Raw genomic sequence first — 66,019 nt, forward strand, 5'->3', positions numbered from 1 at the left:
AGAATTCAAAACTACATAGAATAATGCCACCACTTTCCTTTTCCACTTAACTTTAACTGCTGTGGATTGTGTCAGTATACGTATATTTACACAAATTGTTCACTTACACACAAAAACGTACAATAATGTCAGCTAAAAGTCTTCCCAGACATATTGAGAGAACGGGGACTGGTTCATACACACATATGGGAGTAGTTACACACACACACACATACTGAGGGATTGGTAAGGGTTGCCATATTGCCCTGGGCAAGTGACCTAAGCAGTTGCGGAAGTTGAGCCTGTTCTTTGGTTGCCCCATTGGGCAGTAGATTTTTTTTTTACTGATAACAAACAAAATGCAAAGAATTCCAGTAGTCTGGTCCTTCTTGTTCCTCCCCTGTGTTTAGGTGAAAAAAAGCTACTTTACATTTTTGGGCATGTGATCATCATCTTTGGCCAACACAAAAATACTCCTGACTTGCCCAATAAGCAAATGCCTTTCAGACCTTAAAGCTGAGATCCCCAAAAGGTGAAATAGTGCCACTGGCCGCCCCAGGCACATTTGTTCTTGTTTTTGAAAAGGAGGAGATAAACATCCAGCAACCTAATAAAAAAATATCGTAGTACATGCTCTTCTGTTTTATCGCACGTGCAGTGATGTCCAAGGGGAATAAAACAGTGTTAGTTGTTTTAATTGGAGTCTTTGTTTTTGTATTATACAATAGGTGGGACTAATCCTGAATGCTGATTGATTATTAAAACCTACACTAACCAGAAGCCATGGATAGATGACAGCATTCGCGCAAAACTGAAAGCGAGAACCATCACATTTAACCATGGCAAGGTGACTGGGAATATGGCAGAATAAAAACAGAGTAGTCATTGCCTCTGCAAGGCAATCAAACAGGCAAAACGTCAGTATAGACACTGACGTCTTGCTTCCAGACAAGCTAAACACCTTCTTTGCCCGCTTTGAGGATAACACAGTGCCACCGACGCAGCCCGCTACCAAGGACTGTGGGCTCTCCTTCTCCACTTGCTTCAAGATGGCCACTATTGTTCCCAAGAATGCAAAGGTAACTGAACTAAATTACTATCGCCCTGTAGCACTCACTTCTGTCATCATGAAGTGCTTTGAGAGACTAGTCAAGGATCATATCACCTCCACCCTACCTGTCATCCTCCAATTTCTATGTTTGGGATTGAGTATGATTCCCAATTAGAGGCAGCTGATTATCATTGTCTCTAATTGGGGATCATACTTAAGGTGTCCCTGTTCCCACCTGTTTTTGTGGGATTTTGCTTGTGTATGTGCTTGTAGCACCACTGAGGTTACGTTTCGTCACTTGTTTATAGTTTTTTTTTGTTGAAGTTTCACTGCAAATAAAGATGTGGAACTCGACACACACGCTGCGCCTTGGTCCCGTCCTTATCACGAAAATGACACACTCACCCACTCCACACTGAATAGCAGGCTAGTGATTGCTTTGCAATTTTTGCAGGTAGACACGGATTCCTTCCAAACCACTCATTGTTGAATTTGTGATTTCCAACTTGTTGTGTAATGTTCATGTCCAATGGCCGATGAGCACCAATACGTTTTATCTATAATTTCTCTTCATTATTTCTCTTCATATGAGAAGGATTGAAAAGGATCTGTCAGTAGATTGTCGACTTGATTCATTATGATGATTGCTAGCTTACTAACTAAGATTTTGAAAGACTGACATGATCAGTCCAATCAAAGCTATGCTAGCTATAACGTGATTTGAGGTAATTGTATCTATGGCCAATGACATCGAGCCTTCTTGGATGGGCACTTCTAATGTAACTCTATGGCAGCACCCAAGGGGCTTGAATTTTCGAGCTCTCCCCGTAGATTTTGCGTTGACGTAGTGTCCCCATGAGTAACAGAACACAGAGCCAATTACGCTCCGTATTTTCCGCTGGCTGCCCCACCACCACAGAAAGCAATGAGCTAGGCTGAAACACCTGCATTTTGGAGCTGCTTTACTCAAGAAAGCCCATGTTTGTATGCGGCTTTATTAACTACATTTTATGAATTTTTTTACATGGTTTGCAAACTGATATGTGACACGTATTAATGCCAAAATAACATGCTAAACAGGCGGGGCTCTGCCCCACCTGCCCTGAATGACGGATCGCCACTGGTTCTTACATATTACTTACAAAGTGTCTCTCATATTGCGCAATCCCAATAACTGTCACACCTTGATCTGGTTCACCTGTCCTTGTGTCTCCACACCCTCCAGGTGTCGCTTATTATCCTCGGTGTTGATATCCCTTTGTTTCCTGTCTCTCTGTGGCAGTTCGAGTTAGTATGTCTTGACTTTTGGAGTGCTGAGGACAACAAGCAAGCTCAGTGGATGTATTGGTTCTGACAGATCACTTCACCAAGTTAGCTCACGCCTTTCCATACTCAAATCAAACGGCAAAGTAAGTTGCTAGAAAGATATGCGATAACGTATTTTGTGTTTATGGATTTGCTGAGCAGATCCACAGATCAAGGGGCCAATTTTGAGAGTGAGCTAATCGCAGAACTTCTCAAGCTCTCTGGTGTCGCCAAGTCATACACAACTGCTCACCATCCCATGGAGAATGGGGGAACGGAAAGGTTCAATCGAACTCTGGGAAATATGCTTCGCTCACTCCCTCTAAAAGCTAAAGAGAAATTGCCGCAGCACATACAAACTCTAACGTTTGCCTACAATGCTACTGTACACGAAACCACTGGCTATGCTCCATTCCAGCTCATGTATGGTCACATTCTGAGACTCCCTGTTGATGTAATGTTCAAGCAAGTTTTGAGGGATCCTGTGGTTGTTGACTATAGTAGCTATGTCAAAACACTGATGTCCCATCTCCACAAAGCAGCGAGCATCGCTCAATGGCATACAGTTAAAGAACAACAGAAACAGGCCAAACATTATGACAGAAAAGTCAGAGGCACTCACCTGAACAAAGGAGACAGGGTGCTTCTCGCTAACAAAGGGGAAAAGAAAACTTGCCGACAAGTGGGAAGCTAAGGTGTACACGGTCATTGACAGAAACCTACATACACACATATATAAAGGAAACACCAAGGTGGTACATCGGAACCTTCTTCTTCACATCAGCGTTCTGCCAGTAGAAACGCCCAAGGATGATTAAAGTGAATCTCAATCGGATGGAGCTGTAGATCCAGAGTGTGAGGGTCAGTAAATGGACCTTTCAGACTTTGATGAAGAGGAAAACTCTGGAGATATGACCAGTTCATGGATACTCAGTGGAGTAGATGACCCCGCAAGTCAGGAATCTTCGGGGAGACAGGAGAAAGTCAGGGATGAGATGGAACAAGAACTGTCAGCGTACAGCTGCAGGGACAATTCAAACCAAGACCGCCAAGCTCAGCTATCTCTCGATAATGAGACTGCCATTGGCATTCTTGACTATGACAGGGTAGCTGTAGTCCCTGACACAGATCCTTCATCCATCTTGTTTGAAATGGATTCAGGATTTTGGTGAAATTCAGGAGGGGTGAATGTAACGTGTAAAATATATTTGATGTATTTCACTGAAAATCCCTCATATTTTTTTGTTATTTGTTATTTTACATTTATTTTAAGATGGATTACATTACTTTCAAGAGTTAATTATTTTATTGTATTTATTTTTTTAATTGTGTTAATGCTGCGATGTCATCAACGGGAGCCTCAGTTTGCTCTCTCATCTTCGATCTCCAGCCCTCTGATTCCCATCGGACCGATCGAGGATAACGTATTTAATCACGCTAATGTCTGGAAGGGCTCTCTCCTGGGAAACAGCTGTGTGGGAGCAGCAACCCGCTGTGTGCCAGAGCTTGGAGGATTTCATGGCAGAAGTGAGGAAGGTTTTAGATTCTCCGGTGCCAGGGAGGGAGTTGGCTCGAAACCTAGAGCAGGTACATCAGAACTCCCATAGTGTGGCAAACTACGCAGTAGATTTTCGCACATTGGCCCTGGAATCCAGAGGCTCTGTTCGACACCTTCCTCCATGGACTGTCGAAGGGGATAAAGTATGAGCTCGCAGCTCGGGAAATACCACTGGACCTCGATTCCCTTATCGCCCTTTCGATTAGGATTTTGATTGCCGCTTACAAGAACGCCGGTGTGCGAGGAGGTCGAGCCTCAGGAACACTCATTCGTCTGATGGCACTCGTCCTAAGGAATCCGGAAATTCCCAAAGTGTGTATTTCCGAGGAGAGCCAAAAACACCCGAGGTTTCCAGAGAATCATCAGCGACGGGTGAGTTGGATAATCCTGTGGTAGATTGGCCTAACCCATCCAGGGTGCAGTTAAAACGCTTCCTGGGTTTCGCTAACTTCTACCTCCGTTTCATTCAGGGCTACAGTACCCTGGCGGCCCCCCTCTATGCACTCACCTCTCCCAAAGTACCATTGACATGGTCTCCAGCTGTCGACAGAGCCTTTGTGGACCTGAAGCATCGATTCACTACGCAGCCATTCTCATCCATCCGGACCCGTCCCGTCAATTTGTGGTGGAGGTTGATGCTTCTGACGTTGGAGTGGGGGCCATCCTGTCCAAGCGATCTGTCCAGGACCAAAAGCATCATCCCTGTGACTTCCTGTCCCATCATCTCAATCCTGCAGTGAGGAACTACGATGTAGGCAACCGAGAACTCCTGGCGGTCAAGATGGCGTTGGAAGAGGGGAGGCACTGGCTGGAAGGAGCAGAACAGCCATTCTTGGTCTGGACCGACCATACAAATGTGGAATATCTCCGTACAGCCAAGCGCCTTAACTCCAGGCAGGCCCGGTGGGCTCTCTTGTTTACAAGATTCAACTTCACCATTTCCTACCACCCAGGGTCCAAAAAAGTGAAGCCTGATGCCCTCTCCTGCCTCTACAGTTCCTCTGCCACGCCCTCGGTTTACCTAAACCATTCTCCCTAACTCATGCCTTGCAGCCTCAGTGGATTGGGAGATTGAGACACTGGTTTGCAAGGCACAACATTCCCAGCCTGGACCTGAAGGGGGCCCGGGCTAACCGGCTGTTTGTCCCTAATTCAGTCCGGTCCTGGGTCCTGGAATGGGCTCATTCCTCCAGGCTGACCTGTCATCCAGGTTCCCGCCGTACCCTAGCATTCCTCCGACAATGTTTCTGGTGGCCCACAATGGTTCCTGATGTCTCTGCCTTCATCGCCGCGTGCACGGTGTGTGCTCAGAATAAGACTCCACGGCAAGCTCCTTCTGGCCTTCCACAGCCACTACCGGTCCCTCATCGTCCGTATCTTTCTGGACTTTGTCACTGGGCTCCCCCCGTCTGATGGCAACACCATCATTCTGACGGTGGTGGATCGGTTCTCAAAGGCCGCTCATTTCACCCCTCTCCCCAAACTTCCCTCTGCCAAGGAAACGGCCCAGCTCATGATGCAGCACGTCTTCCAGATCCATGGACTCCCGGTGGATATGGTTTCCAACCGGGGTCCTCAGTTCTGGAAGGCATTCTGCACCCTTATTGGGGCGTCGGCCAGTCTATCCTTCGGATTTCATCCCCAATCTAACGGCCAGTCGGAGCGAGCTAACCAGGACCTAGAGACAACCCTAAGATGCCTTATCTCAACCAACCCCACTACATGGAGCCGACAACTGGTCTGGGTGGAGTATGCCTGGATCAACCTTCCCTGTTCAGCCACGGGACTCTCCCCCTTTGAGTGCTCCATGGGGTACCAGCCTCCACTCTTATAGAACAAGAACCAGAAGTCAACGAACCCTCTGCCCAGATGTTTGTCTGCCTCTGTCGACATACCTGGAGAAGAGCTCGGGTAACACTGCTCAAGACCAACTCCAGGTATCGTCAACAAGCGGACCGCTGTCGGACTCCAGCTCCCCGCTACCGCATTGGACAGAGGGTATATGGCTGTTCACACAGGACCTGCCCCTTCGGGTAGAGTCCCGCAAACTGTCCCCCCATTACATTGGTCCTTTTCCCATCTCTAGAGTCCTTAGTTCCACTGCTGTCTGTCTCTTGTTACCTCGTACCTTCCGTATTCACCCTACATTCCATGTGTCTAGGATTAAGCCCATGTCTAACAGTCCTTTGTCTTCTGTCCCCAGACTACCAGTCTGCCTATCCCCTTGTACTGTTTTGGACTCGGATCTGGTTTCTGACCCCTGCCTGGCCTGACCTCAAGCCTGCCTATCGTCTAGTATTGTTTGGACTCTGACTTGGTCGCCTGTCCCCGACCTGCCTTTGCCTACTCCCTTTGTTATAATAAATATCAGAGCTCTACCATCTACCTCCTGTGTCTGCATTTATTGCACCTGGTATTCCCAGACGGTCTCCCGTTCCAGTACTAATTAAAATAAGCGTATTTTTTACCCTGTTTTCTCCGCAAATAAGGAACCTTGGCTCATCTCCACAACTCCTCAATGAATCGGGGGAAACACTGTTCGACTGACGACCGGAGTCAGCTTGCTGGCGCCCGGCCCAAGGAGTCGCTAGAGCACGATGAGCCACCCAGGACCCCTTACATTATTTAATTATTTAATGACCACCATATTAAACATGACATAATACAGAACATTGATAAGAACAGCTCAAGGACAGAGCTGTTCTGGTGGCCCAATGTCTCCCCAATACAGTGGGGAGAACAAGTATTTGATACACTGCCGATTTTGCAGGTTTTCCTACTTTAAAAGCATGTAGAGGTCTGTAATTTTTTTTATCATAGGTACACTTCAACTGTGAGAGGCAGAATCTAAAAAAAAAAATAAAAAAAAAATCCAGAAAATAACATTGTATGGTGTTTAAGTAATTAATTAGCATTTTATTGCATGACATAAGTATTTGATCACCTACCAACCAGTAAGAATTCCAGCTCTCACATACCTGTTAGTTTTTCTTTAAGAAGCCCTCCTGTTCTCCACTCATTACCTGTATTAGCTGCACCTGTTTGAACTCGTTACTTGTATAAAAGACACCTGTCCACACACTCAATCAAACAGACTCCAACCTCTCCACACTGGCCAAGACCAGAGAGCTGTGTAAGGACATCAGGGATAAAATGGTAGACCTGCACAAGGCTGGGATGGGCTACAGGACAATAGGCAAGCAGTGAGAAGGCAACAACTGTTGCCGCAATTATTAGAAAATGGAAGAAGTTCAAGATGACGGGCAATCACACTCAGCCTGGGGCTCCATGCAAGATCTCACCTCGTGGGGCATCAATGATCATGAGGAAGGTGAGGGATCAGCCCAGAACTACACGGCAGGACCTGGTCAATGACCTGAAGAGAGCTGGGACCACAGTCTCAAAGAAAACCATTAGTAACGCACTACGCCATCATGGATTAAAATCCTGGAGCGCATGCAAGGTCCCCCTGCTCAAGCCAGCGCATGTCCAGGCCCGTCTGAAGTTTGCCAATGACCATCTGGATGATCCAGAGGAGAAATGGGAGAAGGTCATGTGGTCTGATGAGACAAAAATAGAGCTTTTTGGTCTAAACTCCACTCGCCGTGTTTGGAGGAAGAAGAAGGATGAGTACAACCCCAAGAACACCATCCCAACCGTGAAGCATGGAGGTGGAAACATCATTCTTTGGGGATGCTTTTCTGCAAAGAGGACAGGACTACTGCACCGTATTGAGGGGAGATAGATGGGGCCATGTATCGCGAGATCTTGGCCAACATCCTCTTTCCCTCAGTAAGAGCATTGAAGATGGGTCGTGGCTGGGTCTTCCAGCATGACAATGACCCGAAACACACAGCCAGGGCAACTAAGGTGTGGCTCCGTAAGAAGCATCTCAAGGTCCTGGAGTGGCCTAGCCAGTCTCCAGACCTGAACCCAATAGAACATCTTTGGAGGGAGCTGAAAGTCCGCATTGCCCAGCGACATCCCCGAAACCTGAAGGATCTGGAGAAGATCTGTATGGAGGAGTGGGCCAAAATCCCTGCTGCAGTGTGTGCAAACCTGGTCAAGAACTACAGGAAATGTATGATCTCTGTAATTGGAAACAAAGTTTTCTGTACCAAATATTAAGTTCTGATTTTCTGATGTATCAAATACTTATGTCATGCAATAAAATGCTAATTACTTAAAAATCATACAATGTGATTTTCTTGATTTTGTTTTAGATTTCGTCTCTCACAGTTGAAGTGTACCTATGATAAAAATGACAGACCTCTACATGCTTTGTAAGTAGGAAAACCTGCAAAATCGGCAGTGTATCAAATACTTGTTCTCCCCACTGTACATTTTTTTTAAAGGCACCCATTGTGGCGTTTGCCGTGAGGTGTTGATTTATCTGTTTTTCGAAACCCGGTTTGTTGTTTATTTGAGCAATATGAGATGGAACAGAGTTCCATGCAATAATGGCTCTGTATAATAATGTACATTTTCTTGAATGTGTTCTGGATTTGGGGACTGTGAAAAGACCCCTGGTGGCATGTCAGTTGGGGTAAGTGTGTGTCAGAGCTGTGTGTAAGTTGACCATGCAAACAATTTGGGATTTTCAACACAATGTTTCTTATACAAATAAGTGATGCAGCCAGTCTCTCCTCAACTCTTACCCAAGAGCATGCTGTTAGGTTTGCGTAACTGGCTGTAAGGGAGTCAGTCGCAGGAGAGCAGAAGTTGGATAGCCAAAGGAGCCTTTTATTTCAGCGAACAATACACTTGGCACTAAGAACACTAAACACAATATGGGTTGACATAACCCAGCGTAAACCAGTCTAGCGTGCACATACACGAAACAACAAACAATTTCACACACAGACATGGGGGGAACAGAGGGTTATATACACGTCTAATATTGAGGGAATTGAAACCAGGTGTGTAGGAAAACAACACAAGACAAATGGAAAAAATGAAAGGTGGATCAGCGATGGCTAGAAAGCCGGTGACGTCGACCGCCGAACGAACAAGGAGAGGAACCGACTTTGGCGGAAGTCGTGACAGTACCCCCTCCTTGACACACGGCTCCAGCAGCGCGCCAACAACGGCCTCGGGGACGACCCGGAGGGCGAGGTGCAGGGCGGTCCGGACGGAGACGGTGGAACTCCCGCAGCATTGAAGGGTCCAACACGTTCTCCACCGGAACCCAGCATCTCTTCTCCGGACCGTACCTCTCTCACTCCACGAGGTACTGAAGGCCCCTCGCCAGACGCCTCGAATCCAGTATGGAGCGAACGGCGTACACCGGGGCCCCCTCGATGTCCAGAGGGGGCGGAGGAACCTTCTGCACCTCAGACTCCTGGAGAGGACCAGCCACCACCGGCCTGAGGAGAGACACATGGAACGAGGGGTTAATACGGTAATCGGGGGGGGGGGGGGGGGGGGGGGGCTGTAACCTGTAACACACCTCATTCAGTCTCCTCAGGACTTTGAATGGCTCCACAAACCGCGGACCCAGCTTCCGGCAGGGCAGGCAGAGGGGCAGGTTTTGGGTCGAGAGCCAGACTTGGTCCCCCGGTATGAACACCGGGGCCTCACTGCGGTGACGGTCTGCGCTGGCTTTCTGGTGCAGCACGGCGCGCTGAAGGTGAACATGGGCGGCGTCCCATGTCTTCTCCTTGCACCGGAACCAGTCGTCCACCGCAGGAGCTTCGGTCTGACTCTGATGCCAAGGAGCCAGAACCGGCTGGTACCCCAGTATGAACTGGAAGGGGGAGAGGTTAGTGGGGGAGTGACGAAGCTAGTTCTGTGCAATGTCTGCCCAGGGCACGAATGCTGCCCATTCCCCTGGCTGGTTCTGGCAATAAGACCGCATAAACCTACCAACATCCTGGTTAGCTCTCTCTGCCCGTTACTCTCAGGGTGAAAACCCGAGGTAAGGCTGATCGAGACCCCCAGACGTTCCATGAACGCCCACCAGACCCTCGAAGTGAACTGGGGACCCCGATCAGACACTATATCCTCAGGCACCCTGTAGCGCCGGAAGACGTGTGTAAAAAAGGCCTCCGCAGTCTGTAGGGTGACCGGGCAGAGGAAGGAGACGGCAGGACTTAGAGAAACGATCCACAACAACCAGGATCGGGGTGTTTCCCTGTGATGGGGGGAGATCGGTCAGGAAGTCGTTCGACAGGTGCGACCATGGCCGTTGTGGAACAGGTAAGAGGTGTAACTTACCTCTGGGCAGGTGCCTAGGAGCCTTACGCTGCGCGACACTGAGCAAGAGCAAACATAAACCCTCACATCCTTAGCCAATGTGGACCATCAGTACTTCCAGTGCACCGTCCGACTGATGCCTGGATGACCAGAGGAAGGTGACGTGTGGGTCCAATAGATCAGCCGGTCACGGACAGCAGATGGAACGTACAGACGTCCAGCGGGACACTGGAGGGGAGCGGGCTCTGCACGTAATGCCTGCTCAATGTCCGTTTCCAGCTCCCACACCACCGGTGCCACCAGGCAGGGGGCCGGGTGTATGGGGGTGGGATCCATGGACCGCTTCTCTGTGTCATACAGCCGGGACAGTGCGTCTTCCTTCACGTTCTGGGAACCTGGTCTGTACGAAAGGGTGAAAACAAAACGGGTAAAAAACATGGCCCACCTTGCCTGGCGAGGGTTCAGTCTCCTCGCTGCCCGGATGTACTCCAGATTGCGGTGGTCAGTCCAGATGAGAAAAGGGTGTTTAGTCCCCTCAAGTCAATGTCTCCACGCCTTCAGAGCCTTGACGACAGCCAACAGCTCCCGGTCCCCCACGTCATAGTTTCGCACCGCTGGGCTGAGCTTCCTCGAGAAGAAGGCAAAGGGGCGGAGCTTCGGTGGAGTACCCGAGTGCTGAGAGAGCGCGGCTCCTATCCCAGCCTCGGACGTGTCCACCTACACTATGAACGCCAAAGAGGGATCCGCATGGGCCAGCACGGGAGCCGAGGTAAACAGAGCCCTCAGGTGACCAAAGACAAAAGCCTAACCCAGCGCAAACCAGTCTATCGTGCACATACACGAAACAAAAAACTATTCTACACACAGACATGGGGGGAACAAAGGGTTATATACACGTCTAATACTGAGGGAATTGAAACCAGGTGTGTAGGAAAACAAGACAAGACAAATGGAAAAATTAAAGGTGGATCGGCGATGGCTAGAAAGCGGGTGACGTCGACCGCCGAACACCGCCCGAACAAGGAGAGGAACCGACTTCGGCGGAAGTGATGACACATGCATAGTATTTATATCAGCCCTCTGATTACAATGAAGAGTAAGACGTGCCGCTCTGTTCTGGGCCAGCTGCAGCTTAACTATGTCTTTCCTTGCAGCACTGGACACACAATTTCAGCCTGCAGAACTTGCTTTTTGGAGTGTGGTGTCAAGAAAGCAGAGCATCTCTTTATTAAGGACATACTTCTCCCCATCTTTACAACCATTGAATCTATATGTTTTGACCATGACAGTTTACAATCTAAGGTAACACCTCAACTTGTTCATCAGCCACACCATTTATTACCAGATTCAGCTGAGGTCTCGTTCTTGATTTGTACCAAATACAATGGTACAGGACCAGTTTATTACTGGCCACCCATTCCAAAACAGACTGCAACTCTTTATCAATTTCTTTCAACCAATCATCAGTGGCTGGAGTCAGCTACCATCCTCAGTAGCTTTCCATCTAAGTTGTCAATGCCAGGAGGTTTGTCATTATTGATCGATAACAATAATGTCTCCACCTCTCCCTCACTAACTTCACAGAATTCAAATTTGCAATGCTTTTCTTTCAATATTTGTTTTTTTTCTGCATGAATACGATGGCTTGTTCGTTGTTAGCATTTCCTGACGAAGTTTGCCCACTTTGCCAATGAAGTAATCATAAAAAGAATTGGCAACATCAAATGGTTTTGTGATGAATAGGCCATCTGATTCAATGAGAGATGGAATTGAATTTGGATATATTATGTCCTTGTATTGCTACTGCTGTATCATCAAATTAATTATCTAAGTGAGTTTCAGAAAGGGCTAATATATTAATGTTATCTGATGTTAGCAAGTTATTGATTTCATGAACCTTATTTCTAAGGCTACATATATTAATATGGGCTATTTTCAGCCCTTTCCAGGGTAGCGCCTCAGAGATAGACATAATATGGAAAAGAGCAAACACAGCAAGAGAAAATAATACATATTCTGCAGTCTATTAATCAATTTCTGTGTGTGTGTGTGTGTGTGTGTGTGTGTGTGTGTGTGTGTGTGTGTGTGTGTGTGTGTGTGTGTGTGTGTGTGTGTGTGTGTTGCAGGGTTGAAGCTACAAACCCATAGGCTTGGCTGTCTCATCCCCTCCAGGCTTCTGTGAGGGAGGGTGAACAGTGAGCCTGTCATAGCGGATGTAATCAATGTCCCCACGCACTCTGGCAGCTTTCATGGCTGGGATCAGTTATTTCCTCTTCTGGCACACAGCTTCAGGATAGTCCTTGTTGAGGAAGATATACGTTCCTCTCAAGTTCTTGGCTCTTTCCAGAACAGCTACTTTGTCCTTGAACCTCAGGAACTTGACCACTATCGGCCTGGGCCTGTCGCCTGGGCCGGTTTTACAGTCCTGTGGGCGCGCTCCAACTGAATCTTCCTGTGGTCCATCTTCAATTTCTCAGAGATCATTTCCCTCACTTTGTCCACAGACTCCGTTCATGTCTCATGTGGAGAATCTACAATTCCGTCCACAACCATGTTGTTCCGCCTTTGTCCCTCGAGTCTGATTTATCAGTCATTGTTATCATGGATTCACACACATAACTGATGTCCTCTCTCAATGACTTACTCATCGAGCTGACACTGGGAGAACTGCAAACTCTTCTCCAGGTCCTGGACCTCTTTGGTCATGTCTTCCGTTCTTTTAGTAGTTGAATCCATCAGTATTTGGACAAAACAGTTGAAGCTATTTTCTAGTTGTAGCAACTAATTGTAGAACTATTTTTGTTCGTTTAAAAGATCCTTCACGTGTGATAGAGACACCACTGTCCTTGACGGTACTCCTGCCAGCTTTGGTCTTTGTCATGGTAGCTAGCAACGTAGCTTACGCTGTTACTCTTCGCAGTTCCAGACAGGGTAGGTCACAGGGAAGGTTGAAAACAACAAACAGCAGGGATATAGACAGCCACAAACCCGGAGACAATCCGGGGTCCCAGACACAATGGCCAACCCCGTCACGGGCTGCGTTCAAGCCTTCAAGAAAACCCTGCTAGCTTGTTATGCAGCTAGCTAGCAGCTAGGCTAGCTGCAACCCAAAATAGCTCCTCAGACCCTTCGGTTGGCAGGATCACCGGACAGAGACTAGCGGTCCCAGAAACTGATGCCAACTGCGTTGCGGGATCCAAACTAAAAAGTTAGCTAGCTACTTAGAACTTTCCAATACACTTTCAAAACAACAAACTTTTTCAAAACAACAAAACCAAGCTGTGATCACTTGACATGGATGCTATCAAACTGTTTTGATTGAGGATAACATTTTACTAACGCTACAGCAATGTGATCAGTTTTATTAGCAAGCACTAGAAACAAACAGGAAAGGATTGACATAAAGGTGTGGAGTGACAAAACAGGAAAGGATTGAAAGGAGTGACAAAACAGCTAATTAACACATCCTCTGTGTGTTGTTTCTTTTTTGTTTCTTTTGTAAAAAAAAAGGGTTAAACCATACATTCCTTTGTGAGTCTCAAACTGCACCTAATATTTCATAATCAAACGTGAAACTTTGATTGTGAAATAACTAAACCACTATCCAATCCTTTTCTTGGAACCACCCTGTACACAAACAACGTCACAGCAAGACAGGTGACAACACCTGCTTGTGTAGCAGGCGGAGGACAGTGATGACGCAAGTGCACAGATTTTAATTAGTGGGATCCTTTCACGCCAAATCAAACATGTGAATAAAATGCAGTGGTGTAAAGTACCTAAGTAAAAATACTTGAAAGTACTACTTAAGTAGTTTTTGGGGAATCAGTACTTTACTTTACTATTTATATTTTTTACAACTTTTACTTCACTACATTCCTAAAGAATATTATTAACTTTTATTCCATACATTTTCCCTGACACCCAAAAGTACTCGTTACATTTTGAATGCTTAGCAGGACAGGAAAATGGTCTAATTCACACACATATCAAGAGAACATCCCTGGTCTTCCCTACTGCCTCTGATCTGGCTGAGTGTTGGGGTGTGCCCCTGGCTATCCGTGAATAAAACAACAAAATGGTACAGTCTGGTTTTCTTAATTTAATATAAGGAATTTGAAATGATTTATTATTTTACTTTTGATACTTAAGTATATTTTAGAAATTACATTTACTTTTGATACTTATGTATATTTAAAACCAAATACTTTTAGACTTTTACTCAAGTAGGAATTTACTGGGTGATTCACTTTTACTTGAGTCATTTTCTATTAAGGTATCTTTACTTTAACTCAAGTTTGATGATTGGGTACCTTTTCCACCACTGATACAATGTACAGAATTGTGTTAATCCATTCATGTTAATCTACTCTGGCACCACAGACCGACACACCCACCAAGCTAATTTATAACAAGGCAAAAGTAAAGACGTCTTCACCCGCAAATAATGCAACCCTTGGGCCAATTGAGATATCGCATGTGACTAACAAATTTCAATTAATTACTGTAGCCCCTGCCTTGGGCCGATCAGTTTAACTTTGTAAACGCCAGAACACTATGGCAAGACGCATCATTCACCCAAGTTTCCTCAAAATCGGGCCAGTGCTGTCGCATGTGACTAACGTACAAACAAACGGAGACAGATCCACAGTCCCCAACCAGATACCGTCATGGGGGACAAGTAATGTGTGGTTACAGTTGAGCCACCCAACAGAAGGAAAATCTGACTGAACCTCCCTCACACCACCACAGAAACACACAGGAGACTCTCTGGGAGGCAGTGACACCGCATGTGCTGTTTTATTGGTGGAATAGTCATTTACAGTTGTTTAACAGTATAGATTAATTTCATAAACGTTTTTGCACAACTGTTTCAAAAATACAACCACAGATAGTATTTTGCAATATTCTTCTGATCAATGTCCTACTGCAACCACCATACAGATGCTGTTTCCGTGCTTACTAAAAGCCACATTCTCACCATGCTCACTCATACACAGTTAGTAATATTACCCTCTATCAGTGAATCGGCATGCAGTTTGGTGTCTTGAACTGTATGAGAGATAGAGCGTGCACACACGCACAAACTGTACATACACATAAACACACACGTTTGTGAGAATGTCTTAGTGAAGTCTCTGATAGAAAGTCCAATGTTATCAGGCATTAAAATTAGTGGAGGGTCGCCGTGAATCAATATCACCACACAAGAGGAATACATAGTGGAAAGGAGACAAAACACTTAAACACCCCTCTGCTTCTCACATATATGCATGCCCACAAACATGGACACACACAGACAAATACCGCTGATGGTAGTACGCCGGGAATATGGGGAAGTTGCCCCTAGACACTAATCTAATGTCAGTTTTTCCATTTCCCCCCTAGAATGGTTATGGTTTGGGGGGGATAAGCTGATCCTAAATATGTGACTAAGGGAAACTTAGAATGAGCCCTGCTGTTTGTCCAATCAGATCAGGAGGTCAGTGACTGAGGGCAGTAGCTCAGTCAACTCAGATTGAATGTTGGCAATCTGGGTGACAGGGTTGCCACGGAGATCAAGGCAGGTCAGCTTTGGGCAGGAAGTCAGGAGTTGAAGGTCAGAGAGTTTGGATATTTCTGAATATTACGGTCAAAGAAAATTACAACATCTCTAACTGTATTATAAAACATTAATGTATTACCACATTGAAACTGATCAAAAGAGAAAGGCAAGGATACGGTTGTTCTTCAAGGACACTTCTTGCAACTTGGGGAGATAGTACAGTCCATCCAAATTCTCAATAGCGTTGTCATCAGCCTCCAATACCTGGGAAATGGAAGGCCATAATGTTAGACAAACATCAAAATATTAAGTACAAAAACTAGAGTACAGCACATGAATAAATATTAATTTGATCATAACATAAAACATTTTTTTTATTACTATACCTCGAGGCACTGCAGCATGGCAAACTGAGGAGGCAGCCTAAGCAGCTGATTGCATGATAAATTGATATGAGTGACCAATAGCAGCTGGTCCAGGTGACATAACATGGTCAGGTTCTGTAGAGGTGAGGGTGAAAGACATTAGGTGGACTTACAGCCACAAAGAAGAGAAGGGGGAGTCAAACTCTGGATGGACAAGGATAGACAGATACAGACAGGAACAGACAGCACTAACCTTGTCAGAGAGACTGAAGACCCGGACCTCAGCGTACTCCATCTTGAGAATAGTGTTCTCGATCATGAACTTACTGCACAGGTCACCGTAATAAGCAGAGCGCATGGAGTCCACCTCCTGTGTGAGAAAGACAGAGCAGTGATAGAAAACACATATTTTATGTATTAGTGTACACGACTATGTAATAGCCCTGTAAAGCACTAACTTTAAGAGTCTGGAAGTGAGAAAGGGTCTCTCGCTCGTAACCTAGGGGATCTAGCGCCCTCATAAGCAGAACGATGGTCAGCAAGCACCCTGAGAAAGTGAGAAATTACAATTGTCATACATTTTGTGACGTTTCCAATAGTGATAAATAATAAACCCTAACATACACACTACACTCAAAGTGTGTACTTACACTTGTTCTGGGGCTCCAGCTCCAGAAGTTGGTTGCAGGACTGTAGTTCAGACTGCAACACAGAGGTCTTTTCCACAGACAGCTCACTCCTACCAGACAAAAAAGATGCTGAGGTATTTTTTTCCCATTCAGTAAACAGAAAGTCTGATATACCAACCAGAGAGCCTTCTAAAGCTCTGCTATTCACACACACACCACACACACACTGTACCTGAAGAGCTCCTGGTCAGTGGCAGAATCCCTGCACCAACTCTCAGACCGACCTGTGAAAGATGGAGGCAATACTATGAGGTGAGGCTAGAGGGCAGCAGAGAGCAAGGACTGAATACCCATCTCAGACATGTTAACACAAAAAAAGACAAGAGCATGTACTCAGTCACACAGAAGGTGCATGAGCACATAAACATTATTTCACCTGTGTACAGAGCACAGTCTCTGTGAGTGTGTTTCTCAGTCCAGTGCACGGTCAGGTTGTGTTCATTAATGATGTCACTGATAGTGCCAGGAGGAAGCGCACAGATCTGACACCATGTTAAGGTCCACAATCAAATAGAGTAAGTGCGGATGCTTGTGTTTGTTAAAGTGATCGAATGTATAACATTATATGTTGCAAATACCCGTTGAGCATTGCCCATCTCGAAGACAGGTTCAACATACATCATTGTATGGCCGTGTGTAAAAAATAATAATAATAACACTAGTTTTATTGTCACATTCACCGGATATGTGCAGTGACATTTTTTATTTTACAGGGTCAGCCATAGTATCGTGTCCGTGGAGCAAATTAGGGTTAAGTGCCTTGGTCAAGGACACAAGACAGACTTTTCACCTTGTCAGCTCGGGTATTCGAACGAACCACCATTTGGTTACTGGCCCAACGCTCTGCAGAGATAAAGTAATTCTCTATGTCTGTAAAGGTTCATTGTTTTCTTTCTCTACCTGCGTTTCAGTAACAGATATGGAGAGCGCTTAAAAGAGATGTTAAGAATGATGAAACCTACTGTAGACTACAACACAGGGATGAGAAAGGAATGAAAAAGAAACAGTGAGCAGCACAAAGGAAAAGTGCATTACCACATGCCTAGAACAGAGTAATGTCTTTAGCCTCTTAGAGATGTTAAAAGTCTCCCTTATGGGCGACTTTGAGCTGTTCTGGACTGGTTCCGTCTGACATCTGTGTACAAAGCACTTGTGAACGTTGTAGGGTCCCATACCATATAGGGCCAAAAAGCCCCATCTGTCTGCTCTCCGATTCCACTCTCTCAGCGGAGCAGGTTGCATACCCCACATTTGCATAGGGAGTGATGCGTCACATTTTCTGGCCTATTCAGACAAATAAATGTTCTCTTCCTCTGAGCAAGTGAGACAGCATATGAACGGTGACAGTCTAGCAAGTGCAGCCGTTGTGGTTTCATCTCACTGTGATATTCTCAGCTGGATTTAGAGCTCACAACATGAAAAAACACAAAATAATTTCATTGAATTGTAGCAAAACCACTTTCTCTTGCTCAAAGACCGACTAAATTACTTTGTGCTTAAAGCTGAAGTTGTAACGATTCTACACACATTTGAATGGTGTCTACACTGCTCAGTGGACGTTTAGAAAAATTGTGTGATCAGTTAAATTAAATTGTGCCAATATTGTACTGTTACTAAGTATTATCATATATATTTTGTTAATAGAAATGTGATTGTAATATAATTTGATTGTTACTATATTTAGTAAGCATTTCATTCATTTCAAACCCTACTGGTCCACTTTTGTTGAATAGGACAAAAATTTGATTTGTACTATGTACTTGAGCTTGTAAAGCCTCTAAAGTGACTACATAATTATGGTTGGGTATGCCTTTAGGCAGAAATCAACATTTTGCCCTATCATTCACATTTTACCCATGACCGTGAAGGAAAGGATACCCAGACAGGGCTGTGTCTGAAGTGAGGATGGACACTCCTCCATTCCACACGCTGGGGCTGACCATCCAACACCAGCATCAGACCACTAGATGAAGCCTGAAAGGAGAGTCAGGGAGGAATGGAGTTTAACTGTAGAAGGAGCAGAGGACATACACGTTACAGTAAGGTGTCTACTTTGAGGGAGTACTCACATTGACAGGTCTGGAGAAGGCCACAGCCACTCTCTCCTCCTCACGGCTGACAAACACACAGCTTATCATCTCCTCTCGCTCCGCTGAGAAAGGCAGAGAAACAGAGCTCACAGCTGGAAGATAATAAAGACAATTTACATAGAAAATACAAAATTATACACGCACCTCTGCCTAGCAACCACCTGTAGTAGAACCAGGCACTCTGGTCATTGGGGTCAGTGAAGAAGGCATTCTGTACGAGCTCATACTCTAAAAATAAAAACCAAAGGGTTTAGTAATGTATGATGATAACACAGACAACCAGCACGCATCAACTCATTATTCTGCCTTCCATCCAACCCATGGTATTCCTAGTGACAGTGCCCTCTGTCTGCCTGTTTAAAGTATTACACTGACAATATATCTATATATGTTTGTAACTCTGCCTGGCCATGGTGTTGTCCATACCTTTGAGCAGCTGTTCCTCACAGACGCGATGAGAGTGTGTCTGAGGGGAGGGTGGAGGGGAGGAGTGGGAGGGCTGGTGGCAGGGCGAGGGGGGGTCGGGGGACTCAGGGTGGAGTAGGGGAAGGAGGGTGCTCCGGTAGTGCCAGCTGGAGTAATTGGAGAAGTTGGAGCCGATGAGACGGTCAGTGAACTGCAGCTCCTGGTCCACAGGCACACCAGACATCTTCACCACCATCCGGCGATAGTCCCAGCAGTGAACTGAGAAAGATGGGGGGGGAAATTGAATATGAGAAGAAAAAAAAATTGGAGAGACCAGGACGTCAAAATATATTTTGATCCTCTGCCAGATTCATTTCTATCTCTTGTCCCTATCAAGCTCTGTCTCATCCACCTCTCCAACCATTCCTCCTTCAAAGCTGTAGTCCCTCCCCAACTTCTCTCCTCCCTCACTATAATCCTCCTACCCTCTGACTCACAGTTGCGGTCATCCAGACTGAGGCAGCGGTCACACAGACCCAGTTCTCTGGCCCAGTCAGGTCTGGGCAGGCGGGCTGAAACCCAGCCTCGGTGGTGCCAGCTGCCGTACGACTTGGGATTCACCTTCAAACACGACTCCAGAAACAACAACTCAGCCTCATACATCTTCTGCACGTCATCCTCCTCACTGATACAGAGAAAAGGATAAGACATGTGAGTATGATGCACTTAAATAATGAACAAGTATTGGTACTTTCAGATAATAATAGCTACAAGAGACACAGCTGTGCCACCATGGGCAAAAATGCATTATAAGAGTTGTAGTGTCCTCACCGTACAGTCTCCAGGTGCAACAGGATCTCTCTCCTGTAGTTCCAGAGAGTGGCAAAATCAGGATTGGAGGATAGCAGCTGCTGGGTCAACTGAAGGGCCTCATCATCCAACACACCCTCCATCCTCTAAAACCAGCAAGAGAAAAGTGATGAAATGTGATCTTCAAAGTTCTGTCATCCCATCCAAACAACTGCATAATCAGGCTTAAACCGTAGCCATAGTTAAACTTATCTTCCGATTTAAAAAATATATATATATATCTATATTTTTTAATTTACCCCGTTTTCTCCCCAATTTCATGGTATCCAATTGTTTTTTTTAGTAGCTACTATCTTGTCTCATCGCTACAACTCCCGTACTGGCTCGGGAGAGACGAAGGTTGAAAGTCATGCGTCCTCCGATACACAACCAAATCGTACTGCTTCTTAACACAGCGCGCATCCAACCCGGAAGCCAGCCGCACCAATGTGTCGGAGGAAACACCGTGCACCTGGCAACCTTGGTTTTGCGCACACTGAGCCCGTACCGCCACAGGTGCGCAATGAGACAAGTATATCCCTACCGGCCAACCCCTCCCTAACTCGGACGACGCTAGGCCAATTGTGCGTCGCACCACGGACCTCCCGGTCGCGGCCGGTTACGACAGAGCCTGGGCGCGAACCCAGAGTCTCTGGTGGCACAGCGCCCTTAACCACTGCGCCACCCGGGAGGCCCTTATTTTCTGAATTTGACTGAATGCGTCTATGTCAAACAGACCTTAGTAAAGATAGCATCTCGTGCAGCCACATAAATCTTGAGTTTCTTCTCTCTCTCTTTTCTCTTCTCTTCTTCCTGCTGGGCGGTGGACTTCAGCTTTACCCGTCCATGCTGTGAGAAAGACAGACAGGAAGACACTTAATTAACACATTGCATTGATATCCAGTAATGATTAAAAGATGACAATAACTAAATCCAACTTAAACAGTGTGAAAGCAGAAAAACAATCACTCTTCACTCACCATCCTGTCAGTTCAGGGAATAGGCTGTGCAAATCTAAAACCAAAGAGCAGATTGAGATGGCGAATCAAGAATTAAGTATGTGAACCAGGCGCCTGCACGTACACACTCAAATCAATTGTGGCCTGCATCTGCGGGAACACCTCTTTCTACTACTTTTGGTCCATTTTTAAGCTAGGACAGACGGGAGGCGGGGGCGCACCAGTGCAGTAGGTACCATAACGTTGGATGCCAACCGCCGATAAAAACTACAGATGAGGCGACGGCGACAACGGTAGACATTGTCCTTCGCCCCTGCCTGCTGAGGACGGGTTGTTTTCCCGCAGTTCTGTTAACAACAGCGAGGGCAGGTGTTCGGCAGGCGGGAGCGAAGGACACTTAACGTTATGCGCTAGCTAGTTAGCGCTTAGAAGTGGGGATGTTGATGTCGTAGTTTCAATGAGCAAGGCAGAGGCAAAAAGCCTGATAGGGACAGTGATGCAGAGATGACAGGAGCAGTGGAATAGAGTGACTAAGGGCAGGCATTTATTTCAAGTACAGAGGACGGCAGGAAGGTACAGAAGAGGAGGCGTTCATGCAGACACAGGAATTCCCACATGCAGGAACGCCCCGAATTGCGGGCCGTAATCACACACACTTGCCCAAAACCGCACCAACCTTCTGATGGCAGCAAAACGCCGAGTGAGGGGAATACTGAGTTGTGTCAAGTCGGCTACAGCATAATAATAATCAGTTTGCTGAATACATGAATACATCGAAAGTATTTGTAAACACACATGATTAGCGCTTCGACTTGGCAATCGCCCATCAACAAAACAAGACCCCAAGCTGTCGGACGCACCGTTGAGTATACCCGCTTATTCACATGTAGATTAGATAAAAACACATTTACTAACATAAATTCCAACATAATAACACCACATATACTCACTCCAAAAGTCTGCTGCTGTTGTAGCAATGTGTGGATTCGTTTACTTTGGTTTTCAGACGAAATATTGATGTGTGCCTGTGTCACCCAGTGGCAGTGAGGCGAACAACTACAATTTGAACTTCCGGCCCGTGGAAATTGACGTCACGACCAATGGAGTTTATGATATGTATGGCTCCCTCTTGTGGATTGACATACACGTTTCAGTTTCAAGTTTTACTTGTCACAAGTACAGTGAAATGTTTAACTTGCAAGCCCTACCCAACAGTGCAGGATTCAATATAAAATAGTATAACTAATACAAAATGTAGAACACGAGAAATAAGAAATAAGAGAGGAAGCTATATACAGGGTCAGTGCCAGTACCAAATGGAATACTGTGAGACAAGCATTTATATAAAAGACCACTCCGTAAGCCACGCCCCAGTGGCCAGAGCTAGGCATGTTGCACTTGGACACGTTTTAATACAAAAAGCCTCTACTTTTACAATGCGTCTTCCACGTGGCAGGATTAGACAGATGGGTAAACAGATAAGATTTACTAAGGTCCCAGCCCATATGGGGGTGGAGGGGAACAAGGCAGTTGATGTATTGGCTAAACAAGCACATGGAAGAGGGGATGTTGATGTCGTAGTTTCAATGGGCAAGACAGAGGCAAAAAGCCTGATCTGGACAGTGATGGTGCAGAGATGGCAGGAGCAGTGGAATAGAGTGACCAAGGGCAGGCATTTATTTCTAGTAAAGCGGAAGTGGGGAAGGGGAAGACAGAAGAGAGGAGGCTATTTTTACAATAATAAGGGTGGGACACAGCCAGTTGAATAAGACCTTACATGTGATAGGAAACAGGCCGTGGAGCATGTATTGCTACAGTGGGGGCTGTATCAAAGGGAAAGACTGAGATCTAGTATGAGGGAGAAGGGTATACAGGAAAGTAGTTTAAATAGTATTTTGAGTAGAACGTCATTGGATATAGTCTCATATTTTGTTATCTTTTTTAAGAGTAAGGGGAGCTGGCAGGTAGGATTTCGTTTCACGCCGTCTCTGGCCCACACTCCAGTACAGTAGGTGGCGGTAATGCACCATAACGTTGGATGCCAACGCCGATAAACCCCACTGAAGAAGAAGAATGGGTCTTCCAGGGCAGAAGAGTCGAGTTGTGTACGTTGTTCGCATGAGGTTCCTTGATTGGTGAAGTGTGTAGAGTTGATCCATAGTTTGGGGAATGGAAAATGGCGGATAGTAGTGCGGACAAAATTGAGGAAAAGTTGGTAAAGCAACAGCTGTGCTGGAATGCGAACAAAGTGTCAGTTCTGATGGCATGGAGCGGGAGGATGAGGGTCAAGGACCGGAATGGCCGGTAGTGGAAAGACATAGGAAGAAGAGAAATCATGATACAGAAAGCAGTGGAGCGTCTAGTAAAGAATGCATAAAGAGGGCCAATGTAGGAAGCAATAGTAGGGATGTGTTGGAGTGGAAAATGGTGATAGTGTTTGATGAGACCAAAGGGTCTCACATTCACACTATCAGACTTACTAATGCCATAGAGAATATGTATTGCTCTATTGTGGTGTTGTCCAGCCAGTCTCCCCAGGTTAACAGCACCATGGCGTGACTCCAAACCTTTTCTCCCAGGTACATGAGCCAGGTATCTGTCTTATTCGCCATTCAGTGAATGAGGAGAATACAGGAATCACAATAAGGAGCATATGGGGTCCAGGGCAGCACAGGGCCACAGTCCTCAGAATCAAATTCAGTGGTGAACTCACACTTCCAGCCAGGCGCATCAACTAAGACCACCTGCCTACCAGCCACTTCACCCTGTCATCTCACACTGTGTGCCAGTCTTTCAGTATCAAATACCCTGCCCAGGATGGTGTTCACTGCCATGCTCCTCCCAACACAGTTCGCACCCAGAAGCACAGCCCTCACCTCCACATCATGTTTACCTCTTCCTATAAGGCAGACAAAAAGATGGACAGACAAAGGGGAGAGATCACAATATTTGTTTATAGAGCATTGAATTTCACTAATTGTTTAACGCCCACCACCCAGAAAACATTCATCCCATAGATTCCAAACCTAATCCCAATATATACTCACCACCCACAGTTGCTCTGTTCTTCTTCATCTTCATTAGCCTCAGCATCCCTCAGTTCTTTACATCCTATCTCTTCTGCAGCAACTGTACAATCATATCATTGTGAATTTGATAACAACCACTCTGTGCTACCATCCTCTCTATATTTTGCAACAGTCAGTGACCCGAGTCACATTCTCCCTTTTTCTGTTGTCTATGATATGGTCCCTGTTCTCACAGTTTTCTACAAGCCTTTGAAGGATGCCTCCCTCACTTGAAATGTGCTGCTCTAATGTCATGTCCACAAGCCAATTCCCTCTGGTAAAGAGCACCATGGTGTGTCTCCATACCCTCTGCTCAAGAAGGTGGTTCAGGTGTTCCTCCACTGTGTCTGCGTGCAGTATGTGCAAGGAAAGCACAAGGAGGAAGGCATGTGGGACACAGCAAGAGCAATTTCCTGCTTGTCCTGTGCTGAGGTCACCGCAAACAAGTGATTCCACCACCAGCCAGGTGTGTCTACCACAGTGGCCTGTCTGCCAGCAACAGCTGTCTGTCAGTTTACACACTGGGCAGTCCTCTTCGTTGTGTCAAACTCTTCGTTGTGTCCTCACCCAGGATTGTGTTTCCTGACAAGTTTTTGCCAGAATGCCCTTCCCCAACAGCACAAGTTGAAGGTCTGCCTGTGTGATGGGGGAGAGAGAAATAAAGAAGGTAAATACAAATGCAGTCATGGTTCTTCACCATTGTCTAATTATTACTATGCCTAATTTACGTATATTATACTTTATATACTGTACCTGTAAAGTAGAATACCAGATTCCTATGGTGTAAATTCTATGTTTAATAGAAGATGAGGTGAATAATTTTCCTAAATACGCAAAAATACATTTTTGTCTTGTCTGTAGGCCAGGGTTATATCTCATTATTATTAAATATTGATTTGATTGCAGTCGGGACCCGTCCATTAGGGCATTAGGGGTGGTACTCCACTTGTGATTGGTTAAAAAACATTACTTTTTCTGGTGAAAAATTCATAATATATATATGGATTATGTTTAAATTGTCTTTAAAAGCGTGGTTAATTTGTGTACATTTTACTCTTCCAAAAATATTTTATCATATGACTTTCACAGCACAAAGTAAATTACTGTCCTGGGGGAGTTCAGATGAACACCCAGGTCTTCTGGACCTGCTCTATCGAGAAGCCCCTGACTGCGGTCTTCAAAACTGTTATGCATGCTGGAGCATAAAAAGCTGTTGAATTCTAATTTGACTTTAATTTCACATACACTGTGTTGACAGAAACATTGCTCAGATCTTGTCCCCTGGACCCTGGAGGACTTCTGGTGTGGATGATGTTCAGGTTAGATATTCCTTCAAATGATTCCCCTGAACTATACCATTTGATTGTTATTCCTTTATTGAAAATGGGACCTTGTTCACACCATGCTGAAGGCTTGATGCATGGCAATATATAATAGTTGTGATGACTTGTTGAGTAGTTATAGATATCACTGAAAACCCCTTTAGTAATAGTGGCTTTTGTTTGTATGGTGGTATTGTGAAAGTGGGTTGTAATTTGACCTGGATCACTCAATGAGGCACTACTCTTAATATTTATACTTACTTTTTCTTCAAGGAAGCAGATGTTCTTCTAAGGGACACCCTAGAGGCAGCAAGGTAGTGCGAACTCCAAACATTTAAAGGCACCATTTCCCTCCCTAGTGTAATTGGGATGGATGGGGAAGACCGCATTACAACCCTTAAAGAACAACGGTTGTATAATGGCCTGGATGAAGACGAAAATATTCCCCTCAAGGAACCATTCATGTTCTCGTTCCAGTTACAGAGACATTATGAGATGTTCTATGTGGAGGCAGTTGACAACAAGAAAATGACTCTCTGCCTCTTTTGAGGAGCAGGAGTGAAGCCATTTTTGAGGAGTGGTCAAACCTTGTTTTTGTCTGCTGTGTTAATTGTTTCAATTGTTAATTATGTTGTTTAGTAAAGATGACTTAGAAGTCACCCGAGTCTCTGATCTCTTCACTGGAGCGGGTATAACTTAATGTACAAAGCACATTCAGCTTGTCAGTATGTCTATATGGTATAGTTTTTCTCCATTCTCACAAGGAAAGTAAATAGCATTTTAAATCAGGATAGGTATTAACTGTATATATGCTTAATGAAATAGTATAATTACAAAGTTATAACATTTATCAACACAATTTTAACACTACATGACATAACAAGTCTGTTCACTGCAACAATATCAGTAGCTTGTCTCAAATATAGCATGAAGCAAAAAGTGCTACAACTCATGTATTGGTACCACTTTATATAATATTTCTTACGATCTTCAAAAATGAAATATGTTTGTATTCAACATGTGTGTTTGTATTCAGTGTGTGACTGTCAAAGCTCAGATGTACCAAAAAAATGGTGGGCGGAGTCAACCATTTGACCCCGCCCACTGCATTCAGAGGTACTTGGCTCTATCAGGTAGGCTACTCAACAGATGGCGCTAAAGATCAAGTTGTGTTAGGGTTGCGTCAATTCGAATCTGGTATCAGGATAAATATGACATTGAGTCACCGATTGTATACTATGTATTTTTTATTAGCTAAGCAATAAGTGGTAAATGCAATTTTTGTATATACGGGCTCTCTGTCACACCTCGCAGGGCAAACAGAGAACTGACTTGTTCCTGACAAAGATATTATAATATACTCTGATGACAGAAGTAGTTCCTGCTTCTGAGCCGGCCTGTCAGAGTAGAGACTAGGCGTGGTTTAGACTCACCCAGCCTATCGTTGATTGTTGGCGCAGAGCTGGTCCCGGCCCCCGTGGCGCTTCAGCGGTCAGTCGTTGTAGTTGTGTAGAATATTCAGTTATCAGGCATCTGGCTCCTTTTATCTAACAAAAGACCGTTTGTTCTCGCAACACTACGTTCTGAATGTGCCCCCCAACTCATTGCACAGTTCCTGTCTTCATGTTATTCTGTATTTTTCCATCATGAGAAGGCCCATGGACCTGGAACTGTTAACTATGTTGCATAACACATATACCCACACAAGCCAACAGCAAATAACAGCAAACAATATTCCATCATATATGATATGGTAAGGGCTATAGTGTATAACACAGAACCTCACAATCCCCCTTTTTACACCCCTGTGGGTTGTAACCACACCATCTGATATACTAGGTTGCTGATGAACCCAGGGACTTTAAACCTTTATTTTGTGAATATATGAAGTGATGCACGTCCCTTTGTTGATTAACATATTTATAAACTGGAGTTTTTGATTCCCCGTTTTGACACCCACAAGGGTGTCAATTATCCACATTATCCTTTATTTCAGCGGTTAATAGCATTTCATGAAAATAATAAAAGGTTTATTATTCATTTTTTATTAATTTATTTTTACAGAAAAACAGAAAAAAATCAACAAATGATATATGCTTTTCAACTCCCCCTTTTGACACCCACAAGGGTGTCACTTATCAAAAATAGGATAAAACTTCATTGTTTATTGACATGTTAGATATAGGATAAAGTAAAGCAGAGCAAAGCAAAGCATTATTATAAACCATCTGGTCCTCTCAGCTACTCCTATCCTGTACCAGGTGGGCTCCTTGCCACCCAGGGACTCTAAACCTTCACATAAGAGAGGACAAGTTATATCGTACACGTTATGTATTTAAGAAGTTATCATTCCACGACCTCACCCACAGCAAACCAGGGGTCATCCTCAGTCAGCCCCATCTTTCTCCGGAAGTTAGATTTCGTATCTGCATCTCCTTCAGGAGCATCAAGCAAGAGCATCATACCTGAAGCCTGTACCACATCTGTAACATACTTCTTCAAACAAAGTATGATGCAAGCAGCACAACACATCAAAAATAAAAATACAAGAATTAGGGTCAGAAATCCAATAACCACCAGTGATGCATACTCACCAAGCCACACCCCCATCCAAGACATCCAGCCAGACTCCTCCACCCCAGCCACGCCCTTCATTTCTGCCGAAAGCTCGTCCAATCCAACCAATGCTTTTGATATACTCCCATCAGGACTGGTATTATTAGGTATAAATGTACAACATTGTTCACCAAACATTTTGCAAACCCCTCCCTGACTGGCCAGGATCATATCTAAAGTCAATCTATTCTGCCTGGCGGTCCTGGTAGTAGCCTCCAATTGCTTGGCCATACCAGTAAGGGCAGAGCGGGTATAGTTAACAAAACATTGTTGATTATAGTATATTTAGTTTATCCATGAGGTCTGTTTGGCATCCACAATAGCGGAGCCAAGAATTGGTAGTAGATGCCATAAACCATCATTCCTGTTTAGGGCCTAGAATTCCTAAGGAACACCTACTGGCACACCTAGTAGGTTGAAATGTATATTATCTGTTTCCTCAGACCAAGGTGTATCACGCTTATATCTGGAGTACGGGTGAACATCATTAGGTGCTTTTCTAGTAGATCCCAGGAGCTGATTAGCTGTAACTTCAATAATGGTTAGTGGTACTATCAGACTGGCTAAAGCACACATACCCTGCCAATAAAGCAGGCCTATGCTTTAATGGTGCGCAAGAGACCTGGGTTTGGACCCTGTGTGTTGGTTACACTAGTCCAAAATCAATTTACAGAGAACCCAACATGGCTAGAATGTACAGCATTGAGGTGTGGTGTTGCTCTCCTGGTTCACACTTCCAAGAAGTAAAGTGCATACACAAAGAGAACATGTTGGAAAATAAAAACTGCCACTTTCAATTTCACTCTGCCCATGGCATGAAAGTCATGCATCCTCCGAAACACAACCCAACCAAGCCACACTGCTTCTTAACACAGTGCGCATCCAACCCGGAAGCCAGCTGCACCAATGTGTTGGAGGAAACACCGTGCACCTGGCAACCTTGGTTAGCGTGTACTGCGCTCGGCCCCCCACAGGAGTCGCTGGTGCTAACCTTATCACAGGGACTTTGAAGCACTACAGCTGCATGCTGATCTTGGAATAAACTGACGATAGCAAAGATTCCATCTTTGACGACGCCACATAAATGGAATAGGTACTAGCTAGCTTGATAGTTAATGTTTGCTTTAGTTTGCACGCTAGCTCTGCAAATTCAGCTAGTGTGTGAACCCTGCCAACATAAAAAAAAACATTGATATGGCGCGATTGACTGGATTAACCTCACGTCAGTTACGTACATTGAGTGCCTTTTGGACAGTAGATACGAACCTTCTATTGCCTTATCAGCTAAAGAACTGGCAGTGGATCAAACCATTGTGAGGCAAAGGGCGGGGGGGTCGCAATCTTTTGAAACTTAAAAACGCGCTATTAAGTGTCTATAATCAGCACAAGTGCTTTCATTGCGTATTATTAATATTATTGAAATTACATAGTTATGTTTACAGTGATATATTGGGGGGGACAAATCATATTTTTCCCAGGATGGGGGGGGTCGTGTCCCCCCGTCCCCGTCCCCCCTGGGATTTCCTCCTATGCCCAGATTAGACAACCCTAGTCCTCAAAATGTTTAGGGTGAACTCTGACCCAGCTGGATCGCTGAGAAACACTGGTAGAGCTACTAACCTTCATAGGGCCTCACACAGTAGCATGACTCTGCTCCAGCAGTTCGTGAATCTGGTAGGGAAGAAGCAGGACTCATTTCAGTGGTGCTTCCGAGAGAAAGCTGTGAGTCGGCTGGGGCGGGCAGTGTCGTTTCGGTCCCTGCCACAGAAGTGCGACCTCAAAGCTGGTCAACATGGTGCCTGTGAACCTGACCATCAAATACAATTTTATTGGTCACATACACATGTTTAACAGATGTTATTGTGGGTGTAGCGAAATGCTTGTGCTTCTAGTTCCCACAGTGCAGCAATATCTAACAATTTCACAACATATAACCAGTACACAAAAATCTAAGTAAGTAGATTAAGTAGAATATAAGTAGAATATTTTAATATATGGACGAGCAATGTCCTCAGGCCTCAGGTAGCCGACACCTGCCGCATTCCTGTATAACATTTTTAAGTTACAATTAAATACTAAAATGTACTTATGTGTACGGAGACTCTGCATGACACTGGGCCTGTGGCCTGCTCCACCACAGCAGGCATCCATCTGGTTCATCCTACAACAATGGTTGGAACTGCCTGAACGTATCCTGGTGCCTCCTTCCTGTCTCTTCTTGTCTGTGGTGCATGTCCTCTTGGAGATCAGGGAGCAAGCAATCAAGTGCAGTTGTCAGCCGACGACCCATCAGCAGCTATGCAGGGCTCTTCCCTGTGGCTGAGTTGGGGGTTGTGTGTTGGGCCAGTAGGAACCTGGCCAAGCGTGTCTGACAGTCCCCTGCTGCAATCCTCTTCAGTGCGCCATGGTGGTTTGCACCATCCTTTCAGCCTGTCCATTTGAGGATGGGTGGTATGGTGCTGTCACATGTCGGTCAGCTGTTATCAGCGTCTGTAAAAGTTGTAAGTGGGAGTTGAGAGCCCCCTCTAAGAAAATAGCTGCATGCAGATTCCCCGAAGTAAAAATAACGCAACACCAGCTGAGCGTCAATAAAAGTTTTGACAGCGGGAGTAGTCCAGTTGAATTTCGTTTTTATTTCATTTAAAGGATTTATGCTTATTTAAAATATGAAAATGATATACAGTGTATTCGGAAACTATTCAGACCCCTTGACTTTTTCCACATTTTGTTACGTTACAGCCTTATTCTAAAAATGTATAGTTTTTTTTAAATCACCATCAAACTACACACAATACCCCATAATGACAAAGGAAAAACAGGTTAAGATTTTTTTGAAAATGTATTGAAAGTAAAAAATATCACATTTACATAAGTATTCAGACCCTTCACTCAGTACTTTGTTGAAGAAATTTTGGCAGTGATTACAGCCTTGAGTCTTCTTCGGGAATGACTCCTGTGTTTTCATGACTGTGTGCTTAGGGTCTATGTCCTGTTGGAAGGTGAACCTGCTCTGGAGCAGGTTTTCATCAAGGATCTCTCTGTACTTTGCTCCGTTCATCTTTCCCTCGATCCTGACTAGTCTCCCAGTAACTGCCGCTGAAAAACATCCCCACAGTCAATGCTGCCACCACCATGCTTCACCGTAGGGATGGTGCCAGGTTTCCTCCAGATGTGACACTTGACATTCAGGCCAAAGAGTTCAATCTTGGTTTCATCAGACCAGAGAATCTTGTTTCTCATGGTCTGAAAGTTCTTTAGGTGCCTTTTGGCAAATACCAAGCGAGCTGTCATGTGTCTTCCGTGACTTCCGTCTGGCCACTCTACCATAAAGGCCTGATTCGTGGAGTGCTGCAGAGATGGTTGTCCTTCTGGAAGGTTCTCTCATTTCCACAGAGGAACTCTGGAGCTCTGTCAGAGTGACCATCGGGTTCTTGGTCACCTCCCTGACCAAGGCCCTTCTCCCCCGATTGCTCAGTTTGGCTGGGCGGCCAGCTCTAGGAAGAGTCTTGGTGGTTCAAAACTTCTTCCATTTAGGAATGATGGAGCCCACTGTGTTTTGGGGGACCTTCTATGCTGCAGAATTTTTTTGGTAGCCTTCCCCAGATCTGTGTCTCGACACAACCCTGTCTCGGTGCTCCAAGAACAATTCCTTCGACCTCATGCACTGTCAACTGTGGGACCTTATACAGACAGGTGCGTGCCTTTCCAAATCATGTCCAATCAATTTAATTTACCCCAGGTGGACCAATCAAGTTGTAGAAACATCTCAAGGATGATCAATGGAAACAGGGTGCACCTGAGCTCAATTTCAAGTCTCATAGCAAACGGTCGGAATACTTATGCAAATTAGGGTATTTATGTTTTTTATATTTAATACATTTGTAAAAACCTGTTTTCGCTTTGTCATTATGGGGTATTGTGTGTAGATTGATGAGGAAAACATTTTATTTAATCCATTTTAGAATAAGACTGTAACATAACAAAATGTGGAAAAGGTCAAGGGGTCTGGATACTTTCTGATTTCAACTGTATAGATTGATTGAATGTTATTTTGTAAGGCAGGCGATCACGTGTGTTCAAGCCCAGTAAGGGGGAAGGGACAGTGGAGGAAGCGATACAGGTTACAAACATTTATTTAGAACATAAGGAGAATAATAATTATATTATGATTATTCTACTACCTTTAAGTGACAAATATGGTTACTGATGATATGTCAGTAAGATGCTGAAGATGTCCAAAAGAAAATAAGAATATCATTCCTTGTAATAAAGACTACATTTTTATAGATGCATCCAGCTGCAGTCCCGCAGCATGGCATGTCACTAAAACGGTGATGTCATCAAAAAACTGGCCTCTTATTAAAGGGTCAATCTGGAGTTGTTACATCCATTTTTCGATTTATAAAATCATGATTTTGTAGTGAACGGCGGGGCAGGGAATAGAACCCAGGTTGTTAGCTTGGAAGGCAAACACAATTTCACTGATCTTAGGACCAGAAAGCATTTTTGTCTGCAGTTTTCGGTTTGGCTATTTGTTTCAAGTGTATGTGGTGGTTCTAGTTTGTATGGCGCCCTGGGCGAACCCTCCCTTCAGCGCCCGCACCCGGGGGCGGGTTTAAAATGCCGCCCTGGGTGGCTGCCCATGTCGCCCGTACCTAAATCCGCTACTGACTTGTATTAGTCTCTAAATAAATCTCTTTGTCAAACATTTTCATCACTCCCATGTCTTACGCGACTAGTATTTTTGAAAGTGTAGGATAATAATTCAGCCATAGTTTATGTTCATTGCTTTCCAACATTTTACTCCCTCCTTTATGTTTAATATAACTCACATATATTAATTATTCCTTTTGGTTGCCTATCTTGACATGACGTATGTTCTATAGAAAGTATTTGAATCTGATGTGTGCCACAGAAAGTATTTGACTCTTGGGGGAGAATTCTGCCAGGGGGAGATTTGGAAGGCGCCTCAGCGTCAGGACAGGCAAGGGTCAAAACCAGGAGGGCGAGAATAAGAGAGACTGGAAAAGCAGGAGCTGAGAACAAAAATACTGGTTGACTTGAAAAACAAGACGAACTGGCAACAGACAAACAGAGAACACAGGTATAAATATACAGGGGATAATGGGGAAGATGGGTGACACCTGGAGGGGGTTGGAGGCAATCGCAAAGACAGGTGAAACAGATCAGGGTGTGACAGGATTCCCTCGAAGCATTTTCAACCCCCGTTCTCAAGTACGTTAGCTAGCCACGGTAGTCAGCTAGCTAGCTGGCTAACTTTTATCTACGTTTTTACTTCTGACACCAATGTAATGACCTGACTAGATCATAAAGGAACAATTGTCCAGACAGAGGATTGAGACAAATAAATTAAAGATACCCGTATAAAACAACCGTGACCTTCACTTGTGAAGACCAGACGTAAGAGAGAGAACATTAGCTAAACGGTCTTAACTTGCAATGCTCCATCCCCCTGCCAAACCCTCCCCACCACTACATCAATCACCAGGATCCCCGGCATCAGAACAGTCCAGGCATTCCCGTGATTGACAGATAGCAGGTTGATTGGTATGTCGGACCCCGCGAACACTGAGTACTGGTAAGTACAACACAACCAACTAACAGCACAACACATAACCCACAGCTGTCTGTGCGGGTCACTACTATATTTAGGATGTGAACACTCAGTGTGTTTGACCTGACGAAGATCCGTTTTGGATCAAAACGTTGTCAATAAGGCGGTGAATTGGGAGCTTTAACAGTGTTCGGGCCTTCTCGTTCTATACTAGTATTCTTTATTAGCCCAGCATCTATGTTTTTAAGGATGTGCGTATGATCACAAACCTTTCTAATGAATACAAACCTTTCTAATGATCACAAACCTTTCTAATGAATACAAACGTATCATCATGAGCATAGCCTCGTTTCTTCTACTCTTTTATTGTTCACTCAGTTAAGCCTGTACTCGAATGAACTATACATGGTGTTCTGCTTTTTGCACTCTTGAACTGAGTGTTGATTCCCTATCCTGCCGCTGTGTACTTTGTATCCATTCAAAATATACAAAGGTGAATGACTTCTGGTTGATTTGAAAGCAGTGACCTGTCATTAGTTATGCTAAGTAAGGTATAGGTACCATACAAAGGCAGATAGTGTTGACTATATAATATTAAGAGAGCAGATAAAGTACAGCTATTTGTGCTGTAAATTATATTGCACTGTAAATTATTCATCAGTTGTTAATTATTAGTTATAGTGGGGCAACAAAGACAAAGAAACATTGTAGATTCAGTAGTAGTGGAGGTGGTCTACTGAGCACGTACTGTAAGATCCATTTTTTTATTTTTGTGTGTGTGTGTGTGTGTGCTTCTCTGTAATTTGAGAACCAAGCAGTTAGAAAGCAGAGAGAGAGAGAATGAGAATGAATGATGAAGACTGTCCTCATAGATTTGCAAAAGTTCAAACCAATGTTAGCCCTATTCCCCTCTTTCCAGGAAACTCCTACTTTTTATATAATACAAAGCTAGCCTTTCCTACTATACATCAACAACCATATTTTGGCCCCCTCCTCCTCGAGCCCAGCACGAAGACCCAGGATTCACATTGATGTGTTCCATCTGACTCCCAGTCAGACATGGGTTCATGGAGCGATTTCAGTGCCAACAGAACATTTATTTGAATTCAATCATTTTGAATTAAAACACTGAATTTGAATTAAATATTTTTGAATTTGTAATGCACAAATGTAATAATTTAATTCACAAATGTAACTTAAATGTCATGATTTGAAACTGAATCGAATTAATATTGCATTCAGTTTTGAAATTACATTTAAATGTAGTTCAATATTGAAATTCAACATTTATATATTCCGTTTCAATATGGTAAATATTGCGATTTGAGATTACGGCACCAATATAACTGACTGGGTTCCAAATCAGGCCTACTGCACAACAGCAACAACCCTTTGTGGCAAACAGAAGGTGAAGGATTTGTGCAACCCATTTAATGAGAGTGCAACCGAGGTGGTTTGGTGATCCATGAATTTGATGAGCAACCTTGTCTGAGACCTGAAGACAGGTGTTAGTTTGACTGATGGGGTTCTAACCCAGGTCTCCTGTGCGTCAGACAGGAAATGTAACTTTTCAAGTTGCTCATAATAATATATGCCATTAAGCAGATACTCTTATCCAAAGCGACTTATACATGCTTACATTTCACGTATGAGCGCTTGACTCTGAGGACATTTATACAGACAGAGGTGGGAGGTTGGGTAAGCCACTTACTACTGCAGATTTACTAAATGTTTTCCAGTCCAATTATAGATTATCTCAATATATGTACTGTACACATACAGTGTTTCCCTGCTTTTTACACCCTTGAACGGGGTATTGATTTCCCTGTCATATTATATATTAACCTAAATATATACTGACAAAAGCACACATAACACTATAGTACAGGTCGTGGAGGAACCTGCAATTTTCTTGGGGAGTATGACTGTCAGAAGGTCAGTTCTGGTGAAGGAAATTCTACTCCAAAATGAATAAAAATCGAATGGTCCATTTATAAGGCAGGTGTGTTATTTAGCAATAAGCATTATCACCTGATCAAATCACATTTTATTTGTCGGGTGTAGACCTTACAGTGAAATGCTTACTTACAAGCCATTAACCAACAATGCAGTTTTAAGAAAAATAAGTGTGAAGAAAGTATTTACTAAATAAACTGAGGTATAAAAGAAGAAAAAAGAAGAAGAAAAATAACAATTAAAGAGCAACAATAAAATAACAGTAACGAGGTTACATGCAGGGAGGGGGTAACGGTACAGAGTCAATGTGTGGGGGCACAGGTTAGTCGAGGTAATTGAGACTATGCATATATAATAAACAGAGTAGCAGCAGTGTAAAAATGGGGGGGTCAATTGCAAATAGTCCGGGTAGCCATTTGGTTAGCTGTTCAAGAGTATTATGGCTTGGTGGTAGAAGCACTTAAGAAGCCTTTTGGACCTAGACTTGGCACTCCATTACCACTTGCTGTGCGGTAGCAGAGAGAACAGTCTATGACTAGGGTGGCTGGAGTCATTGCCAATTTTTAGGGCCTTCCTCTGACACTGCCTGGTATAGAGGTCCTAGATGGCAGGAAGCTTGGCCCCAGTGATGTACTGGGCCGTACGCACTACCCTCTGTAGTGCCTTGTGGTCGAAGGCCGAGCAATTGTCATACCAGGCGGTGATGCAACCAGTCAGGATGTTCTTGATGGTGCGGCTGTATAACTTTTTGAGGATCTGAGGACCCATGACAAATCTTTTCAGTCTCCTGAGGGGGAATAGGTGTTGTCGTGCCCTCTTCACGACTGTCATGTTTTTGTTTGGATCATGATAGTTAGTTGGTGATGTGGACAACAAGGAACGTGAAGCTCTCAACCTGCTCCACTATAACCCCGTCGATGAGAATGGGGGTGTGCTCGGCCCTCCTTTTCCTGTAGTCCATGATCATCTCCTTTGTCTTGATCACGTTGAGGGAGAGGTTATAATCCTGGCACCACACCGCCAGGTCTCTGACCTCCTCCGTATAGGCTGTCAGCAGACACTTTTATTCAGAGCAACTTACAGTCAATGCATTCAACTAAGGTACAGTTGAAGTCGGAAGTTTACCTAGACCTTAGCCAAATACATTAAACTCATGTTTTCACAATTCCTGACATCCTAGTAAAAATTCCCTGTCTTAGGTCAGTTAGGATCACCAATTCATTTTAAGAATGTGAAATGTCAGAATAATAGTAGAGATAATTATTTATTTCAGCTTTTATTTATTTCATCACATTCCCAGTGGGTCAGAAGTTTACATACACTCAATTAGTATTTGGTAGCATTGCCTTTAAATTGTTTAACTTGTGTCAAACGTTTCGGGTAGCCTTCCACAAGCGTCCCACAATAAGTTGGTTGAATTTTGACCCATTCCTCCTGACAGAGCTGGTGTAACTGAGTCAGGTTTGTAGGCCTCCTTTTCCCACACGCTTTTTCAGTTCTGACCACAAATTTTCTATGGGATTGAGGTCAGGGCTTTGTCATGGCCACTCCAATACCTTGACTTTGTTGTACTTACGCCATTTTGCCACAACGTTGGAAGTATGCTTGGCGTCATTGTTCATTTGGAAGACCCATTTGCGACCAAGCTTTAACTTCCTGACTGATGTCTTGAGATGTTGCTTCAATATATCCACATCATTTTCCTACCTCATGATGCCATCTATTGTGTGAAGTGCACCAGTCCCTCCTGCAGCAAAGCACCCCCACATCATAATGCTGCCACCCCCATGCTTCAAGGTTGGGATTGTGTTCTTCAGCTTGCAAGCCTCCATATTTTTTCTCCTTTTTGTTTCATCAGACCAGAGGACATTTCTCCATAAAGTACAATCTTTGTCCCCATGTGCAGTTGCAAACCGTAGTATGGCTTTTCTATGGCGGTTTTGGAGCAGTGGCTTCTTCCTTGCTGAGCGACCTTTCAGGTTATGTCGATATTGGACTCGTTTTACTGTGGATATAGATACTTTTGTACCTATTTCCTCCAGCATCTTCACAAGGTCCTTTGCTGTTGTACAGGGATTGATTTGCACTTTTCGCCCCAAAGTATGTTCATCTCTAGGAGACAGAACGGTATTGTAAGGGTTTTCCTCCTCCTCTTCGTCTGAGGAGGAGAAGCGAGAAGGATCGGAGGACCAATGCGCAGCGTGGTAAATGTCCATGGTTGTTTATTTAAGAAAACATAAACTGAACACTATGAATAAAAAAAAATAAACGTGAAACGAATGAAAACCGAAACAGTACCGTGTAGTGAAAAACACAGATACGGAAACAAACACCCACAAACAAACAGTGAAACCCAGGCTACCTAAGTATGATTCTCAATCAGAGACAACTAACGACACCTGCCTCTGATTGAGAACCATACTAGGCCGAAACATAGAAATCCCAAAATCATAGAAAAACAAACATAGACTGCCCACCCCAACTCACGCCCTGACCATACTAAATAACGACAAAAAAAAAACAAAGGAAATAAAGGTCAGAACGTGACAGGTATGACGACTGCGTGGTCCCATGGTGTTTATACTTGCATACTATTGTTTGTACAGATGAACAGGGGTACCTTCAGGTGTTTGGAAATTGCTCCCAATGATGAACCAGTCTTGTGGAGGTCTACAATTGTTTTCTGAGGTCTTGGCTGATTTCTTTTGATTTTCCCATGATGTCAAGCAAAGAGGCACTGAGTTTGAAGGTATGCCTTGAAATACATCCACAGGTACACCTCCAATTTACTCAAATGATGTCAAATAGTCTATCAGAAGCTTCTAAAGCCATGACATAATTTTCTGGAATTTTCCAAGCTGTTTAAAGGCACAGTCAACTTAGTGTATGTAAACATCTGACCCACTAGAATTGTGATACAGTGAATTATAAGTGAAATAATCTGTCTGTAAACAATTGTTGGAAAAATTACTTGTGTCATGCACAAAGTAGATGTCCTAACTGACTTGGCAAACCTATAGTTTGTTAACAAGAAATTTGTGGAGTGGTGGAAAAACAAGTTTTAATGACTCCAACCTAAGTGTATGTAAACTTCCGACTTCAACTGTATATAAACACCAACATTCCACAGTAATACCAAAAACAAATAAATGTTACTGTGAATGTTATTGTAGTTCAACTTGTCTGTTCGTTTATTCTGTAGATAGCCTTCTTGTAACAAGATCACTGCTAGTTTTACAGCTTCTGAAAACATTTACAAAAGTGCATGTTAGGGAGAATGTTTGTGCTCCCTCTCCTGCGTGTCTGGTATTCCTTTGTTTTTCTCATAAACTCTGAAAGGTTCCCCATTACAGAACAACACTACTCCTGAGACCACAAGTTTATGGTCGGGCAGCCTCGTTTTCATCCTTGTCACTGACTCTTATAGTTACTACTGCCAAGGATAGGCTTGGTAGTGGAGAGGCTGCTAAGAGAAAGAGAGAGAAAGAGGAGGGCTTCAGAGAGAGAAAGACAGAAACGGAGAGAAAGAGAGAGGCTACCGAGAGAGAATATCACAGAGAGCATTTCAACCTGTCTTAGAGTCTGCAAAAACAGCTGTTCTCACCATGATTCTGCTGGCGGTATTGGACTGTTTCGATGTGAAGGGCTGGCTGGTGTTTATCTTTGTGTTTCTCTTGGTGGTGGACATTGTCAGAAACAGAACTCCAACTAACTTCCCCCCTGGACCCTGGTCTGTTCCTTTCCTGGGTAATATCTTCACAGGGCTCGACTTCAAGACCATTGACAAGGTCAGAAAAATACTCATATAATCATTGCTCATTTTAATCAGAAATATTTGATTACTAATGACTTATGTTACCAATACTATATCTTTACTAGTGCAGTGAAATAATTGACACAGATTTGACTTGCATGTGGCGTGTTTTACACAGGGCACCATTGAAAAATAACTGTGGTCTCAATTGGGATTCTCTAAATAAAGGTTAAATATTTTATAAAAATGTAATAAATGTGTCACAACCATTCCTTCCTTCCCTGTAGATGGCTGAGGACTATGGTCCAGTGTTCAGCCTGCGTCGAGGCAGTGACAGGGTAGTGTTTATCTCAGGGTATAAGATGGTGAAGGAAGCTCTGGTCAACCAACTGGACAGTTTCTATGACCGGCCCATTGTCCCTCTGTTTCATGTCACCTTCAAAGGCATTGGTGAGTGAGTGGCACACTATTCCCTACATAGTGCACCACTTCTGACCAGGCCAGGCTCCAGTGAGAAAGCATGTGAGCACTAGAATGTAAGGTTTGGATACACCTTTTTGTTTTTACTATTTTCTACATTGTATAATAATAGTGAACACATCAAACTATGAAATAATACATATGGAATCATGTAGTAACCAGAAAAGTGTTAATCAAAATATGTTTTAGATTCTTCAAAGTAGTCACCCTTTGACTTGATGAAAGCTTTTCACACTCTTGGCATTCTCTCATTCTTTTTCAACAGTCTTGAAGGAGTTCTCACATATGCTAAGGACTTGTTGGCTGCTTTTCCTTCGCTCTACGGTCCAACAGTTATACTGTTAGCATTGAGGTGGTGTGCCCTAGTAGGCAGACCCCTGTGTGCGGCTCACCCTGTACTATCAGCTCCAATATAAATAACATGAGCAAGTCTACTTCTGATAAGCTTCCCAGTAAAGCATTAAAAACAATCAAGCAAACCAGAAAAGTGCTCAAAATAACCCATGTTAACATGTGCAGCTTGAGAAACAAGGTCCATGAAGTACAGTGCCTTGCGAAAGTATTCGGCCCCCTTGAACTTTGCGACCTTTTGCCACATTTCAGGCTTCAAACATAAAGATATAAAACTGTATTTTTTTGTGAAGAATCAACAACAAGTGGGACACAATCATGAAGTGGAACGACATTTATTGGATATTTCAAACTTTTTTAACAAATCAAAAACTGAAAAATTGGGCATGCAAAATTATTCAGCCCCTTTACTTTCAGTGCAGCAAACTCTCTCCAGAAGTTCAGTGAGGATCTCTGAATGATCCAATGTTGACCTAAATGACTAATGATGATAAATACAATCCACCTGTGTGTAATCAAGTCTCCGTATAAATGCACTTGCACTGTGATAGTCTCAGAGGTCCGTTAAAAGCGCAGAGAGCATCATGAAGAACAAGGAACACACCAGGCAGGTCCGAGATACTGTTGTGAAGAAGTTTAAAGACGGATTTGGATACAAAAAGATTTCCCAAGCTTTAAACATCCCAAGGAGCACTGTGCAAGCGATAATATTGAAATGGAAGGAGTATCAGACCACTGCAAATCTACCAAGACCTGGCCGTCCCTCTAAACTTTCAGCTCATACAAGGAGAAGACTGATCAGAGATGCAGCCAAGAGGCCCATGATCACTCTGGATGAACTGCAGTGATCTACAGCTGAGGTGGGAGACTCTGTCCATAGGACAACAATCAGTCGTATATTGCACAAATCTGGCCTTTATGGAAGAGTGGCAAGAAGAAAGCCATTTCTTAAAGATATCCATAAAAAGTGTAGTTTAAAGTTTGCCACAAGCCACCTGGGAGACACACCAAACATGTGGAAGAAGGTGCTCTGGTCAGATGAAACCAAAATTGAACTTTTTGGCAACAATGCAAAACGTTATGTTTGGCGTAAAAGCAACACAGCTGAACACACCATCCCCACTGTCAAACATGGTGGTGGCAGCATCATGGTTTGGGCCTGCTTTTCTTCAGCAGGGACAGGGAAGATGGTTAAAATTGATGGGAAGATGGATGGAGCCAAATACAGGACCATTCTGGAAGAAAACCTGATGGAGTCTGCAAAAGACCTGAGACTGGGACGGAGATTTGTCTTCCAACAAGACAATGATCCAAAACATAAAGCAAAATCTACAATGGAATGGTTCAAAAATAAACATATCCAGGTGTTAGAATGGCCAAGTCAAAGTCCAGACCTGAATCCAATCGAGAATCTGTGGAAAGAACTGAAAACTGCTGTTCACAAATGCTCTCCATCCAACCTCACTGAGCTTGAGCTGTTTTGCAAGGAGGAATGGGAAAAAATGTCAGTCTCTCGATGTGCAAAACTGATAGAGACATACCCCAAGCGACTTACAGCTGTAATCGCAGCAAAAGGTGGCGCTACAAAGTATTAACTTAAGGGGGCTGAATAATTTTGCACGCCCAATTTTTCAGTTTTTGATTTGTTAAAAAAGTTTGAAATATCCAATAAATGTCGTTCCACTTCATGATTGTGTCCCACTTTTTGTTGATTCTTCACAAAAAAATACAGTTTTATATCTTTATGTTTGAAGCCTGAAATGTGGCAAAAGTTCGCAAAGTTCAAGGGGGCCGAATACTTTCGCAAGGCACTGTATATAACTTGCTTGTAACAGATGACATTCATATTCTGATCTCTGAAACTTACTTAGATAATACTTTTGATGATACTGTGGTAGCAATACATGGTTATAACGTCTACTGAAAAGACAGACATGCCAACAGGGGCGGTGTTGCGGTCTATATTCAGAACTACATTCCTGTAAAGCTTAGAGATGATCTCATGTTAAATACTGTTGAAGTAATATGGCTACAGGTTCATCTGCCTCACCTTAAGCCTATTCTTGTGGGAAGCTGCTATAGACCACCAAGTGCCAAAAGTCAGTAACTGGTGTGGTGGTTCATTTATTTACTATCAAATGAGGAGAGACAAATTTATCACACAAGTCAGAGTTATACTTAAACGAAATCTTTAATAGTGAGAGTTTGCAATAGTGATGGCTGGTCGACGAATCACCATCTCTGATGATTCGTTGAGAGCAAAAGTACAAAGGTACAAAAGTACAAAGGTCTTTTATAGCCAAGATACACCCCTTTCAACCTACATGATGAACAACAAATATATAGAATGGGTCACAAGGTTAAGATCTGTATGAAAGATACCTATAATACATAGCAGACAGTATCTGCTGTGTCAACAGTTTTCATTGTATAGACCAGTGTCTGGCCCTCCGACTCCAAACTGGAACCATCTCTCCCTGGTACGGTATAAACAGAAAACATTAACCCATGCTCTGGAATTCTCTTTAGGTGTTATCACCCAAACGACATCGTAAATCTCCTGTCAGTGTTATCCTCAGTAGAACACACACACAATAGTTAAGAATAATCTATTCTGTTGAAATAAAACAACCATTTGATTCAATAAAAGTATTATAACATAATCTTGCACTTTTGCCACCATACTGGATAACATGTGTGAAATGCTTGATAATGTAAATGATATCAACAGAGCTATATTTTCTGGGGGATTTAAATATTGACTGACTCTCATCAAGCTTCCCACTCAATTTTTTTTTTTAACTGTAACCAGTGGCTGCAACTTGGTTCAGGTTGTCAGTCAGCCTACCAGAGTATTTACAAACAGCACAGGAATTAAATCATCAACATGTAATGATCACATCTTTACTAATGCTGCAGAAATTTGCTTTAAAGCAGTATCCACATCCATCGGATGTAGTGATCACAATATAGTAGTCATATCTAGGAAAACCAAAGTTCCAAAGGCTGGGCTTAATATAATGTATATGAGGTCATACAATACGTTTTGTAGGGATTCGTATGTTGATGATGTAAATAATATTTGCTGGTCTGTGGGGTGTAATGAGGGCAACTAGATGCTAAACTTGACACATTTATGAAATTGCTCATTCCAGTTACTAATAAGCACGCGCCCATTAAGACAATTACTGTAAAACCTGTTAAATCACCTTGGATTGATGAGGAATTGAAAAATGGTGTGGTTTAGAGCAGTGGTTCCCAAACTTGTTATAGTCCCGTACCCCTTCAAACATTCAACCTCCAGCTGCGTACCCTCTCTAGCACCAGGGTCAGTGCACTCTCAAATGTTGTTTTTTTTGCCATCATTGTAAGCCTGTCACACATACACTATAAGATACACTCATTCTTATGTTTAAAAATGTGAGTTTTTGTCACAACCCGGCTTGTGGGAAGTGACAAAGAGCTCTTATAGGACCAGGGCACAAATAATAATGTAATAATAATCAATCATTTTGCTCTTTATTTAGCCATCTTACATATAAAACTTTATTTGTTTATCAAAAATTGTGAATAACTCACCACAGGTTAATGAGAAGGGTGTGCTTGAAAGGATGCACATAACTCTGCAATGTTGGGTTGTATTGGAGAGAATCTCAGTCTTAAATCATTTTCCACACACAGTCTGTGCCTGTATTTAGTTTTCATGCTAGTCAGGGCCGAGAATCCACTCTCACATAGGTACGTGGTTGCAAAGGGCATCAGTGTCTTAACAGCGTGATTTGCCAAGGCAGGATACTCTGAGCGCAGCCCAATCCAGAAATCTGGCAGTGGTTTCTGATTAAATAAAATTTTCACCGAACCGCTTGTTGCAATTTCGATTAGGCTCTCTTGTTGAGATATCGGTAAGTCGACTGGAGGCAGGGCATGAAAGATATAACGAATCCAGTTGTTTGTATAATTCGTTTCGGGAAAGTACATGAGTAATTGCGCACCCAACTCACTCAGGTGCTTCGCTATATCACATTTGACATTGTCCGTAAGCTTGAGTTAATTTGCACACAAATGGAAAGACCTGTGTATTTCCTTGTTAATGCAGACAGAGAAGAGCTCCAACTTCTTAATCACAGCCTCAATTTTGTTCCGCACATGGAATATAGTTGCAGAGTCCCTGTAATCCTAGATTCAGATCATTCAGGCGAGAAAAAACATCACCCAGATAGGCCAGTCGTGTGAGAAACTCATCATCATGCAAGCTGTCAGACAAGTGGAAATTATGGTCTTTAAAGAAAACTTTAAGCTCGTCTCTCAATTAAAAAAAAAACATGTCAATACTTTTCCCCTTGACAGCGCACTTCTGTGTGTTGTAAAAGCATTACATGGTCGCTGCCCATATCATTGCATAGTGCAGAAAATAAACAAGAGTTCAGGGGCCCTGCTTTAACAAAATTAACCATTTTCACTGTGGTGTCCAAAATGTCTTTCAAGCTGTCAGGCATTCCTTTGGCAGCAAGAGCCTCTCGGTGGATGCTGCAGTGTACCCAAGTGATGTTGGGAGCAACTGCTTGCACGAGCGTTACCACTCCACTATGTCTCCCTGTCATGACTTTTGCGCCATCAGTACAGATACCAACACATCTTGACCACCAAAGTCCATTTGATGTCACAAAGCTGTCCAGTACTTTAAAAAATATATACTCTCCTGTTGTCCTGGTTTCCAGAAGACAATGTCTTTCTTAATTGACCCCCCATAAAGGTAACAGACATATACCAGGAGCTGTGCCAGGCCCACCACGTCTGTTGACTCATCCAGCTTTATTGTATAAGATTCACTGGCTTGTATGCAAAGCAGTAATTGTTTCAAAACATCTCCTGCCATGTCACTGATGCGTCGTGAAACAGTGTTGATTGATGAAAGGCATTGTCTGTATAGTTTTTGGGGCTTTTTCCCCCAGCATTGTCCCAGCCATATCCGCGGCAGCAGGAAGAATTAAGCCCTTCCACAATAATTTGGGGCATGCATGTCCTAGCCACTCAGTTGCTCACCATATACGATGCTTCTAGCACCTTCGAATGAATGGTATCTGTTGCTTTTATACATGTCTTACTACTCAAAAGTCATCTTAATTCTTACTCAAAATTCATCTTAATTCTTGCTCAAAAAACTCCTGCGGCTTATTTTTCAAATGGGCATGTTTTGTTTCTAAATGTCTGCGCTAGAGTGAGGGTTTCATCGAGTTGTGAGATAGTACTTTTGCACCTTTAACACACTGTGGCTGAGGAAAGCACTACTCCCAATATACAGTGGGGAGAACAAGTATTTGATACACTGCCGATTTTGCATGTTTTCCTACTTAAAAAGCATGTAGAGGTCTGCAATTTTTAGCATAGGTGCACTTCAACAGAAAATCACATTGTATGATTTTTAAGAAACTAATTTGCATTTTCTTGCATGACATAAGTATTTGATCACCTACCAACCAGTAAGAATTCCGGCTCTCACAGACCTGTTAGTTTTTCTTTAAGAAGCCCTCCTGTTCTCCACTCATTACCTGTTTGAACTGCACCTGTTTGAACTCGTTACCTGTATAAAAGACACCTGTCCACACACTCAATCAAACAGACTCCAACCTCTCCACAATGGCCAAGACCAGAAAGCTGTGTAAGGACATCAGGGATAAAATTGTAGACTTGCACAAGGCTGGGATGGGCTACAGGACAAATAGGCAAGCAGCTTGGTGAGAAGGCAACAACTGTTGGCACAATTATTAGAAAATGGAAGAAGTTCAAGATGATGGTCAATCACCCTTGGTCTGGGGCTCCATGCAAGATCTCACCTCGTGGGGCATCAATGATCATGAGGAAGGTGAGGGATCAGCCCAGAACTACACTGCAGGACCTGGTCAATGGCCTGAAGAGAGCTGGGACCACAGTCTCAAAGAAAACCATTAGTAACACACTACGCCGTCATGGATTAAAATCCTGCAGCGCACGCAAGGTCCCCCTGCTCAAGCCAGCGCATGTCCAGGCCCGTCTGAAGTTTGCCAATGACCATCTGGATGATCCAGAGGAGAAATGGGAGAAGGTCATGTGGTCTGATGAGTCAAAAATAGAGCTGGCGCAGGTGTAGTACTGCTGGTAGTAGCAGTACTACCAGTAGAACTGGTATGTGTCTCTATGGACGCTGGCCTTACTTTTTTTAACCATTTATTAATTTTCGATTAAACGGAATGAGCGGCAGCTACATTTGGCTACATACAGTGCCTTGCGAAAGTATTCGGCCCCTGTAACGGTGTTCGTCTATAGGAGGAGAAGAAGCGGACCAAAGCGCAGCGTGGTGGTTACTCATGTTCTTTAATTAATGGAAACTGAACGATACATGAAATAACTTAACTCTACAAAAACAACAAACGGAACGTGAAAACCTATACAGCCTATCCTGTGAAAACAAACACAGTGACAGGAACAATCACCCACAAACAAACAGTGAAACCCAGGCTACCTAAGTATGATTCTCAATCAGAGACAACTAATGACACCTGCCTCTGATTGAGAACCATACTAGGCCGAAAACATAGAACTGACCCAAAACATAGAAAAACGAACATAGACTGCCCACCCAACTCACGCCCTGACCATACTAAATAAATACAAAAAACAAAGGAAATAGAGGTCAGAACGTGACAGTACCCCCCCCCAAAGGTGCGGACTCCGGCCGCAAAACCTTGACCTATAGGGGAGGGTCTGGGTGGGCGTCTGTCCGCGGTGGCGGCTCTGGCGCGGGACGCGGACCCCACTTCGCCATTGTCTTAGTCCGCCGTATTGTCCGCCTCCGTGGCTTACTCCCCATGCCCACCCCTCTCAATGACCCCACTGGACAGAGGGGCTGCTTGGGACAGAGGGGCAGCTCGGGACAGAGGTGAAGCAGCAGCTCGGGACAGAGGGGCAGCTGCTCGGGACAGAGGGGCAGCTGCTCGGGACAGAGGGGCAGCTGCTCGGGACAGAGGGGCAGCTGCTCGGGACAGAGGGGCAGCTGCTCGGGACAGAGGGGCAGCTGCTCGGGACAGAGGGACAGCTGCGCGGGACAGAGGGACAGCTGCTCGGGACAGAGGGACAGCTGCTCGGGACGGAGGGGCAGCTGCTCCGGGCGGAGGGGCTCTAGCGGCCCCTGGCTGACTGGCGGCACTGGCGGCCCCTGGCTGACTGGCGGCACTGGCGGCCCCTGGTTGACTGGCGGCACTGGCGGCCCCTGGCTGACTGGCGGCACTGACGGCCCCTGGCTGACGGGCGGCACTGGCGGCCCCTGGTTGACTGGCGGCACTGGCGGCCCCTGGCTGACGGGCGGCACTGGCGGCCCCTGGCTGACGGGCGGCACTGGCGGCCCCTGGCTGACGGGCGGCATTGGCTGCTCCTGGCAGACGGGCGGCACTGGCGGCGCTGGGCAGACGGGCGGCACTGGCGGCGCTGGGCAGACGGGCGGCGCTGGCGGCGCTGGGCAGACGGGCGGCGCTGGCGGCGTTGGGCAGACGGGCGGCGCTGGCGGCGCTGGGCAGACGGGCGGCGCTGGGCAGACGGGCGGCGCTGGGCAGACGGGAGGCTCCGGCAGAGGCGCCGGACAGGCGGGAGGCTCCGGCAGAGGCGCCGGACAGGCGGGAGGCTCCGGCAGAGGCGCCGGACAGGCGGGAGGCTCCGGCAGAGGCGCCGGACAGGCGGGAGGCTCCGGCAGAGGCGCCGGACAGGCGGGAGGCTCCGGCAGAGGCGCCGGACAGGCGGGAGGCTCCGGCAGAGGCGCCGGACAGGCGGGAGGCTCCGGCAGAGGCGCCGGACAGGCGGGAGGCTCCGGCAGAGGCGCCGGACAGGCGGGAGGCTCCGGCCGAGGCGCCGGACAGGCGGGAGGCTCCGGCAGAGGCGCCGGACAGGCGGGAGGCTCCGGCAGCGGCGCCGGACAGGCGGGAGGCTCCGGCAGAGGCGCCGGACAGGCGGGAGGCTCCGGCAGAGGCGCCGGACAGACGGGAGACTCCGGCAGCGCTGGAGAGGAGGAAGGCTCTGGTAGCGCCGGAGAGGCGGGAGACTCCGGCAGCGCTGGAGAGGAGGAAGGCTCTGGACGGATGGGCCGGAGAGACAGCCTGGTACGGGGAGCTGCCACCGGAGGGCTGGGGTGTGGAGGTGGTGACGGATAGACCGGGCCGTGCAGGCGCACTGGAGCTCTTGAGCACCGAGCCTGCCCAACCTTACCCGGTTGAATGGTCCCGGTCGCCCTGCCAGTGCGGCGAGGTGGAATAGCCCGCACTGGGCTATGCAGGCGAACCGGGGACACCGTGCGCAAGGCTGGTGCCATGTAAGCCGGCCCAAGGAGACGCACTGGAGACCAGATGCGTAGAGCCGGCTTCATGGCACTTGGCTCGATGCCCACTCTAGCCCGGCCGATACGCGGAGCTGGAATGTACCGCACCGGGCTGTGCACCCGCACTGGGGACACCGTGCGCTCCACAGCATAACACGGTGCCTGCCCGGTCTCTCTAGCCCCCCGGTAACCACAGGAAGTTGGCTCAGGTCTCCTACCTGGCGTAGCCATACTCCCTGTTAGCCCCCCCCCAAGAAATTTTTGGGGCTGACTCCCGGGCTTCCATCCACGACGCCGCGCTGCCTCCTCATACCAGCGCCTCTCCGCTTTCGCCGCCTCCCGTTCTTCCTTGGGGCGGCGATACTCTCCTGGCTGAGCCCAAGGTCCTTTACCGTCTAGTTCGTCCTCCCATGTCCAATCCTCCTCGCGCTGCTCCTGCTGCTGCTTTCTCCTTTGCCCATTACCACACCGCTTGGTCCTGTTGTGGTGGGTGATTCTGTAACGGTGTTCGTCTATAGGAGGAGAAGAAGCGGACCAAAGCGCAGCGTGGTGGTTACTCATGTTCTTTAATTAATGGAAACTGAACGATACATGAAATAACTTAACTCTACAAAAACAACAAACGGAACGTGAAAACCTATACAGCCTATCCTGTGAAAACAAACACAGTGACAGGAACAATCACCCACAAACAAACAGTGAAACCCAGGCTACCTAAGTATGATTCTCAATCAGAGACAACTAATGACACCTGCCTCTGATTGAGAACCATACTAGGCCGAAAACATAGAACTGACCCAAAACATAGAAAAACGAACATAGACTGCCCACCCAACTCACGCCCTGACCATACTAAATAAATACAAAAAACAAAGGAAATAGAGGTCAGAACGTGACAGCCCCCTTGAACTTTGCAACCTTTTGCCACATTTCAGGCTTCAAACATAAAGATATAAAACTGTATTTTTTTGTGAAGAATCAACAACAAGTGGGACACAATCATGAAGTGGAACGACATTTATTGGATATTTCAAACTTTTTTAACAAATCAAAAACTGAAAAATTGGGCGTGCAAAATTATTCAGCCCCTTTACTTTCAGTGCAGCAAACTCTCTCCAGAAGTTCAGTGAGGATCTCTGAATGATCCAATGTTGACCTAAATGACTAATGATGATAAATACAATCCACCTGTGTGTAATCAAGTCTCCGTATAAATGCACCTGCACTGTGATAGTCTCAGAGGTCCGTTAAAAGCGCAGAGAGCATCATGAAGAACAAGGAACACACCAGGCAGGTTCGAGATACTGTTGTGAAGAAGTTTAAAGCCGGATTTGGATACAAAAAGATTTCCCAAGCTTTAAACATCCCAAGGAGCACTGTGCAAGCGATAATATTGAAATGGAAGGAGTATCAGACCACTGCAAATCTACCAAGACCTGGCCGTCCCTCTAAACTTTCAGCTCATACAAGGAGAAGACTGATCAGAGATGCAGCCAAGAGGCCCATGATCACTTTGGATGAACTGCAGAGATCTACAGCTGAGGTGGGAGACTCTGTCCATAGGACAACAATCAGTCGTATATTGCACAAATCTGGCCTTTATGGAAGAGTGGCAGGAAGAAAGCCATTTCTTAAAGATATCCATAAAAAGTGTTGTTTAAAGTGTGCCACAAGCCACCTGGGAGACACACCAAACATGTGGAAGAAGGTGCTCTGTTCAGATGAAACCAAAATTGAACTTTTTGGCAACAATGCAAAGCGTTATGTTTGGCGTAAAAGCAACACAGCTCACACCATCCCCACTGTCAAACATGGTGGTGGCAGCATCATGGTTTGGGCCTGCTTTTCTTCAGCAGGGACAGGGAAGATGGTTAAAATTGATGGGAAGATGGATGGAGCCAAATACAGGACCATTCTGGAAGAAAACCTGATGGAGTCTGCAAAAGACCTGAGACTGGGACAGAGATTTGTCTTCCAACAAGACAATGATCCAAAACATAAAGCAAAATCTACAATGGAATGGTTCAATAATAAACATATCCAGGTGTTAGAATGGCCAAGTCAAAGTCCAGACCTGAATCCAATCGAGAATCTGTGGAAAGAACTGAAAACTGCTGTTCACAAATGCTCTCCATCCAACCTCACTGAGCTCGAGCTGTTTTGCAAGGAGGAATGGGAAAAAATGTCAGTCTCTCGATGTGCAAAACTGATAGAGACATACCCCAAGCGACTTACAGCTGTAATCGCAGCAAAAGGTGGCGCTACAAAGTATTAACTTAAGGGGGCTGAATAATTTTGCACGCCCAATATTTAAGTTTTTGATTTGTTAAAAAAGTTTGAAATATCCAATAAATGTCGTTCCACTTCATGATTGTGTCCCACTTGTTGTTGATTCTTCACAACAACAAAAAATACAGTTTTATATCTTTATGTTTGAAGCCTGAAATGTGGCAAAAGGTCGCAAAGTTCAAGGGGGCCGAATACTTTCGCAAGGCACTGTACGGACAATTAGTGGAATTCCCGCGAGAGAGTAATGGTTAATGTGATTGGATGTTAATTATTTGACTAGGCTACCTGCACTTCACATTGTGTTGTTATTTCGCTGAACACTAGATGGTTTAATTTTATTTTTGGCAGTGAAATGAGGCTAATCAGGCAAGAAGAAAACCTCACCCAAATGTATAGCCCCGTTGGAAAATATAAATGGACTGTTTGAAAATGTGAAAATAAAAATCACATTTTTATTTGGCGTACCCCCGACGGCATTGTGCGTACCCTTGGGGGTACTCCAATTTGGGAATACCTGGTTTAGAGGGATGAGGCAAAAGGTATGGCAAATAAGTCTGGCAGCCCAACTGATTGGCAAACATACTGCAAATTAAGAAATCATGTGACTAAACTGAATAAAAGGAAGGCTACAAAGGTTAAAGTGCAATATGTAGTACAGGGACAGTCACCATTGTTCCTGTAAACAGACAAGGGATATGGGTGGAGAAATGTAACCACTCACACTCACAGACAGTCATGGCCACAGACCGACCATCCACTGGACCAAAAATAAAGTTTACAATGCTTTTTTTATGTAGGTGTAAACAAAATAAAAAACAGCGCAAAACAAGCTCACATTTTAGTCTCTGACAGGGCAAGATGAACAAGGCATCCACACCAAGAAATGCTCATCCAACCCTTAAGTCACAGGGGTGTCAAATACAGAGTTATTTTTGTTTTAATATGAATGCCATAGGTGTAAATTCTTCTTCTAAACAGTCATGGGAGTCGGTATCAATTGAAGGCATATTCAGACCATTAAATAATCAATCAGCAAAGGGTATTGAGGAGATTCAGAGTTGTATAGCTCAGAGTAAAATTGTTTGAATTGATCATTTCTTTCTTTATGTATAACTGTGGTAGTACCAGACAGGGTTCTTATTGGTGGAATTAAATGTGAGGCCTCAGATTTACAGATATGATGTGCAAGGAGTTTACTGGCTTTGTCACCTTATTCATACACTCTGTATCGAGCTCCTAAGATTAATTGTTCGCCTTGTCTGGTAGAAAGCTCATCAAATTCAGATTGGAGTACCTGGCATTCTTTATGTACACTTGAAGTTGGAAGTTTGCATGCACTTAGTTTGGAGTCATTAAAACTCGTTTTTCAACCACTCCACAAATTTCTTGTTAACAAACTATAGGTTTGGCAAGTCGGTTAGGACATCTACTCTGTGCACGACACAAGTAATTTTTCCAACAATTGTTTACAGACAGATTATTTCACTTATAATTCACTGTATCACAATTCCAGTGGGTCAGAAGTTTACATACACTAAGTTGACTGTGCCTTTAAACAGCTTGGAAAATTCCCAAAAATTATGTCATGGCTTTAGAAGCTTCTGATATGCTATTTGACATCATTTGAGTCAATTAGAGGTGTACCTGTGGATGTATTTCAAGGCCTACCTTCAAACTCAGTACCTCTTTGCTTGACATCATGGGAATCAGCCAAGACCTCAGAAAAAAAATGTAGACCTCCACAAGTCTGGTTCATCCTTGGCAGCAATTTCCAAACGCCTGAAGGTACCATCTGTATAAACAATAGTACGCAAGTATAAACACCATGGGACCACGAAGCTGTCATACAGATCAGGAAGGAGACGTGTTCTGTCTCCTAGAGATGAACGTACTTTGGTGTGAAAAGTGCAAATCAATCCCAGAACAATAGCAAAGGACCTTGTGAAGATGCTGGAGGAAACGAGTACAAAAGTATCTATATCCATCTATAGTCCTATATCGACATAACCTGAAAGCCCGCTCAGCAAGGAAGAAGCCACTGCTCCAAAACCACCATAAAAAAGCCAGACAACAGTTTGCAACTGCACATGAGGACAAAGATCGTACTTTTTGGAGAAATGTCCTCTGGTCTGATGAAACAAAAATAGAACTGTTTGGCCATAATGACCATTGTTATGTTTGGAGGAAAAAGGGGGAAAAAACGTGTAGCCTCGGAACATTTGCTGTTTACTGGGTCAGTACCAACAGATGCAGTAAACAAATAACCAAAAATATTTTGAGTCACTGAGACACTATGTAAACAAACTGAATAGGTGAATTAGACAGCATGGAAACAAAGGAGTTAAATAAACCCTTAATACAATGAAATTAAAATACTTGTAAGGCAAGCACACTAGATGATCAAAATATTAGTTCACATCAAATAAGCCAAATAAGTACGTTATACCTAAACATAGTTGTACCACAGGTGGGCTACTTACTTACTATCCACAGTTCGCAAGCAACAGTTGCTGATCTATGGGCAAGTTCAAGACTTCTTGGTGGGACGTTGAATGTGAGCCATAGCCTCATCCGGAGAATCAAAGTCTTTACCATCATGAGAAAGCAACAGACGGCTGGGAATCGCAGTCCATACTTCACACCTGGATGGTCCCGTAGCAGTTGTTTGGCCTGCCCGAAATCTGCGCGCTGCCTGGACACAGTGGGGGAGTAGTTCTGGTAGATAGAGAAGCTCTGTCCTTGAAAGCTCGGAGGGGTATTGCGGGCTCGTCGGAGGTTCTCCATCTTATCATGGAAACAGTGCACTCGAAGAATGGCCTGTCATCATCCCGGGGCTTTGGGCGCAGTGACCGGTGGGCACGATCAATCAGGGGCTTCTCATCCATGGCAAGAACATCCTTCAGCAGCCCAGAAACAAAATATGTGGCGCGAGGCATTTCTGCTGACTCTGGGACCGATACCAGTCTCAGGTTATTGCGGCGAGAGAAACCCTCTAAACTCATACAACTCTCCTGTACCTTTTTCAGATCTGAAGCCAGGCATTTTACGTAAGCACCCAGGGAGGTAGTTAGGTCTGAGACACTGGCAGCGGAGGTCTCCAGTGCTGCAGTCGTCGTTGTTTTGATTGATGTGATTGCTGGCACCGTCTCGTTCTGCAGGATGGTTAGATCTGCTTTTAAAGTATCAGAAACCTCCCGTATTTCAACTCTCTCAGAGCATAGTAGTTTGATGGCCTCGAGAATGTTCATTCCAGGCCAAGCCGCACCCTCGGGTAAAGTATGAGTCTCCGGGCCCTCAGACTCAGGAGAGGACGGTGATAAGAGTGCGTCTTGTAGTCCGAGTTTTCTCAGTCATGTTTTTGGCCTTATGTTTCGTCGACATGCTGACATTGGAAAGCAGAGTGGTCTTGCGTTTTATGGAAAGCGATCACCAAACTAATATTTGAAAATAAATACGATTTTGCTGCAAAATATACATAAACTGTAAGAATACTGCAGTAGCGAACGGAAAACACTTTGGTCGCACATTGCGCCCCTAGCAGCCCCCCCCCCCCCCGAGGGTGTTTTTTAATAGAAGCCTCTCAAACATAATCCAGTTAGAATCAGGAATTGTTGTTTTGTTTAGGCCCCTTACTTTTTCAATCTTTACTAACGACATGCCACTGGCTTAAAGCCAGTGTGTCTATGTATGCGGATGACTCAACACTATACACGTCAGCTACTACAACAACTGAAATGACTGCAACCCTTAACAAAGAGCTGCATTTAGTTTCAAAATGGGTAGCAAGGAACAAGTTAGTCCTAAATATTTCCAAAACTAAAAGCATTGTATTTGGGACAAATCATTCACTAAACCCTAAACCTCAACTACATCTCTTAATGAATAATGTGGAAATTTAGCAAGATGAGGTGACTAAACTGCTTGGAGTAACACCGGATTGTACACTGTCATTACTGTCCATACTAAAGTGTTACTCTACCTTCTTAACAACACTATCAACAAGGCAGGTCCTACAGACCTTAGTTTTGTCGCACCTAGACTACTGTTCAGTAGTGTGGTCAGGTGCCACAAAGAGGGACTTAGGAAAAAGACAGTTGGCTCAGAACAGGGCAGCACGGCTGGCCCTTAAAAGTACACCGAGAGCTAACAATAATGACATGCAAGTCAATCTCACATGGCTAAAAGTGGAAGAGAGATTGACTTCATCACTACTTGTTTTTATAAGAGGTGTTGACAAGCTGAATGTACCCAGCTGTTTGTTTAAAATACTTGCACACAGCTCGGACAGCCATACCCCACAAGACATGCCACCAGAGGTCTCTTCACAGTCCCCAAGTCCAGAACAGACTATGGGAGGCGCACAGTACTACATAGAGCCATGACTACATGGAGCGCTATATTCCACATCAGGTAACTGATGTAAGCAGTAGAATCCGATAAAAAAAAACAGGTAAAAATACAACTTATGGAACAATGGGAACTGTGAAGAGACACAGAAAGGTACAGACATATACATACATTGTGATATTGTTGTATGGTGGTATTAAACATTTTGTATTGTAGATATGTAGTGGTGTAATAATGTTATATGATGTCCTGTTTTATCTTTTGTTTTATATATAATGTAGGTGCTTTTTTAATATGTTTGTACCCTAGGAAGAGTAGCTGCTGCCTTGGCAACTCATCACAAACCATCTCAATTGGGTTGAGGTTGGGTGATTGTGGAGGCCAGGTCATCTGATGGAGCAACATCAATCTTGTTCTTGGTCGAATAGCCCTTACACAGCCTGGAAGTGTGTGTTGGGTCATTGTCCTGTTGAAAAACAAATGATAGTCCCACTAACCACAAACCAGATGGGATGGCGTATCACTGCAGAATGCTGTGGTAGCCATGCTGGTTAAGTGTGCCTTGAATTCTAAATAAATCAGTGTCACCAGCAAAGCACGCCCACACCATCACACCTCCTCCTCCTTGCTTCATGGTGGGAACCACACATACAGAGATCATTCGTTCACCTACTCTGCGTCTCACAAAGACACGGTGGTTGAAACCAAAAATCTAAAATTTAGACTCATCAGACCAAAGGACAGATTTCCACTGGTCTAATGTCCATTGCTTGTGTTTCTTGGCCCAAGCAAGTCTCTTATTCTTATTGGTGTCCTTTAGTAGTGGTTTCTTTACAGCAATTCGACCATGAAGGCCTGATTGACACAGTCTCCTCCGAGCGGTTGATGTTGAGATGTGTGTTACTTGAGCTCTGTGAAGCATTTATTTGGGCTACAATCTGAGGTGCAGTTAGCTCTAATAAACTTGACTGACCTTCTGATGTCTTAAAGTAATGATGGACTGTAATTTCTCTTTGCTTATTTGAGCTGTTCTTGCCATAATATGGACTTGTTTTCCCCCCAAATAGGGCTATCTTCTGTATTCCACCTTTACCTTGTCACATCACAACTGATTGGCTCAAACGCATTAAGAAGGAAAGATATTCCACAAATGAACTTTTAACAAGACACACCTGTTAATTGAAATGCATTCTCCAGGTGACTACCTCATGAAGCTGATTGAGAGAATGCCAAGTGTGTGCAAAGCTGTCATCAAGGCAAAGGGTGGCTACTTTGAAGAATCTCAAATATATAAAATATAACACTTTTTTAGTCACTACATTATTCCATATGTGTTATTTCATAGTTTTGATGTTGTCACTATTATTCCACAATGTACAAAATAGTAAAAATAAAGAAAAACCCTTAATGAGTATGTGTGTCTAAACGTTTGACTGGTACTGTATATATTGTCAATAATCTAAAGATGCTTGCCTACCTCACTTCCTCTCCTTCATCTGAAATAGCTGAAAAAGGATGCCTACCAGGAATTCACTTTCCACCTGTCCAATGCACCTATCACTGCAGATGGGGGAAAGGAGATAAGGAGATGAAGGATATTTTAGACTATTGAGATCCACCCAATACCTGGCTCTTAATCTCCACCTCTCCTCTGACTTCAGGTATCGCTCTAAGCAACGGTCTCATGTGGAAGAGCCAGAGAAAGTTTGCTCATACCCACCTGCGATACTTCGGAGAAGGGAAGGTTGGACTGGAGCACTACATCCAGCTGGAGAGCAACTTCCTGTGTGAGGCCTTCAAAGAGGAGCAGGGTATGTATACGGTACAGTATATGTAGTGTTAGGGTTACTGCTTTTTATTTAATAGAAATAACAACACTGCACTGTAGACATACACCAGACATGTACTGTACACATTCCTGTCATAACATTGTGAGAACACACTTGATACTTGCACACTCTATCAATATATCATGTCAACTGTGTCCCCTATAGAATAAGTGTAACCTTCATGTGCCTTTGGTCCACTTATACTTAACTTACTAATAATAATAATAATAAAGACACATGCAGGACAACAGTTGATGAGAGAATCCATCCAAGCTTTGCATAGCCAGTATGTGTTACTGTCAGGGGGAGGGTTCAACCCCCATTACATCCTGAACAACGCGGTGGGGAACATTATCTCTTCTGTGGTGTTCGGCCATCGCTTCGAGTACAGCGATGAAAACTTCCAGAAGCTCCTACGCTTGGACAACGAGGTTGTGATATTATCCGGCACTGCTCGGGCTCAGGTGGGTGTCAAGTTGTTGGCTGGTCAATGGTCTTAACTCCTTCAGATGGGATGTTAAACTTAGAGCCTAGCTCTCAGTGGTCAGAGCTCATGTCCATCGCGAAACTATTTTGGTGAATTACCTGAAAAATCCTATCCTTTTATCATAACTATTATGCACATACAGTATAAACAGGAAAATAAACATAACTGTTCTCCTGTAGTTTGATCTGTATGTGTAACTCTGTCCCTCTCTGTCCCAGCTGTATGATGCCTTCCCACGCATCATGAAATACCTGCCTGGTCCCCACCAGACCATCCACTCCAACTACCAACAGATTACCGACTTCCTGCGGGCAGAGATAGAGAAGCATCAGGAGGACTGGGATCCAGAAGACCCCCGGGACTACATAGACACATACCTCACAGAGATTGACAAGGTATGGTACCAGAATAGTAGCCAACACTAAGACAAAGGTCAAAGACACACATCACGTGAATGTAGCAAACCCCTTCTACCAGACAGACAAGTCATGTTTTGTTTTATTTTGACACATTCCAATCCACCTTCTCCTTCAACATTCTCAGAGGAAGGAGGACCCTAAAGCTGGCTTCAACACAGAGACTCTGGTGGTGTGTACTCTGGACCTGATCGAGGCTGGGATGGAGTCCGCTGCCACCACCTTACGCTGGGCCCTGGTCTACATGATGAACTACCCAGAGATACAAGGTGAGTCAACTCTTCCACAGCACCACTGAGTTTAATTGATCAATTGATTGATCCCTTCTCCTTTATCCCTCCAGAGAAGGTCCAGGCTGAGATAGACAGAGTGATAGGACAGTCCCGCCAGCCCACCACGGCTGACAGACCCAACATGCCCTTCACTGACGCTGTCATCCATGAGACACAGAGGATAGGAAACATTGTGCCGCTGGGTTTCCCCAAGATGGCCAGCAAAGACACGAAACTTGGGGGATATTTCATACCCAAGGTAAGATACAGCATTAACAGTCCTGAGTCCCTCCATGTGTCAAGTGAATGATACTTGTCCCTGAACTTTTGTGACATTCAGCTCTCAAGGCTAGTAGAATACAAACAATAGCTACCAAAATCCATGGATGATTTGTACAGTTAGTCATTAATGTACCAACTTAACCATATGGCTGCTACAACTGATAATAGGCTATAGTCCTGCTTTGCACATTGCTGGGCAGGTGGGCAGTCTGTGAGTTACAATATCTCTGTGCTATTCAGGGGACGGTTGTCAGCACCAACCTGTCTTCAGTGCTGTTTGACAAAGACGAGTGGGAAACTCCAAACACTTTCAACCCAGAGCACTTCCTGGATTCTGAAGGACAGTTCAGAAGGAGAGATGCCTTCCTGCCTTTCTCAGCAGGTGATACAACAGACTATCCGTACAACATGTATTGTTTGTTGCTCAGGTTATGATCTCTGTGGGTTGTGTTTTCATGTTTTTATTACAAACTTGTGTGATGAGTAACCTTGCCTGTGACCCGGAAAACTTAACATTAAGATTAAGAGCTCTTTATGGGTCAATTGTACAGAAGGTCCAACTGAAATTTGACATCTGCTTTTATCACAACTCGTCCGAAAGACACACGTATACAGGTTTTTGGAGAGGTGGGGGGCTTCCACACTGAGTGCCCAGGGAGCTGTTGTTTTTGGGGGGTTAAGTGCATTGCTCAGGGTTACAACGGTAGGCAATAGCATCTAGGATTTGATACCAACTACTCTCCTGTTGCCAGCTCACTTCCAGACAGATTTTGTTCAGTTGAACCTGATATCTGCCACTCCTGAGCTTTTGACAAATAATCCAGGTTCAAACCCAGTCAGTCACATATCTTTCTCCTTCAGGTAAGCGTGTGTGTCTCCTCATATTAAATGTGTGTGTGTCTGTCTCTCCAGGTAAGCGTGCGTGTGTGGGGGAGCATCTGGCTCGTATGGAACTGTTCCTGTTCTTCTCCTCCTTGCTCCAGCGTTTCTCCTGGTCTCCGGTCCCTGGAGCCATGCCCAGTTTGGAGGGTGTCCTGGGGTTCACTCACTCCCCAGCAGAGTTCCTGGTCCGAGCCCTGCCACGGTGACCACCTCCTCACATTGACCACTTCCCCCTCACTCTGATCAAAACATAGAGCATCACATGATGTATCCAAACTGGCTGGCTGGAAGAAGCAGGAAACAGCTGTGAGTGTTGTGATTCACTGGACAGGGAGAAGTAGACTACAGGATATCATTACTGTGTATTTTATAGATTCAACTACAGGTAACTGCAATTTACAGAGCACTCAATACTGAACTAATAGCAATTTACTAACTCAGATTTACCGAAATTACACATTTTCCAGGTCCAATTATAGATTCTAACATAATGTTCTTGGTGTTTCTTTTACTTTACATTTTTTACACTTTTGAACAGAATATTGATTTCCCTGTCATACAACTGTGTACTTTGTATCAAATAAAGATATGCAAAGGTGAATGACTTAAGGTTGATTTGAACGCAGTGACCTGTGTTTAGTTCTGGTCAGTAGGGGAAAGTGGGGAAATCGGGTTAGTTGAACCACCCCATGTTTCTAGGAAACCATACACAAAATGAATCGTGTGACCAAATATTTACAGTGGCTTCAGAAAGTATTTACACCCCTTGACTTTTTCCACATTTTGTTGTGTTACAGCCTGAATTTTAAATATTTTGTGTTACTGATCTACACACAATACCCCATAATGTCAAAAGTGGAATTATGTTTTTAAAATGTTTTACAAATTTGGCAATCCTAAATAAGTTCAGGAGCAAACATTTGCTTACCAAGTCACAAAATAAGTTGCATGGCCTCACTCTGTGTGCAATAGTAGTGTTTAACATGATTTGTTAATGACTACACCATCTCTGTAACCCACACATACAGTTATGTAAGTTTCTTCAGTGTAGCAGTGAATCTCAGACACGGGAGGTATGTGGCAGGGTCTACAGTCAATCACGGACAACAAAAGAAAAACCAGCCCCGTCGCGGACCACCATGTCTTGCTCCCAGACAAACTAAACAACTTCTTTGCTCGCGTTGAGGACAATATATTGCCACTGACAAGGCCCGCTACCAAAACCTGCGGGCTCTCCTTCACTGCTGCCAATGTGAGTAAAACATTTCAACGTGTTAACCCTCGCAAGGCTGCAGGCCCAGACAATATCCTTAGCCGCGTCTTCAGAGCATGCGCAGACCAGCTGGCTGGTGTGTTTACGGACATATTCAATCAATCCTTATCCCAGTCTGCTGTTCCCATATGCTTCAAGAGGGCCACCATTGTTCCTGTTCCCAAGAAAGCTAAGGTAACTGAGCTAAACGACTACCACCCCGTAGCACTCACTTCCGTCATCATGAAGTGCTTTCAGAGACAAGTCAAGGACCATATCACCTCCACCCTACCTGACACTCTAGACCCACTCCAATTTGCTTACCACCCCAATAGGTCCACAGACTACGCAATCGCAATCACACTGCACACTGCCCTAAGCCATTTGGACAAGAGGAATACCTATGTAAGAATGCTGTTCATTGACTACAGCTCAGCATTTAACACCATAGTAACCTCCAAACTCGTCTTTAAGCTCGAGACCCTGGGTCTACACCCTGCCCTGTGCAACTGGGTCCTGGACTTCCTGACGGGCCGCCCCCAGGTGGTGAGGGTAGGTAACAACATCTCCACCCCAATGATCCTCAATACTGGGGCCCCACAAGGGTGCGTTCTCAGCCCTCTCCTGTACTCCCTGTTCACCCATGACTGAGTGGCCATGCACACCTCCAACTCAATCATTAAGTTTGGAAACGACACTACAGTGGTAGGCTTGATTACCAACAACAACGAGACGGCCTACAGGGAGGAGGTGAGGGCCCTCAGAGTGTGGTGTGAAGAAAATAACCTCACACTCAATGTCAACAAAACAAAGGAGATGATCGTGGACTTCAGGAAACAGCAGAGGGAGCAGCCCCCTATCCACATCAACGGGACAGTAGTGGAGAGGGTGGAAAGTTAAGTTCCTCAGCGTGCACACAACTAATATCAGTAGCATTGTCAAAGCTGTACAAAAAAAGTTGCCAAACAAGCACACATACCAAACAATGTGTTTACAATACCGCGTTGGTGAAAATAGACAAAATCATTAGGGTGAGGCACATGAGCTACTAACAGCTTACTACACAACATACACTTAGTATTACTTTCTTAGCTACAGTCTACATATCTCCTTTGCATATTACATCATTTATGCAGCAGCATACAATACATTTATGGACTCACCCTGTAAAGGTGGCACAGTGGTCCTTTGTTGGCAAATATTGTCATCAATCAGTCTGGCATTCTCTGGTTTTATGGTGGGAACTCGGGGGAGAAACACAGCCACTCCATCGAACAGCAGGCTAACATTAGAGGTTTCTTTGCAATGCTTGCAGTTAACCACTGATTTCTTCCAAACGACTCATTGTGCAAATGTGCGATTTTCAACTTGTTGTGTAATCTTTATGTACAATGACCGATTAGCCTCGATAAGTTATCATTTCTCTTCATTATTTCTCTTCATTGAACAAGGATTTAAAAGGATTTGCCAGTAGATTGCCAACTTGATGACAACTGATGATGACTGATACTTTGAAAGTAAGATGCTGACATGATCAGTCCAATCAAAGCTACTGTAGATATAATGTGATTTGATTTCATTCTATCTGTGGCCAATGACCTTGAGCCTTCTTGGATGGGCACTTCTAATATAACTCTATGGCAGAACTCAAGAGGCTAAAATTTCCGAACTCCAACTTTAGAATTGGAGAATACGTACTGTCCCATGAGTGACAGAAAACTGAGCCAATCATGACAGAAAACTGAGCCAATCAGGCCCAACTCTCTGTATTTTCTGCTGGCTAGCCCCACCACCACAGAAAGAAAGCACTGAGCTAGGCTGAAACACCTGCATTTTGGAGCTGCCTTACTCAAGAAAGCAAAAAAAGAGACCATGTTTGTATGCTGCTTTTTACATTGTTTGCAAACTGATATGTGACACGTATTAATGCCAAAATAACATTTATAACAATTATTATGAATCATTTATTTTTTACCTAAAAGTGTGGCGCTCAAAACAGGTGCCCTGAATGACAGGTCGCCACTGACCAGGAATCATTAACTAGATTCAGCCGTGAGACTATTTGTTCTTTAGTGGATGGTCAGGGGGACAGAACATAATTAGAAATCATTTGTAGACTGCATACTGACCGCAAGAATGCCAAAAATGTTGACTAAAACATAATTTCTATCCTTGCTCACATTTGTATACGATCACATCTCTCCATTATGCGTGGGAATATTTGGGAACAGATTTCTTCAATTAAAAATCACTTGGATCCAGGGGTTAAAGCCCCCAAAAAATCCCTCGACTGAAATTTAAGTTGATCTCAGGTCAATTGTCTGGGGCCAAGTTAACCTCCCCTCGTGTAAGAAAGTCATGACCATCAAGCTGTTAGGAAAAGACAACCATTTTGTTAGAACCCCTCTGAATCAGAGTGAGAGGTGCGGAGGGCTGCCTTAATCGACATCCACGTCTTCAGAGCCCGGGGAACAGTGGGTTAACTGCCTTGCTCAGGAGCAGAACAACAGATTTTTTACCTTGCCAGCTCTAGGTTTCGATCAAGCAACCTTTTGGTGACTGGCCCAACACTCCTCCCCGCCAGGCTACCTGCCACTCTCTACAGATGTTAGAAATAATGTCAAACCATTTACAGTGTGTTATGCATGTTTTCATGTTCATTTGGAGGGGGTATTTGTGTACGTCTAATTTAAGTTTTTGTACCAGTCTAATTTAAGTGTTTGAACCTGTAACGCGGCTGCATGGGATTTGTTTAGATCAGGTGTGGTTTCGTTGCATCCAATGGTAGCATCCACGATAAGGTAACGCAATCAGCCACTTGTTGATTTGACAGCTGTAATACAGTTCCACTTCCATCAATGTCAAAACAACGCTATGTGGATGTCAATCTGATTTCATCTAGTCTATGCTGGTCCTAACCCTCAATTTATCCTATCCTAACTTCATCCTAAACCTCAATTTAATGTGCCAAGCGATGATAGTTAGAGCAGTACTTCAGGGCCATTACACACCCTGAGATACCTTTGGGCCAGAGCTTGTGCTGATCAACAAGGCTAATGATGGTGATACAAGTCTGTTCAATGACCTGAGATTACATAAGGTGTTTAAAAGAGCATCAGTTTCTATGTAGGTAGTGAAAGGGGCGGCAGGGTAGCCTAGTGGTTAGGAAGGAAACAAGAACAAAAGTATCTATATCCACAGTTAAACGAGTCCTATATCGACATAACCTGAAAGGCCGCTCAGTAAGAAAGAAGCCACTGCTCCAAAATAGCCAGACTACAGTTTGCAACTGCACATGGGGACAAAGATTGTACTTTTTGGAGAAATGTCCTCTGGTCTGATGAAACAAAAATAGAACTGTTTGGCCATAATGTCATTATGTTTGGAGGAAAAGGGGGAGGCTTGCAAGCCGAAGAACACCATCCCAACCATGAAGCACGGGGGTGACAGCATCATGTTGTGGGGGTGCTTTGCTGCAGAAGGGACTGGTGCACTTCACAATACAGATGGCATCATGAGGGAGGAAAATTATGTGGATATATTGAAGCAACATCTCAAGACATCAGTCAGGAAGTTAAAGCTTGGTCACAAATGGGTCTTCCAAATGGACAATGACCCCAAGCATACTTCCAAAGTTGTGGCAAAATGGCAAAAAAGGACAACAAAGTCAAGGTATTGGAGTGGCCATCACAAAGCCCTGACCTCAATCCCATAGAAAATTTGTGGGCAGAACTGAAAAAGTGTGTGCGAGCAAGGAGGCCTACAAACCTGACTCAGTTACACCAGCTCTGTCAGGATGAATAGGCCAAAATTCACCCAACTTATTGTTGGAAGGTTGTGGAAGGCTACCCTAAACATTTGACCCAAGTTAAACAATTTAAAGGCAACGCTACCAAATACTAATTGAGCGTATGTAAAATTATGACCCACTGGGAATGGGATGAAAGAACTAAATTTCGCTACTATTATTCTGACATTTCACATTCTTAAGATAAAGTGGTGATCCTAACTGACCTAAGACAGGGAATTTTTTTAGGATTAAATGTTAGGAATTGTGAAAAACTGAGTTTAAATGTGTTTGGCTAAGGTGTATGTAAACTTCCGACTTCAACTGTATATACATCTACTGTATTTTAGTCAATGTCACTCTGACATTGCTCGTCCCAGTATTTATATATTTCTTAATTCCATTATTTTACTTTAAGATGTGTGTATTGTTATATACTACTGCACTGTTGGAGCTAGGAACATAAGCATTTTGCTACACCCACAATAACATCTGCTAAATATGTGTATGTGACCAATACAATGTGATTTGACCTAGAGGCACGAGTCTAGATACCACATTGTTTTAGCTGTAGTATGTGTGTGTACATAACGTAAGAAGCATCACATGACATACTGGAATATCACATTTCCCCAAAAGAGCAAATCCAACATCTAGCTAACTGCTAGCTTTGAGCTATGTTAAGCTTCACTACAAGGCTAGGAATCCAAACCAGTAGGGATTGTAGAAAATGATCAAATCTATTGATAGCTATTTTACAGAGCTTTTCATGTTTCATTCAGAGATCCCAGTGCACACCAGAGGGCCAACATGCCCAAACACATTTGTAATTAAGAAATTCAAAAGTTGTCACTGCGTTTTTGCTTCATCAGAGAGGAACAATATTTCATCTAGGAGCTGGTTTCACAAATGCAGATTAAATACATCCAGGACAAGGTTTAATTCTGGTTTAGTTAACCCACATTTCAATATTTCATAGCATAACAATAACAAATCGGGGCCTGTGAAAGCAGTTCTAAAATCCCACGCTGGTGTTTGAACCCTGATTACAGTAGTGCTGTATAGATTATTATACTGTTGATTCCCTTCTACGCATCCAGACACAGTGCCTTCATAAACTATTCACACCCCTTAACTTTTTCCACATTTTGTTGCGTTACAGCCGGAATTTAAAATGGATTAAATATAGACTTTGTGTCACTGGCATACACATAATGTCAAAGTGAAATTATATTTTTAGACATTTTTACAAATTAATAAAAAATGAAAAGTTGAAATGCCTTGACTCAATAAGTATTCAACCGCTTCGTTATGGAAAGCCCAAATATGTTAAGGAGTAAAAATGTTGTTAAGTCACAAAAATTGCATGGACCCATTGTGTGCAATAAGGGTGTTTAACATGATTTTTGAATGACTACCTAATCTCTGTCCCCCACACATTCAATTATATGTAAGGTCCCCTCAGTTGAGCATCGAATTACAAACACAGATGCAACCACAAAGACCAAGGAGGTTTTCCAATGCGTCGCAAAGAAGGGCACCTATAGGTAGATGGGTAAAAAAAAAAATCAGCAGACATTGAATATCCCTTTGAGCATGGTGAAGTTATTAATTACACTTTGGATGGTGAATCAATACACCCAGTCACTGCAAAGACACAGGCGTCCTTCCTAACTCAGTTGCCGGAGTGGAAGGACACCGCTCAAGGATTTCACCATGAGGC

The 66,019-nt window shown here is 44.2% G+C and overlaps 2 protein-coding genes across 3 annotated transcripts; one reads left to right on the forward strand and one right to left on the reverse strand.

Annotated features, from left to right (window-relative positions):
• Positions 1-14,859: 14,859 nt before the first annotated feature.
• Positions 14,860-22,080, reverse strand: rabggta (Rab geranylgeranyltransferase subunit alpha). The gene is made up of 17 exons (XM_021599272.2): positions 21,941-22,080; positions 21,012-21,045; positions 20,770-20,880; positions 20,014-20,138; positions 19,680-19,867; positions 19,204-19,461; positions 18,922-19,005; positions 18,757-18,839; positions 18,566-18,661; positions 17,064-17,169; positions 16,860-16,911; positions 16,649-16,737; positions 16,457-16,545; positions 16,252-16,368; positions 16,020-16,133; positions 15,810-15,897; positions 14,860-15,707 (listed from the first exon to the last, which is right to left on the reverse strand). Exons 2-17 carry the CDS (start codon positions 21,012-21,014, stop codon positions 15,559-15,561), a joined length of 1,752 nt encoding a protein of 583 aa, XP_021454947.1. The 5' UTR covers positions 21,015-21,045; positions 21,941-22,080; the 3' UTR covers positions 14,860-15,558.
• Positions 22,081-33,208: 11,128 nt separating this feature from the next.
• On the forward strand, positions 33,209-59,858 carry LOC110521603 (cytochrome P450 2J2). 2 transcript variants are annotated; one of them, XM_036968479.1, is made up of 10 exons: positions 33,209-33,595; positions 39,222-39,315; positions 39,569-39,731; positions 56,751-56,900; positions 57,222-57,382; positions 57,624-57,800; positions 57,949-58,090; positions 58,165-58,352; positions 58,616-58,757; positions 59,288-59,858. In XM_036968479.1, the coding sequence occupies exons 3-10, from the start codon at positions 39,569-39,571 to the stop codon at positions 59,461-59,463; spliced, it is 1,299 nt and encodes a 432-aa protein (XP_036824374.1). In that variant the 5' UTR covers positions 33,209-33,595; positions 39,222-39,315; the 3' UTR covers positions 59,464-59,858. The 2 variants fall into 2 exon arrangements, with proteins under 2 accessions (XP_036824374.1, XP_021454948.2); XM_021599273.2 differs by lacking the exon at positions 33,209-33,595 and having other exon boundaries at positions 38,914-39,315.
• The last annotated feature ends 6,161 nt before the right edge of the window (positions 59,859-66,019 follow it).

The sequence above is a fragment of the Oncorhynchus mykiss genome, chromosome 30, assembly GCF_013265735.2.
Source record: "Oncorhynchus mykiss isolate Arlee chromosome 30, USDA_OmykA_1.1, whole genome shotgun sequence".
Taxonomy (NCBI): domain Eukaryota; kingdom Metazoa; phylum Chordata; class Actinopteri; order Salmoniformes; family Salmonidae; genus Oncorhynchus; species Oncorhynchus mykiss.

Coding starts and splice junctions, on each gene's coding strand:
- LOC110521603 (XM_021599273.2), top strand. CDS start 39,133: ATGATTCTGCTGGCGGTATTGGACTGTTTCGATGTGAAGGGCTGGCTG. Junction 39,316..39,568: donor ACTTCAAGACCATTGACAAG/GTCAGAAAAATA, acceptor CCTTCCCTGTAG/ATGGCTGAGGACTATGGTCC. Junction 58,353..58,615: donor GGGGATATTTCATACCCAAG/GTAAGATACAGC, acceptor TGTGCTATTCAG/GGGACGGTTGTCAGCACCAA.
- rabggta (XM_021599272.2), bottom strand. Junction 17,170..18,565: donor TCAGACACAGCCCTGTCTGG/GTATCCTTTCCT, acceptor ACATGGTGTCAG/ATCTGTGCGCTTCCTCCTGG. Junction 15,708..15,809: donor AGTGTCCTTGAAGAACAACC/GTATCCTTGCCT, acceptor CGTAATATTCAG/AAATATCCAAACTCTCTGAC.